The sequence below is a fragment of the Chinchilla lanigera genome, unplaced genomic scaffold (genome assembly GCF_000276665.1).
Source record: "Chinchilla lanigera isolate Chin_1 unplaced genomic scaffold, ChiLan1.0 scaffold00023, whole genome shotgun sequence".
Taxonomy (NCBI): Eukaryota; Metazoa; Chordata; class Mammalia; order Rodentia; family Chinchillidae; genus Chinchilla; species Chinchilla lanigera.
The window spans coordinates 1,368,836-1,428,451 of NW_004955424.1; the positions used below are offsets into that span (position 1 = coordinate 1,368,836).

A 59,616-nucleotide genomic window follows, 5' to 3' on the forward strand; every position below is an offset into this window, starting at 1 on the left:
TTAGAGACTCCAGTCTTATGAGACACTGCAGTGTATTAGAGACGGAAATGCAGATTTGTTTATAATAGGACCCTGTGTGGTTTGCTTTGGTTTGGTTTGGTTTTTGTTTGTTGTACTGTGGATTGAACTCAGGGCCTTCACACTGGGCTACATCCCAGCCCTTTTTATTTTTTAATTTTCTTATTTTGAGCTAGAGTCTAAGTCATGAAGTTGCCCAGGCTGGGCTTAAACTTGTGATCCTTCTGTCTGAGCTTTCCAGAATGCTGGATTACAGGTATGTGCTGACCAGCCCACCCTGTCTGTCTATGTATGGATGGATGTATTTTTGAGACAGGGTCTCCCTATGGAGTTCAGGCTGGCCTTGACCCTGTGTTTTTAAATAGGCCCCAGGCTGGGGGATGCTAGTAACCAGTTTGCTCCCGAAGAGTCCGACAGATTGAGCCCAAGCTTCCCTGCCAGGATGCCCTGCAGCTCGCCAGCTCTATGACCTCAGAGAGTGTCGTGGCCTATTAGAGTTCACAGGGACCAATCAGCTGGCTGCTGGATTCCTCTTCTGCAGCTCACTCACTGCCTCCAGGCGGCAGAGGCTGAAAACAAGCCTGCAGATGCGGATGATAACCAGGGCATCTGTGCCCAAGGAGTGGCATGTTTATTTCCCTGGAGTTGGTGGCTTTGTTTCTGAGGCTTTGCTGATTCAGCCTGGTGCTGTCTGGCATCCACCTCATAACCAAGACCTCAGTCCCAAGGTCACAAATGTCTGCTGGATGATGCTGACTTAATGTCTCCGTGCTCTGCAACTTTATGCAGTGAACTCTCACTTCCTAAGCACTTCCTCTGAATGAGACAGACGCCAGCCCTGGCTTTGTGGAGCTTGCCATGTTGTGGGAGAGGCAGACACGGGGCTGACCGTCCTAATGGAGGGTACAGGGATCTGGGCCGGTGTGAAACAGAGAGGAGCCTACGCTGAGGGAGAGCAAAAGTCAGAAGGGGCTCACCCAGGAAGGAAGTCTCCCTGACTCCTGAGGATGCTCAGGAGTGGGGCAGACTGAGGCGCAGGCTGGGGTAGCTGGGAGATCTCCCTCACCAGAGTGCCAGTGACTGAACCCAGGGAGCATCCTTAGGCCATGCACCCCTGGCCTACTTGCTACCTTTGGCACTGCTGTCTACCTCTCTTTCTTAAATTTCCTCCTTCTCATCCCCATCCTACTTTTTCCCTTTGCTTCCAGCCTGCCCTTGTCTCCTTTGCTGGCCTATCTTGATCACCTCTGCCTTTCTAGAAAATGGCCTTGCTCTCTAAGACAGTGGATGATGGGGACAGGAAGCCAGGCTTGGAGAAGGCTGACTTGGCTCCTGCTTCACCCCTTGTGGTCATGAGTTAGACAAGCAGGTGACTCTGAGCACTGCAGTTCCATCCGTATGAGGGATTCCCTCAGCCAAGGCAATCTGACTGGGGTAAGGCCTGCAAGGTGCTTCGATCAGGTTTATGTGAGCCAGGAGTTTGCACACTCCTTTCTCCTATGTCAAAACTGACTTGGTTCAGTTAACTTTATGTTTTCTTGGTTAATCGTGATTGTCAACTTGATTAGCTTAAGAGACACATAGAAGATTGGAAGAGCACACTTCCGGGTCTGTTTCAGAGGGTCAAGAGAGCATAATTTGTGGGGACTATATCTGCTCCCTAGACCCTTCCTCTCTGGCTCTTTCCTTAGTTTCCTGGCTGCCATGAGGTGAGCAACTTGCCTCCACTGTGCCCTTCTGCCATGATGTTCCTGCCTTGGAGCCTGCTCACCATGGACTGAAACCTCCAAAGCCATAAGCCAAAAAAACCATTCCTCCTTTAAGTGTGGATATGATGTATTTTGTCCCAGCAGTGCAAACTTGGTGTTCCTGACAACAGTACTCATAGTAAAGGTGTCCCCAACCCTTGGTAAAATTGCTTGTATAAGGAGAGTTCTCTGTTTGACTTCTAGTAGCCTTGACTTTGGGCTTCCTCGTTGTGGTGTCTTTTTTCACTCAGGCAGACTCCTCACTGGGGCTCCAGAGGCACTCTGTGGGCTTGTCTCAGGGGATGCAGGCTCCTATAGGCCTGGCCCACGGTGGCTCTTGCACTGAACTGGCTTGCACCTGAGTGGACAGCAGATCAACTCAGTAACCTCATCAGTTGGGCCAAAGGATTAAGCCATTCTGGGCACAACATTCTGTCCATTCACTCATTTAAAAATATCTACTGATGGCCTACTACGTGATGCGTGCTGGGAAGACAAATTGGGCAAAGTAGATTCATTCTCTGCACTTAGAGTCTATTATAAGAACACCTGATGAAATGTACATTGTGCTTTGAAAGAGTAGTGGGGAGGTTTGACCTAGTCTGAGAGGTCAGAGAAGGCTTTTAAAATGAAGAAGTCACTCTGGAGGTGGCAGCTGATGGCTAACCAAAGAATGGGGAGGGCAGATTCCAGGAGAGACCAGGACGGGCAAAGACAAAGTGGAGAGAAAGAGGCAGGCAGAGCTATGTCACACAGATCCTTAGAGGCAGGGCTGAGGGCCCAGGTGGCTCCTGGCGCTGTTCAGCACTGGAAGATTACTAAGCTGATACTCTTGCTTCTGTGTTTTAAGAGCAATGAGAAGCAGGGTAGGGCTGTGCTGCGGGGGACAGGATGTTGACTTGTCCAGATTGACAATTTGAAAAGTTTGTTCTGCCTGCAGGATGCTGAGGGGGAGCCTGAGCAGGCAGGCTTTGTGGAGGATCAGCAGCAGGAGGGAAAACTGGCCTTTGACGTCGGGGTCTCTGCTGCTCCGCTGAGCTGGGCTGCCCTCTCGCCTCAGTTTTGGTCTCCATGACGCCAAACATGGTTTGAAGGAAGTGGTGTATCGGGAAATGGGAACTGCCAAGGACAACCCAGGCGTGAGCAGGAAATGTTCAGAGCATTCAGAAAGAGGGATCGGTCCCACAGCAGCGCTTTCTGTGGCTTGGAGAGCTGCTCCTGGCATCCGAGGCAGACATTTTCCACCAAACAGGATGAACGAAAATCACATTTCTCCTTTTTCCTCTCTCTCCTCTAGGCTTATATTTGGCACCCTTTACCCGGCATATTACTCTTACAAGGCTGTGAAGTCGAAGGATATTAAGGAATATGTAAGTAGAGCTGTTTATCTTGGAGGGGGGTGACTGATGGGGGAATGAGGCTGCCGCCGGCTGCGACACTTCAGAAGGTGGGTGCCCTCCTTGGTGAGGACACTGGTAGCAGGCAAACTTCTTCTCATAAGCCTTCTCAGGAGTCCTGTCCGGTCTACATCAGACCCCTGTCTAGACCCTGTGTGCTGCACTGAGAAAAGTGCTGCAGGCCACAGCAAGAGGAAGTGGCATGTGCAATTGGGGGTGCCGCTCTGCCGCATGGCATGTGTGTAGAACACTCTGCAAACCTGAAAGCATCGCCCCTGGGGACCGCCTGGCCTTGAGGGTGGGTGCACAGGCCCCACAGTCCAGTAGACCTGGGTTTTGGCCTGACCCTACTTTAGTCTGTGACTCCAACACCCCCTGATTCCAGCCCTGTCGCTGTTGCAGCATTGAGGCAGGGGCTAGGCACAGGGAAGGGGCCTGGGATGTCTCCCTGGTTAGAGAATTATGCCATTACCATGGGTGACAGTGACCCCAAACAGCATGCTTGGATGTGCTGGCCACCTTTAGCAGGAGATCCACAGCCACCTCTGGTTGACAAAGGGATGAGAGAATGAGCGCCCTTCCCCATATAGGACACCAACCTGGAAAAAAGGGCAAAGGATGTAGATTTTGGCAGAAAAGGACTGACGTCAAACTGTGGCTCTGACATGTGAACCTTTAAGACCCTCCATGTTCCCCTCACGTGGGGAGCAATAATCCCTCTCTTTCACAAAGAAAGTAAGTCTGAGGTAGGTAAAGAAATAATTCAAGCTGGCTGTGGTGGTTCATGCCTGTAATCCCAACACTCAGGAAGCTGAGGCAGGAGGACCCCAAATTCAAACCCAGCCTAGGCAGCTTAATGACTTACTGAGACCCTGTCACAAAATAAGAAATAAAAAAGGGCTGAAGATGTAGTTCTGTGCAAAGGGCCTGTGTTCAATCCTCAGTAACACACACACACACACACACACACACACACACACACACACACAGAGCAGGCTTGGAAAGTCATTACTGTCTTAGACTGCCCAAGCAGCCTTTATGATGGCACCAGATACCTCCAGATCACCTCTCTCCCACTCCCGAGCTTCCCAGAACTACTTGATTGAGCCTCATTTGGGTGCTCCTCAGCCAGGGCCCAGAAGGGGTGATTTCTCCCCCAGAGACCCTGCCCAGTGTGCGTGAGTGTGTGCACTATACGTAGCTGGGAAGCTGCAACGCAGAACCTCCTGGTTCTCAGTTGACTTGGCCCTGGGTAAGGCCTTAGGCCACCTCTTCCAGCCCTCCCTCTTCCAGGCTGCTTCCTGCCTCCAGTACAGGGCGTCTGTGCCGCGGATGAGGCCAGAACCGGGGTTGCCAGGCCTCAAGGGCTGACCCTCCACTTTGCAGGGGCTGAAGATTCTCTTAGCTGGGCAGGGGGCAGGGAGAGATCAAACCCTGGTGAATTATTTGTGCTGACTGAACTCGCAGGGGCCTGGTCTGTGATCAGATGGCAGTTGGTTTACTGACAGCCAGCCTGTTGCTGACAAGCGGGGCAGCTGTTAGCGCTGGCGGGGCAGTGACTGCTGGCTGTCCTGGAGGAGTGGAGATTAGCAGGTTTCTGGGTACAAATGGAATCAGAAGGGAGGAGCCGAGTAATAGCAGGGGTGTTTGTTCTGTGCTCACACTCACTGTCAAACATGGTCACGCACAGTCTCACAACACTCTCACACTCACGGTCCCAGTCATACACTCTCACACATCTTCACTCTTACATGTTGTCACACACACTGTCCTACACACTCACACACACCCTCCTGTTTTGTTTTGTTTTGCTTTTCTTGCAGTTTTTTTGACTCATGGTCCCATTTGCCCAAGAGAGAAATCTGAGAATTTCCTTTGGATTTCCTCTACCTCACCACCCAACTTCACACGCACCGGGTTGGTGAGTGTCTCTTCACCTCTGACCCTTCATGATCTTCCACACCCGGATTCCTCCTGCTGTGCTGCTGCTCTCTAAAGTGCGATCCTTCCACCATGGAATCCGTCTCGTTTTGTTTTTGTTTTGTTTTGTTTGCACAGTGGCCTTTGTGCTGGGTGCATCTCCAACCCTTCTTAAATTTTTTTTTATTTTTAGAGAGTCTCATTAAGATGCTAAGTTGTCCAGGCTGGGCTGCAATTTGTAATTCTCCTGCCTCAGCCTCCCAGAGTGCTGGGATTACAGGTGTGTGCCACCACATCTGGTTTGGTTTCTTATTGTCATTGTAATAAGTTATCATGATCTTGGTGACATAAAAACAACACAAACATATTATCTTACAACTGTGCAGGTCAGGAGCCTGCCAGGTCTCCCTGGGCTCGGAACAGGTGGAGCATGTTTCCTGGGGGAGGGTCTGGAAGAGAGTTCGTTTCCTATACTCCTCAGCAGGAAATGGACTCTTTCTTCAAAGCAAGCGTAATTCTATCTCTCTCGCATATTTCCATTATCACTTCTGCCTCTCACCCAGCTGGGAAAAGTTCTTCCCTTTGAAGGATGTGTGGGATTATGTTGGTCCAGGCTAATCTCCCCAGATGAAGGTCTTTAACTTAAAAACTCTGCAAAGTCCCGCTTACTTGTACCATATGGGGATAACGACATGAATATCCTTGGGACACCAGCATCCTGCCTACTGTACCTAACTGGCTCCCCTGCCAGTCCCTCCTTTCCCATTCAGTTGTCTACATAACATCCAGGGACTTTTAAAGACAGGAATCTGTTCATCTCACCTCCTCTGGATCCTTTAATGGCCTCAGGATTGAGGCCAAAGTCCTTTATGCAAAATTTAACACCATTCTTAATGTTACTTCTTCCTTTTTTTTTTTAACTTCTTCCTGCTTGCAAGATGCTTCTCTACAGGTTCTTACTGCTCTTGGCCTTCGTACCTAGGGCATGATCTGTAGCCCAGCATCGACATCACCTGCAGCTTGTTAGCCACCAAGCACCTCAGCCCTACCCTTCTGCACCTAAAAACAATATCTTTAGCGAGATTGCCAACTTGACACACATCACTCTTAATATTAGTTTTAAGATTCTTATATATTTCCAAAGTTGTTGCACTTGTCACGTTTTGGTGATGAAATCTTAAATACAAAGGAATTTATGAGGAATTGAAGAATTAATTAGAAGACTGGAGAAAGACACTCAGAAATTGGGAAAGACCCCAGAAGGCCGAGTGGTGGTAAGAGCCATGCTCAGGCCTCAGGAAGGATCCGGTCGGGCTGGCAGGGGCACTGGCTCCCAGCTACCTGTACGTTTGGAACATTCCCTGAAGATGCAAAGCCTGGAGAGGAGCACCTGGTTCTTCCAAACCCAGATGACAGATTTTGCCTCCTACTAAGACCCTCAGTGCTCGGAGGTTTCCTTGATCTAGAAGAGGCTGGATGCTGGCTAGGCAAGGGGGAGCAACAACACAAACAGCAATTACAGTTAACTCTTCAGCTGCCAACACCTGCATGTGCCCTTGGAAGCCTTTACCTATATTTTGGTTTTCAAAAACAACCTTCCAACAAGAATTCTGTAGGACTCGCTTACTTGTTAGATCCAAATTTCTTCAGTTACTGAATCCAGCGCCAGGTCCAGATCTCTGGGCAAAGTCCTCTTCTCCTCTGGTTGTGACAGGTTTCTGGCTCACTGTTCAGCTTTCTATATAATGAATTATCAAGCAAACCATCGTCACCAGCCTGTAAGCTATAGCAGGGGAAAAGAGAATATATTAAGATATAATTACTTAAAACATTTAAGTTTACATACCACAAAAAAAGAAGAAAATATGGATAGAGGCTAAAGTCTGTATTTATACAGCTGACTAGGAGTTCCTAGCAGTACTTGTGCCTTTTGTTAAGACAATTTTTTAGGGCTGGGGATTTAGCTCAGTGACATAGTGCCAGCCTGGCAAGCGCAAGGTGGTGAGTTCAATTCCCAGTACAGGAAAAAAACAAAAAAAAAACAAAAAACAATTTTTTAAACAAGGTAAATCATAATTTATATAAGTAAAAAAAGTATGTTGAAGATTTTACTTTAATTATTTGTTTTGTTTTTGTTTTTGTTTTTCTCTGGTACCGGGAACCGAACTCACGACCTTGTGCTTGCCAGGCAGGCGCTTTTGCCGCTGAGCTAAATCCCCAGCCCCTGCTTTAATTATTAATTAACAAGGGAACCAGTAAGGAATTAAAAGAATAGTTCAAAGGAGATTCCAAACAAGAGACACTTAGACAATCTAGAATGTGGAAATTAATTTGTTAATTGATTTCTTGGTGAAATGGAGAGTGTTTTAGTTTCTCTTCTCATTGCTGAGACAAAATACCCAACTCCCAAAGTTAAAGGAGGAAAGGTGTATTTAGCCCACAGTCTGTAGAGGTTTCAGTCCGTAATTGGCTGGGTCAAAGGCAGGGTGGCTTGGCAGGGGGACATCACCGAGGAGAAACAGTTCATGGCAGCAGAAGACAGCAAAAGCAGTAAGAGAGAACAAGCCTCTATCTGTCCCTTCTGTTGTGTGCAGGCCACCCACCCTAGGGCAGGTGTAGCACTCACACCCTTAATCCCAGCATTGGACCATGAATGAGTCACAAACTCTAGAATCAGCTACATCTGAAAAGCCTGTCCCCAGTGACTACATGAGGCTTTGGTAGACATCTAGACGCAAATCAAAACAGGGAGTCAATTATACCTCCACTGGATAAAACTCATTGCATCCCTGTGGACAAAACCATTTTCATTGCAATCAGTTTTCTAAAACTTATAAAATTGTAAAATAGCACAGAGACAGTGAAAAACACGATACCTGCAGAACTGAGGTGAGTTGGAAGTATATGCTGGATACCTAGCTTTCCGTAGATGTGCATTCTTTTTCAAGTTTTCCTGATACTTCCCTTTTGTTACTATCCAATCCGCACTCCCTTTGCCTGCAGATAGAGCTTTAGTGAGTTCCTTATTCAGCGATGTGGCCCAAATCTTGATTCATAAGAATCCAATACCTTGGCAATCTTGTCTCTGTAGGGTTCCCGTACTGATCTGCTGACTTCTACCTCTGTACACAACAGTGTTAGGACACCCCTCCTCATAACCCACAGTTTCCATCTACCTTTCTTTTTTCTGCCGTGTGTAGCAGTAACCTCAGTTCCCCTTCATAATCACGATCATTCCCGCCATCAAAGCACATATGTCCCTCTGTTATCTGTGCCCTAGTATGAGTATCTTGAAATGGCCATGTGACAGCTTTCATTTCATGGAAACATTTTGTGTCCCCCGGTATGAGCATCCATTAGTAAGATACTAAAATTCATTAAAAAGCAGAGATCAGAGATTTGGGAATGAGAAGCAGGAATGTTGTGTGCTAGACCAGTGATTCTCCAATTGTAACATGCATGTGAATGGGGATCTCATTAAAATGCTGATTCTGATCCAGTAGGTCTGGGATGGGGCTGGAAATTCCGCATTTCTAACACATTCCCAGGTGATATTCATGCAGGAGGTCCATGGGCCGTACTTTGAGTTGCAAGGAACTGCCATTGGGCTTAATTTGTTCATTCTTATACCTGCCATTTTTGGGTCACTAACTCAGAGGAGAAAGTGCATCTACAGGGTTCTCTTCCTGACCCCTCAAGGCTGGGCAGCATTTTATAAGGCTAGCTGCCTCAAGGCAAGGGAGTTGTTATGGTTTATGTCTGGGTGTCCCCCCAAAGCCTCATGCGGCCATGGGGCAGGCTTTTAAAGTTTGATTGATTAGGAGTGTGAGAGCTGCGCCCACCCTGGGGTGGATAGTTTGCATATGTAAGAAAGAGGAAAAGAGTTCTTGAGGCCATACTTCCCCCATTCTGTCCAGGTATGTGCTGGCAGCTGTTGTCTGCCACCTGAGCTGTAGCTCTCTGCCATGTGCCCCTCTGCCTTATAATCTGCCAAGTACGGGCTGAAACCTCCACAAATTGTAAGCGAAATAAACCTTTCCTTCCTTAATTTTGGGCATCAGGTATTTTGTCCCAGCAACGAGAAAAAAGTAACCAAGACAGAATTTGGTACCAGAGGAGTGGGGTCATTGCTGTGACTATACCTGACCATGTGGTTCAAGAGCCTTGGGAAATAGCTTGTGGGAGGTGTTTGGAAAGGTTTGGAGTTGTCACCTGAAAGAGAAGTGCTAGAACGCCTTCAACTGTTCTGTTTGGGAGATTCTGGTCAGAGCTCAGAAGACCAGAAAGCTGATAGAAATCTTGCCAGTAAAGACCAGGTTTGGGAGGTTTCTGCTGGGAAGAAGGACTGCATTGGTCGTTGGACTCCAGATGATGTGTGTTATGGCTTGGCAGAAAGTTTGTCTGCATTTTGTTCGTGTCCAGAGACTTTGCCTAAGACTGAGTTTAAGGGTGGAAGCAGACTGATTAATCTGGCAAAAGAAACTTCAAGGCAGTCAAACGTTGGGGCAGTGGCATGGCTATTGTTGGGGGCTTTTAGCCAGATTTATATTGCGAATCAAGAACGAAGAGCCCAGCAGGATGATTTAAAATGTGAGTTTGGCTAGAAAGGAAGCTTCAGTAATTCTGTGGACTGCAAAGATAAGGCTCAGGAGATCTCTATTGCTGAGAAGAAACAGGAGAACAGAAAAGATGGCCTGAGGGCATCACAAGAAGCAGCAAGTCTCCACCCTTTGCAGCCTCAAAACTGCAAAGGTGAAAGACCTTGCTTTGAGAAGAAAGCTGCTGAGCGCCCCGTTCCAGAATGGCGGCGGAGGCTGCACCAGGTTCCAGAATGACAACAGCATAGAGGATCTGTTCCTCAGAATTGGACTCAGAGTGCCCAGCGATCCAGGCACTTGACCTCTGTGGCCAAGAGAGAGGGAAACTTGGGTACTGCTCCAGGTGGCAGCAGACCTTGGCATCATCCACGTGGCCCTGGCTTTAAGTGCATAGAGAATGCAGGAGTTCTGAGGTTTAAGAGGCTTCCACCCAGATTTCAGAAAGCCTGGGAGGCCAGGCAGTGTGCCCCTGAGAGGGCAGTGTGTGAGGCTGTGAGTGTGAAGCAAACGTGCCCTGGAGACCTCAGAAGTTTACAAAAGCCAGGACCGTGGATGATCTAAGGAAAACTGCAAGGAGGGAGCAAAGTGGGCCTAAGAGAGAAGCCATGGAAGCTGTAACCACCAGAAATGCCACAGGGGTGGACTCATGCAAGCCCTTTGGAGCTCACAATGTGCCACAAGTTGCTTCAGATGCCACATGTGGAATTACAGGACATAACGTTAGCCCTGCTGGATTTTGGACTTGCTTTGGTCCCAATGGTCTGTATCCCCCTGTTTGTACCTTTTGGAATGGTACTGCTTATTTTATGCCATTGAATGTTGGAAGTGTTTAACTTTTCATTTGTACAGGGGGTCACAGCTAAGAGTTCGCCTTACATCTCGGAGGAGACTTGGGACTTGGACTTTTCAGCAATGCTGCAACTGTTAGAACTTTGGCAACTCTTGCAGATGGACTAAATGCTGTTTGTATAAAGGGATGGGCATGAGTCTTTGGGGGGCCAGGGGTGGAATGTTATGGTTTATGTCTGGGTGTCCCCCCAAAGCCTCATGCAGCCATGGGGCAGGCTTTTAAAGTTTGATTGATTAGGGATGTGAGAGCTGCAACCGCCCTGGGGTGGATAGTTTGCATATGTAAGGGAGAGGAAGAGGGTGCTTGAGGCCATTCCTCCCTCATTCTGTCCTGGTGTGTACTGGTTGCTTAGCTGTTGTCTGCCACCCTGAGCTGTAGCTCTCTGCCATGTGCCCCTCTGCCTTATAATCTGCCAAGTACGGACTGAAACCTCCACAAACTGTAAGCGAAATAAACCTTTCCTTCCTTAATTTTGGGCATCAGGTATTTTGTCCCAGCAACGAGAAAAAAGTAACCAAGACAGGAGTGCATAGATGAGTGACTTCCAAAAGCATCAGCCTGTTGTCTTACTCTTTTACTGTGCTGGAGGGTCCTTGGTGAGAAGCAATGTAGTGTAAGATGCACCAAGATGAGAATAGCAGTCCCTGAGTCCCCAGCTTGCTGTGTGGCTCCAAGGATCCAGGAAATGGGGAAAAACAAGACCACGTGCAGTGAATATTCCAGAGAAGAGCTATCTGTGAGAGGAGGGGCCTGGTATCACAGACCTTTTTTCTGGAAGCTGGCTGCTGCCTTGAGTTACGCTACCATCTTGGACAGGCTTGGTGGCTGCTGCTGGCAGCTTGGTCTCTGACGGGTGGTCAGGGCCAGGTCAGCGCTGGTGAGAGGGATTCCACCTTGCTGAGCCCTTATGCTGTCCCTGCCACCTCCACATTGCCACTTCGTGCGCGAGCCAATTAAACACGCGCTGTTAAGCCTGAAGAAAGAGGCTGGCTGACATCCATGGCCCAGTTGTCTCATCCGCCTGGTTATTGTGAGCCTCCTCTGCTGTGAGACCTTTTGGCAAGCATGAGCATGGGCCACAAATATCTTCATTCTTGGGGCCCACTGGCATTTTTCCCAGGCCATCTCCATACCAGTCTCAGCCTCACCCCTTGTGCGAACCTCATCACCTATCCAGCCTTTGCCTGGAGTTTTTATTCTTTTTGTGTGTGTGTGTATCAGGAATCAAACTCAGGACCTTGCACTTGCCAGGCAGGCGCTTGTGCTGCTGAGCTATATCCCCAGCCCTGCCTGGAGTTTTTAAATGTACCTGGGGTTTGTTTTACTCAGGAGAGGTTAGGCACAAACAACAAAAATGATATGAAGCACGAAGCTTGCGCTCAGAGCTCCCCAGAAGTAGGGCGACGTGGGAAACACCAGAGCCAGCCAGGAGGCAGGCGCTGTCCCTGCAACAGCCTGTGCCGAGGCTTCTGTGGGAAAGGTAAGGAGACAGCAGGCAGGCCGACTTGGGGTTGGCCAGTCTGAATAATTTCAGCAGGCTCTGGCCTCTTCTAGCAGCTAGTTGCCTCTGGTACTTGGCTGGGGAGATCATGCCTGGCAAAGAATATTGGCTCAACCTGGACAGTCCCACAAAGAAAGAGTTGAAGTCTCCAGGACTGGCTCGTTTGCATATGAATGGGGTGCTGCGGCAGGGGTAGGGGAAATCTTGCCATCTGTAGGAGCTGGCCAGCCCTGGGAAGGGTGTCAGTCCCCTGTCCGTGAGGTGTCAGATGCCAGGGCATCAAGAAGGCAGAAAATAAGCACATGTAGTTATTACACCTGGTGACCATGTAAATGCATTACTGAGCGCGTTTCTCCTCCTAGACTAAGCGCACTGTTTAAAGTCTGCCTGCTTCTCCTCACTCTGCCAGGCCACCCCAGCCATATTACCAGCTGTCCACTGTGCCCTTGCCAGCAGCCGATGCAGTTATCTGTAAACCAGGCTCAGAGTTTTTCTTTCCCAGTCATTTGACACAGGGAAGTCCCTGAGTCTGAAGCAGGACCGGAGACCTGAGGAGTGTGAAGGCTTGAGAGACCACAGTGCGCCTGCTTAGAGGGGGCTACTGAGAGGATGGTGAGGCTGCAGGGATGGCTCAGACTGCTACATCCACAGCTCATAGTGGGGCCTTTCACAGGCTGCCACAAGCCCCAGGAGCAGGATCTAATAGACCAAGGAGTGCAGCAGCCGCTGAGGTCCATGGACAGTCTCAAAGTCCGCTTCCCGCCGGAAGCTCTGAAGACTGCTGCTGCGGCCAAGGGTCACAGCTTGTCCTGTCTCCTCACTCCGGATCCCGCCCCTGACCAGTCCAGTGGGACTTCCCAGACTGCTGGCAACTTGCCATTCCATAGCTGCTGCTGGACGTGACCTCACATCAGCCCTAGATCCCTCTTTCCCTCTCTTAATTCTCATGGAAAGCACCAGGCTCCTCCTCCCCCATCCTGCAGTTTGAACAGAATTCCTCAAACTTGGATGTGCTATTTCCAACCTTGGCAAAAATAGCCGTCATTTGGTTTCTATAAGGCCTGCCGGTGAAAAACATTTCCTGGTAATTTCAGATGAATACGGTTTCCATCTCCAAGTCCCCAGTATTCCATTTACCTTCTTAGGCTCCATGAGTCATGCTCAGATGCTTTTTTAGGATGAAAGTATTTTAAAGTGAAGAAGGACAAGATGGAAACGTCTTTAGCCTGATGCTTCAAGCTCCATCTCTGCCATGGGTCCCTCATGTGACTGTAGCCCCTGCCTCCCTCCTGAGCCTTTCCAGGGATCTTGGGCATTCTTCTTTGGGTGCTCCGTCTCACGCTGCCCTCATAGGGCCCAACCTCTCCTTCCTAAATTGGCTCTTTTTCTGGGTAGCCCCATAATCACCAGTCACTCATGCTGTGGCTTCAGCAGGATCTTTTTCTTCCCATATCTATGCAACCTTCTACTCAGTGGGTACTTGGGAGCATCGGTTGCCTCTCAAGCTATCCAATGCTGTGTTTTCTTCTCAAAAGCCACCCAGACAGTAGTTTCAAAAATATATTCCTTCTCGACCCTTTTGGAACCATCTTTTCTTTCCCAGTCATAATGCCAACATTTTAATGCAGTCATTCTGGACATGTTCATTCAGTACTTACTGTGTGCTAGGAACTCTTCTGGGTCCTAGAGATGTAGTGATGTTCAAGAAGAACTGGTCTCCACCCTTAAGGAGCTTATGATCTAGTAAGAAAAGCAGAAGAGTAAACAGGTACCTTTAAAGCGGTGTGGTAGGGGTGAGGGCAGGGACCATGCAGGAGGGAGAGAAGGAGATGGTGCTTACCTGAACTTTGGGCACTTCCTGAGGAAGTGATTTAGGCTGGGACCTGAGGGTTAAAATCTGGAGACGAAAGAAGACACTGTGTTCAGGAAATTGGAAGTGGTTCATTATGGCTGAGGTGGAAAATGGGAGAGAAGATATATGGAGGTCACTTTGATGGGGATAATTAAAGGCTGGTTCATACAAAGCTTGGAAAGCCAATTTAGGGAATTTAGGTTCTATCTTAACAGGGAGGCATTAAGCTATGACAGACTCATTACGTTTGTTTTTTGTTTTTTGGGCTTTTAAAAATTCTTTTTATTTAAAAAATTTTTTAAAAACTAACAAACAACAATGAAGACAAAATCAAAACAATGCAAAAACAACAAAAACGATACATGACCTCAAAACAAAATGATAGGAATTAACAATGGTTGCGACATTACATACTGTTATCTTCAATGAAGTTGCTCAGTCCACCAGACATAAGAATGTAAGATTGACCAAACAAAGACAGTAACAAGTAATAATAATAAAAAAAAAAACATTGGAAATGAGCAGAGCTTCACCATACAAGATGGTAGGAGTTCAACAATGGTTCTTTTACTGCTTATTGTATAAAAGCTTTTGCAAAAGCAATCCTGGGCAACAAAGGCAAGGCAGGAGGTATCACAATCCCTGAATTGAAATTATTATTCTATACTGTGATAAAATCATTGCATTTGGAATAAAATTATTTTGACTGGAAAAGAAGGACAGATTGGGAAGGGGACAGAGATCTGGAGACCAAGATGAGGCTGTAGTTCTAATGTAGACAGGAGGTAGTAGTGGGGCCTGCTCTGTTAAGTTTCCTTCCCTCTAGGATTTTTTTTCCTTCTCAACTTCCAACAACTCTGAAAGTGTCAAAATCCACTCTACAGTTTTCTAGGCAAATAAGGGTTCAATCCCTTCTGCTCTCTGCCTTCTGTTCATTGCTGTCTACTGCCTTCAAATGGTTGTTTTGAAATATTTTGTTGAGACGTTCCCATTACCAGCAGGAGGGTTACTCCAGTACAAGCTATTCCACCATTCCTGGAAGTGGAAGGAATACACTAAGGAATCTGGACTTTATTGTGCATGCTGGAAGATTTTAAATGGGGGAATGGTAGTCTGATGAGTTCATGCTTTGGGGAGAGTAGAATGGGGATGACCTATAGTGGTGGTCACGAACCTATGGCACGCATGCCACCATGGGCTGTTTGTATCACTGAAAGCTCTAAAAGGTTCGCCATCACTGACCTATAGAATAGGATAGGTTGGTGAGGGGAAAACCAGAAGACACAGGAAGCAATTAGGAGATCATTGCAGTGGCTCAAGAGAGATGGCATACAGAAGAGTGAGGCAATGGAACGGAAGAGGTGGGTCACATAGGAGAAATTTAATGAAAGAGTTCTCCTCCCAGTAGCCCTAGGGGCGTCCCACAAGAAAAGTGACTGAGGGGCTGGGGATTTAGCAGAGCAGCACAGCGCCTGCCTGGCAAGCGCAAGGTCGTGAGTTTGATTCCTGATACCGGAAGAAAAACAAAAACAAACAAACAAACAAACAACAAAAAAAGAAAAGTGATGGAAGATGACTGCCGTTCCATCCCAGAGTCTGGCCTGGTGAAAGCTGACCCCACAGTGTGTCTGTGTGGCGCTTGGAGCATTTACTCACCGAATGTTTGTCCTAGAAAAATTTCTTGACTGAATCTTGTGTCACTCTCGATCTGCAGCTCTCCGTTGCTCACTGCGAGGGCTGTGGAAGGCAATCCAGGGTCTGATTGGACCTTGAACGCGATCATTTATGGAACAGCCCAATTGCTGTCAGCCCCCAGGTGTGGGCGAGAGGAGGGGGAGAGGGTTACACATGTGGGTGGCGCTGCCCAGACCTGCCTGAGCATCTGCTGCCTGGGCCTGTTCCTCTTGATGTCAGGCAGCCAGCTGTCCTTGACTTCTCCCACCAGCTCTGTGCTTTCTCCTTCCATAGGTCAAATGGATGATGTACTGGATTATATTTGCACTTTTCACCACAGCAGAGACATTCACAGACATCTTCCTTTGCTGGTAAGTACTCGGGGAATTGGGCCATTCACAGGATGATTGGGCCTAGTGTGAGGAGAGGGGAAGAGCTGAAGCCTCACGCCACACCTCAGGCCGCAGATGCAGGGAGGCGATTCGAAGTATTTCTCATAAGTCGGTCTGTAAAAGTTATTCTTCAAGTATGGGTCGAATCTTCCTGTCTTCCTGACTCCTCACAAAGGTGCCTCGCTGCTTCCTCACCTGGTCCCCTTTCCCGGAAGTGGCGAGCGTTTTGGGGGTGGGGTGGGTAAGCAGTCTGCCTTTCCCCTGCGGGCCTGAGTGTGGCCTCCTCTGTGGGGAGGGGGCTCTGGAGGACCCTTCCCCGCCTGCTTCAGCCCCTAACTCTTCCTTCATCCTCATTCCCTACTTTTCACCCCTTCCCTAGGACAGTTCCCTCTTCATGGTCAGTTTTTAAAAGCATTCCATCCTGATGGAAACAGCCATTAAATATGGCCGTAGGATAGATAATATGGCGACTCTTTTTGCAATTTAGGAAGGTATTTTTATTTAAATAACATCTTAAAATGCCATTAAATGACAATTAAAAATTATAAAACAATACATGTACATGCAAAATACAAGTGAAACAATATACTAAAACTTAAGTCTAGAGCCTGGGGTAGCTCAACAAGAGTATATGCTTTGTGAGGGCCTGGGCTCTCCACTTGCACTAAAAAAAAATCCCCCAGACCCACAATCCCCTTCCCATTGCTAAAAGTACCACTATGGAAAGCTACTTGTGCTTTCTTCTAGAAATTTTCTGTACACATTAACTGTATGTGTTGTGGACAGTTTCATCCTGTGACCAACTCTTAGAAGGCAGGTACCCCTCCAGAATGTTGAGGTGTTACATTGTCAGGGTGGGGACACCACAACTTCCTGGGTTCCCCAGTGCTGTGCACATGCCTGAGAAGCTATGGAGAAAATGTGGGGTACCTGGGGTCTTTTCCCATAGGAAATTGCTAGAGATCATGGTTCTTCAAGGGTGTCTTACTGTGGAATGAGTAGGGCCCTTCGCCACCCCGTAGTTGAAGGCTGGGATTGTTAGGTGGGCTGGAAGCAGACATCATTGGTGGTAATTGTGTTGGGAAAGCCAAAGGACCCCAAGATTTGTAGGAAACATGGACTTGAGTGGCTTAATTTAGAGCATCGGGGGACCCCTGGCAAGGGTCTGATCTAAGACACCAGGACTTTCCCCTCCTAACATACACTTTGGTGAGAGACTTAGGGGCTTTAAATATTTTGAGCTGTCAGGAGCATAAGGCATTGTTGCAGCTAGTCTGCTAGTGCAACATGAAAACAGCCATAAATAGCAATAAGCGAGTGGGTGTGGCAGTGTTCTAATAAAACTTTATTTATAAAAACAAATAATTGGCTGGGTTTGGCCTGCAGGCCATGGGTTATTGGGGCTCCTGGGTCCTTTCTAGCAAACAGCAGATGCTACCTCTGACTAACTTAAGGAAAAGAAGAGAAAGCAGTGAGGCTTTGTTGGGAGATAGTTGGAGTAACTCAGAGTGGAAAGAAAAGCTAAAAATTTAAACTCTGGAAGGGGAGGAGCAGAGCCCTTCAGGGCCCCTTCTCACTGAAGCTTAAGGACTCTGCTTCTACCCACTGCCAGTTCACCCCTCAATACGGTTTACCCTGAAGCTGTAGGCCTCGCAATTCCAAATTTGTAATCTATAAATTGCTTAATAGTTACTACTTGATACTTCGGTAGTAGCACAAAGTACTTCGCTGTGACCTAGAGACCACCTAGTATAAACAGGGTCAGCAGGGCCTGCCCATCTGCCCATGTGTATCCAGGAGGGAAGAAAGAGGTACTCTCTCTGGGCGCTTTCCAGAGAGTGGGGCCCAACAGATGTCTTGTACAAATGTGCTTATAGAACCTACTGTGTGCTGGTTCTGTGCAGGCGCCAGGCGCCTAGTCAGAGCTGCACCTCTCCGTAGCACTGGGGAGAAAATCACCCAGGGTATTTCTAACGCCAGTGAGGCAGGTGCTTGAGCACACCCATCTCTCTTTCTGCGTCTCATCCTTCTTCCTGTCCCACAGTAGGTGGTCCCCATCTCTTCATGTCCTCTCTTCTGTGCTGGTGACTGAACAGTGACGTTCTTGTTTCCCAAGTGCTGTGTGCGTGTCCTCCTCCTCTCCCTTTCCCTCCTTCAATCTTCCCTTGCTTCCCCAGCTTCGACATAGACCCTTTCCTCCTGTGTGACAAACCTATAAGGGGAAGGGTGTATCTAACCCAGCTTGGGTGCCCCTACAGTATTCAGCACACACCTTTTAATTTATAGTTCCTCAGTAGGATTTCCCAGCAGAATGAATTAATTAATCAATAAACACTGAATGGGTCAATAAAGCCAAGTATCTAAGAGTAGGCAAGTGAGAAAGGAAGAAAGCGGGAGAAAAGAAATAGTAAGAAAATTTAGTGATTGTTAATGGTAGGGGATTCTGGTTTTGCTTTGAAAAAACATCCAAAAGGATCCTATTTTTGCCAGACATGGTAGTCATCTGTAATCCTAGCACTAGGTGAGGCTGGGTCAGGGGGATCACAAGTTCAAGCCCAGCCTGGGGAATTTAGCAAGACGCTATCTGCCTTATTCACTTTCCCTGTTCCTGGAACAAAATACCCAACTCTTGCAACTTAAGGACAGAGAGGTTTATTTTGGTTCAGTTTTAGAAGTTTCAATCCTTGCATGGTCAGCTGGCTGCATGCAGAAGTGAAGGATCTTCCTCATGGCAACCAGGAAGCAGAGAGTGAAGGGAGGAGCCAAGAAGGGAGCTAAACCCTGACAGCAGCCCCAGTAACCTGCCTCTTCAGACCGGACCCCACCGCCTGACACCAGGCCAGCTGTATCACCCCCATAATCCAGTCACCTTGCTAAAAGCCCCACCTCTGAGCGCATGAAGCTTGGGGAGATGTCCATATATGAACCATGATACTCTTTGAAAACTAAAACTAGACAAGGGCTGGAGATGTAGCTCAGTGTGAAGCCTATGGGTTCAACCCCTCATCCTGGGACGGGGAGCCTCTTTTAAACCAAAGTCCTAGAAGAGCTGGGAATTAGCAGGCTCTGATGGCATTTCTTTTTTATGCTCTGGATACCCAAGGAACAAATCCATTCTTCTGTGATTCTTCTATCACAAGGGTTGACATGCCTTACCCAAAATGTCTTCAGTGTAAGCTCCATTGTCCGGGGGAAGAGGGGAACAGGGAACAGTACTTTCTCATCCAGTCCAGAGCTACTTGGGGATGGCACCCAGTAGGCAGGCCTGCCGGTCGCTCCAAATGAAGTCTGCCCTCTGAATTTGTCCCTGGAGCTGCTCTGTGATACTGGTAAGACATGGCTGGAGAAATGAACCCAGAAGATTGGTAGGCAGGAAGGTCTTCCTATCTGTCTGGATGGGGTACACTGACAGGAGCTTGGGGACCAGGATGGTCTGTAGCAGACTTGCCAGAGAGGAAAGGGGGCCTGGGTAACCTGAAGGATCACTCAGGATGAATATGCAAGTGCACCCCACAGCCCTCATGGCACAGCCCGGGGCAGAGGCTCTCATAGCGGCTGTAACCTGAGGGCGTGGCTGCGGAGACTCAGGGTCTCTTATCATGCTTGCATGGAGGTGCCACCCTGTCTATATTTAAAGTGCACACAGAATTTCTACTCCTCAGGCATTTATTCTGCAGATGCATCTGCACACATGTGTAGAGAAACACACTAAGAGGTTTTTTTGCAGCTCAGCTTAGTTGCCAAAGATTGTCACCCTCATGAATATTCACAGGCCTGGGGAGATGCCTACACACCCACGTGCAGCCATTAAGAGAGGGTGCAGCTCTCTGTGTGCTGGCGTGAGATAGTCCCCAAGGCACACTGTGGATTGTGTGTGCTGGGGGGGAGCAAGGGGTAGGAGTGGGTGTATAGAATGCCACCATGTCTCTGGAGGGCTGTTCCGGGAGTTGTGTGCATCTAGATGATTGTACGTCCCTGGTCCCAGTCCATTCTGGAAGGGTGCACCAGCAACAGATATTTATGCTTTTAGAAAAGGGACCAAAGGTCAAGGGTGGAAAGGAGACTCTGCTGTATGCATTTTTAAAAACTATGTGCATGTATGACCTATTTTTTAGATACATTTTTTACATTCTAAAAAGAGCTGCAGTGTAACAGATGCCCTTGGGATCATCGGTATATCTTGTGCTGGTTTCTGAGCTTGCTAGATTCATTTGCTTTCCCCTCAGGACTGGCAAATACTCGTTTTCAAAACAAAAGTTCCTCCATTACTAATCGCCAGAGTGTTTCCCTATGGGAGAATCACGCCTCTGTTCTTTCAGCCCCGCTCTTCTCTGCCTGTGAAGCATTAAACAGTCTTGCCAATGAAAGTGCCCCCTGGTTGCTGAGGCACTGTTGAGGACGAGTCAGCCACAGGCAGAAAGCTGAGCAGCTGAGACCTTCCTGAGGAAAGGAGGAGGTGGTAGAGCTGCTGATTGAGCAGTCGTGTGAGCATTAAAGGGCCTGGAATTGACTTGCTAGAAATTGCTCCTTTTCATTTCTAGCTCTTTATCTGGTGAGGATTAACTTTTCTGATTTCTGTTAGGTTTGTGTGGGAAATCTGGGCTTGCAGGTGAGCTTTTCTATCTCGAGGAATTGGCTCAGTTGGCTGAGGAGGTGAGTGGCACTGGAATCTAAACCAAGCTCTGCTCGCCAAGATGTGTGCCTGTAGCACTGCATCTATTTGAAGGGGCTGACTTTTAAGTATGTGCAGAGCTCTAGTAGAGCCCCACTACAGCACTGTCCTTGTAACACAAGGCGCAAGGCGGGGAGGCCAGCTTGTGTAAAGACAAGGTGGCATGGAAATTATTGTGCCTGGTTGCAGGCAGACAGAGTGTGATAAGGCCGTCTGTAGGGAACAAAGGGAAGTGTGTCCCTTTCATAAGGGTAGAAAGAAAGCAGGGACACTAAGCAGAAGGATTTTAATAAACATCTATGGTCAGAGTTCTTTGGCAGTCCTGCACCTCAGCAAAGAAAAGTCCTTGAAGCTTCTGGTGTAAATTTTCGAGTGGCTCTAGATGTCCCCAGATATGCTGGGACCTGCAGAATTCCCTGTCCTATCTTACCTTCTTTATGACACCCTGTGCCTGCTGATGACAGCTTCAGTGCTGAGCTGAGTTCCCTGCTGAGAGTAGTGCTTCTGCTGGAAAGCAGGTTGGGGACTTGGAGAGTCAGGTCCGATTGGAGCCTTACACTGCTCAGGTCACTGTTCTAGGTGGGTGTGATTATAGTATCAATCTCTGTTTCTCTGGTTGGACCCCTAGGTTCAGGGATGTCAGAATCTTGTCTGTTTCTGGAAGCTCCAAGGAGGAGGATCAGGTCTTCCTGGCTCACTGTTACCTGCCCAGTGCCTGGCACAAGCTGGCACAAGCTGGCACATATAGGTGCTGGGCGAATGTTTGTGGCACAAAGAAATGATTGGGCTCAAGGATGCATAGGACTTCCGAATCCGATGTTACCTCCACCCCAAGTTCTTCTTTCTTTTGGCAGCAAAAAGGTCAAGATGTGTTTTCCTGGCATTGATTTGAGTAGGGTGAAGGGCATTCTCCTCTGGGCAAGAGTTGGTCTCATGTCCCTGTCTCCATTTGGGCTAAAAAGAGCTAAAAAGGCCAGCTTTTACTGTCAGACTGGAGATGGTTTGTCAGCTCTGCCCCGTGTGACCCCTCCGAGTGTTTTTGCTTCTGGCCACAGGGAAAGGGTGAACAGCTGGGTGGTGGCATGGATCTGGCCTTCTGCGCCTGCAGGCTGCAGCTGGAGCCATGCATCAACCTCAGTGAGCCCAGCCCACTGGACCTGCCAGCTGCTGCCAGGGCCACAGGGTGATGGATGGGCTGAGCCTCCGTTTCTGAAGTGCTTGGGCAACAGAAGAAAACTCGAGCCAGCTTTCAGGGAGAGGCCATGGCTGTGCCGTGTGTGCACCTGCGTGTGCACCTGTGCACGTGCACGCCTGCCTCTGATGGGCGGAGGGGGAAGCTAGGAGCTCTGCAGTGGGGCGCGGGCAGGAGAGGTGTCCCTGCCAAGGCCGGGGCTTGTCCTTCATGGAGCCAGGGCAATGTTGCTAAGGAGCTAATGGGCCGCGTATTTTCTTATCTCTCCAGGTTTCCATTCTATTATGAACTAAAAATAGCATTTGTAGCCTGGCTGCTATCTCCCTACACAAAAGGCTCCAGCCTCCTGTACAGAAAGTTTGTACATCCCACGCTGTCTTCAAAAGAAAAGGTAATTTATGTTGCTTTGCCTTTCATTCCTCACAGCAAGTGAAAGATTAAAAAAAGGGATAAATAAAGAAGATTTGTGTATTGCAGGAGACCCTTGATTGGTTTTTATTATCTCAACAAGTTATTGCTTCTAATTTTTTTTTTTAATGGTGCTGGGCCTCACACATGCTATGCTCTATTACTGAGATATCTTCACAGCTCTGTTTTTTTGTGGCACTGAGGATTGAACCTAGGAAGTCCTGAGCTGCATCCCTAGTCCTTTTTTTTATTTTGAGACAAAGTCTCACTAACTTGAATTTGCAATCCTCTCATGCCAACCTTCCCAATAGCTGGGATTACACGCACATGCCATCATGCCTGGCCCTCAGCCACTTTTAACTGTATTTTTTGGATATAATGTATTTTTTAGAAATAGTAGACTGGGCGTGCTGGTAATCCCAGCACTTGGGAGGCTGAGGCAGGAGAATTGCTGCAAGTTCAAGACCAGCCTGGGCTACAAAGTGAACTCAAGGCCAGCCTGAACTGCATAGTGGGACCCTGTGTTAAAAAGACAAAAAGAAATACTGATGAAATATTTATTATAAAATATTTATATAATTGAAACAAAAGAGAAAAATTCACTCACAATTTAATTTCCCAAACTGAGTTTCCTTCCTTTTACCATCCTTAGCGCCTATCCTTTTGTAGAGATGATTTTTATATAGATCATTTAAAATTTTCCATAGAATCTTTTTTAATGTATATTGTATGTTTTGTTTTTTGTTTTTTGTTTGTTTGTTTTCTGAGGCAGGGTTTCACTGTGTAGCTAAGCTGGCCTTGAACTTACTATGTAGCCTAGCCTGGCCTGGAACTCAAAATCCTCCTACCTCAGTGCCCTGTGCATGCTGGAATTACAGGCATGTGCTACCAAGCCTGGCTACATAGGATCTTTTAAAAAAATACTTTAAAAAGTTGACATAGCTGGGTGTGGTGGTACATGCCTATAATCTCAACATTTCGGAGGCTGAGGCAGGAGGATCGCATTGAATTCAAGGCCAGCCTGGGTTACATAGTGAGTTCAAGGCCAGCCTGAACTGAACTATATAGTGAGACCCTGTCTCAGAATTTTTTTTAAAAAATAAGAAACAAAACAAAACAAAATTTGATATAAATCACAAAGCCTAAAAAATAAAAACCTGTATTCCTAAACATGTTTTTGCACAGTCCTTTCTACTTGGTCTTCATAATGGCCTAAAAGAAAGACCATAGCTGCCTCACTGCTATTTAGATTATCTACATTTTTTTTCTCTTGTAGGCAATTCTGCACCAAACACCACCCTATATGAAGTTTTGTTCCTTCCTTTGATTATCTTAGAATAAATTTCCAAGAGTCAATGACCGTGTCAAATGATCCCAACATTGTTTAATTCATGAATTACATTCTTTTCTATTCTGATTGCATAGCAGAAATCCTCAAAATAAAATGAGAGCACTATAGGTGACGTGGTATATTAATTTCTATAGTTTCTGAAAGTTAAAGCTTTGTGCTTCCTCCAAGAGAAGGCTTTGGAAAACAAAGCAGTTAGAGGAATAGGCTGTTGGAGACATTTCTGAAAATCCATTTAGGAACCAGGCCCACAGCGCTTTCTGCCTCAGAGTGCGGAGCTGGAGGACAGACCTCTGTCCTGACCTGGTTATTGAATCCTGCTCTTCTTCCCTCCCTTGTCCCCAGTGTTGGCCTCCCCGAAGCCTTCACTGTAACTTCCATTGAGACGGAAGTGATCCCTCTTGAGAGCTGCCAAGAATCACTTCCGGAGTCAGCCAGGCGTTAGAGGGCTTCCTGCTGCGACTTCCCAGGGAGGCCTTGCACAGGGAACCCTGCACACCTCAAAGCACAGGAAATGCACCAGTGTGCTGACCTTCAGGCAAGACCGAAGCCACACGCCCTTGTCTCGCGAGACCCTGAAATGAGTTACTGTCCCTGCCCAACAGTCACTTTCTCAAAAGGACGAGGACAACAAAACAACCCCCAAAAACCAGAATAAACCAATTTGATCCAAAGTTGAATTAAGCCAATGTTGTCCTTGGTTTTGGCCCCAGAGGTTGACCTCAATTTTGTTTTTCTTCCTCACCTTTAACTTGTTGTATGATTTCCAGGTGACTTCTGATTTTATTTCAAGATCTGTTAAATGATCTCCTTTATCAACAAAAAAAATGGCCATTTCTTTCTGCATCCTAACCTCTACCATTGATATATATGTGGGGCAAGATTTGGCTATGGAATTAAATAATTATAGAATAACTGAACTTTAGAACTCCAAGAGACCCAGGTCTTAAAGACAAGCAAGGCAGCAGTAATTATCACTGACTGAAACCAGCCATTGTGTGAGGTGCTTCCCTGGAGTTACCTCAGTTAATCTTCACCCTATGCTGCAAGTTGCATCACCATTATCCTCATTATCTGGAAGATAAAACTGTGTGGAGAGGCCAAGAGTGCCAGGGTGTGACAGCCAGTTTGTGACAGGCCTGGGGCTAGAAGCTTGATTCTTGGCATTTCTCTCAGCCCTAGGTTCTTTTAGTGTCTTACAGAGCAGCTGTGTATAGAATGCCAGGATTGTCCTCCCTCGGAAGTTAGAGGCTTTTAGAAATAATCCCAGGCCTTGTTACTGGGTCATTAAAGTGCTGTTTTTTCAAAACTCCCTTTTCCATTCCCCCTCATATCTCTTCTGTCTTTCTCCACCCCTCTGTCTACACACACATATGCCCAGTGTCTATGACTTTTCAGGCCCGGTGAGACGCGGTGATTAGGCCAGCTGCCAAGGGCAGCGCTCAGAAGAGAAAGAGAACATAGATTCATTTGAACCTGCCAACTCGATGTGCCTATGCTGTTCCTTTGACAGGAAATCGATGACTGCCTGGTCCAAGCAAAAGACCGGAGTTATGATGCCCTTGTGCACTTCGGGAAACGGGGCTTGAATGTGGCGGCCACAGCAGCAGTGATGGCTGCTTCCAAGGTACGGGGGCCGGGCCCTGACTTCCATGGCTGTGTGGGCATCTCCCTTCCTCCAGGGCACCCTGCTTGTCACCAGTGCAGCTCACATGGGTCAGACTGGGGGCCACTCAGTGGCTCCTTATCTTCTGGGGGATCTCTTTGAAAACTTGATGGAAAAAATGGTGAATCTTGCCCCAGAATATTCATACGCATTCCTGCACCCTCTGTCACTCTCTCACACACACACACACACACACACTCACTCACGTACCCAATACGTGCACCAAGAGGTTCCCACAGCCCCTGCAGCTGTCTTGTGGGTCCCAGGCTAAAAACCTCTAAGCTACTTGAGGCAGAGGCCTGAGAGACAGAGAAGGAAGTGGAGGGAGGAGAGGGCAGCTCTCTGCAGTTTCCCATAGTGCACTGGGAGAGTCATCTGAACTCAAAATGAATAATTGGAAAGGTCACCTGAGTGAGTGGGTGGACACCACACGGAGGAACCCAGCGTCCCAGAGTAAAGCAGTTCCCACACGGAGGAGGAGGATGTGCACAGCAATCGTGAGGGCAGTGGAGGAGGTTTAAATAAACCAGTTGGTCTTTGGGGCATTTTGTCAATAATTCCTTCTTTTTCCTACCTAGCTCTGTTCAGAAGTCCTCTGAGTTTGTCCTTAGCTTCTCCTCATGTCATACTGTCTTTGCTGTTGTCAGTTTCTCCTGATGTCCTTAGGCCTGAACAATTACACTGGTCAAATATTTCCTCTGGAATAAATTCAGCAGTAGATTGCCCTAGTGTTCCCCAGTGACAACCCCCTCTGGGAATCCACATGTGGGGTGGTGGTCTGCAGTCAGCTGGGAGTGGAGGAAGGCAGTTATACCAGGAGGACACAATAATTGGAAGGTCAGGCTTATAGGCAAAGTGGTAAGTCCTGGGCGGTGATGCCAGGGCTTGGAGACAACAGTGGGAGAGCTGGGGAAGGGTTTGGAAGATGATGATGATAAGCCCCATGGGCTTTGAGTGGATGTGGGACAGAAGGAGCTGAAAGCCAGCTGGGACAGGGGACCACGCTGTGTTCCTGTGCCCTAAGTCAGAGGGATGCCTGCTGGGAGCATTTCCAAAAGGACTCCTCACACAGGGCTGTGCAGTTGTCTCAAAAGCATCTCTGCTTGAAGTCAGGGAGAGCTGTAGGCAGAGACAGGGAGAGAGGGGAGGAGAACCAAGGGAATGATTCTGTTTCAGACAAGCACCAGCTGCTTCTGCCACAGAAAACCACAGGGAAGTGTCCACTGCTCGTACAGCAGGGTCTGCAGGCCCCATCCACCTTGGTGTAATAGCTGCTGGTAGAGGGCCAGATCCCAGAGAGCATCTTTGGGAGGGAAATTGCACTGTGGTTTCCTCAGGAGATCTGTCAGGATTTACAAAGCTCAGTGACTCCCAAGAACCTTCTATTTCCAATCCAACCATTATGTGCTCTTATTTTTAAGTAGAAAGAAAAGAATAGATCATTACATTCTAAATAGGGCCAGTTGTACAACATAAAGCTACAGAAACCAGCTCTCTGTCCCTCTCTCTAGCCTATCTTCATTGCCCTTGAAGCCCGAAGGAAGGTGATTTCCTCAGTTAAGTCACAGACACTTTTTTTCTGTACTGGGAATTGAACTCAGGACCTTACATTTGCCAGGCAGGCACTTATGCCACTGAGCTATATCCCAGCCCATGTCACAGACTTCAAACGTGGTGTATTTGGGTGCAGTACGGGTCACCTCACTGCTCAGTATGCATGAGTGTGGGAAGTTCATTCTCCCTGTTACTTGGGCAGGATGGTCCTTTTCTAGGACAGACTCAAGCTGAAACCTCCAGAGCCTTGGTGTCATCCTGGCCTGTTGCTGCCTGCCCCACTACCCTCCTGGGAAAGCCCTGGGGCCAAGACTTGTCCAGCCAGGCACTTTAGAACAGCCAAAACCCACAGGAAGCTGCAGACAGTTTGAAACTCACCTCAGGAAATAACAGCTCATTAGTCCTTCCATTTGGGCTAAAGTAGCAAGGACCATCTGCTTTCTGTTGAATCTGGTTTCAGATGAGAAAATTTTCTGCTTTGTAGGAGCTTTCCTTTTTCCTGTAAATATCTGGAGAGAGAAAAGTGTATTCCCTTCCAAAAATAATGCCATTTACTTTTGAAACAGACTTGTACTATTAAAAAAAAAAAAAAAAAAACTAGTGAAATCCAAAATACTCAGCCAGGCTGATGAGGTGTGCATCACATCAGTGGTTTCCATAGCAACGGCAGATTGCACCAAGCAGGGTCAGAGGATGGTGACTCACCAGTGGGTCCAAGTCTGGCTTTCAAGCCTGAACCCCCTGAGAAGCTTTGTTTTTTGATTTTTAATAGATTCTCCAACGTGCTGAATCAGAATCTCAGGCAGTGAGCCCAGGGATCTCTATTTTTAACAAGTTTCCCAGGTGATTTTTAAATGGCCAGCTCTGTACCGGTCACTGCCTAAGGCCCCGTCCAGAGCCAAGAGCGCAGGTAATTAGGGTTTCAACTGTTAGTTTCGGTACCTTTCCTGGAATGCAGACTTAGCTCCTTAGAAGCCAAGCCTCGAAAATAAGAAAAGCAGTTTGTGTGTGTATTGCCCTGAAACTAAATGCTAGTTGGAAAACACTCATGCATCACTCAGTGTAGGGGAGTAAGTTCTGAGAAACTCATCATTAGGCAGCTGTGTCATTGTGGGACAGAGTGAGTGTACACGGCCCACATGGTACAACCTGCTTCATGCCTCGGCTGGATGGTAGATACTGTTGTATGTGTGTCCATTGCTGACCAAACCTCAGTATGTAGCGCATAACTGTCCTATAGATTCTTCTAGCAGCTGTTGGGATCAAGGAGTCATTCCTCCCTCACTCTTCTGTTTGCTTTTCCATCCTTTGATGGTTCTCAGGAAGATACTATAGAGCTTAAATGGAAGGACCATGCTAATAATTAATCTTTTTAAAAATAATATTGATCCCTGAGCCTCCTTTCCTAATAAATTATTTGCAGGATTTTATTTTGGTTTGGTTTTTGGTACTGGGGATTGAACCCTTGCACATGCCAAGCAACTGCTGTACCACAGAGGTACATCCTCAGCCCTTTACAAATTTTTACTTTGAGACAAGCTCTGGCTAAATTGCCCAGGCTGGCCTCAAACTTGTGATCCTTTTGTCTCAGGCTTCTGGGTAGCTGAGATTAGAAGTTGTGCGCCCACTCCTGGGCAAATATAAATTCCTATTCCTATTACTATTTTATTTTAGAATTGGAAAACTGAAAAAAAAATAGACATCAGAAACTTCTCCCCAGGGTAGTTCATCCCGACCCCACCTTTCCAGTTTCTCAAGGTCTCTATCCCTGTCCCCAGGAAGTGATGTGCCTTCTATCTAGGGTCTGTGGTCACTTGGCTGTCTCCGCTCCTCCATGTTCCCTGTTTCCTAGTCAGTGATTCCAACCAGAAGGAAAACAGCCCCTGACCTGAGACTAGCTTTGCAAATCTCTCTCTTAACGTAACACTCTCGAAATTCATTCGTTCTGTCAAACACATTCTCACATAAAAGGAAGACACTAGTCAGAAGTAACAACAAAATTTTACAATCTTGAGGTCTGCAGGCCACCTTACTCCCCTTAAAATTTGAACTTTCCACCAGATCTCTTCCACTTGGTCATTCTTAGACCTGGTCCAAGTCAACCTTGCTTTGTCTCATAACTTAAAAAACAGTGTGGTTTAATTTGGAAGATCCCAAAGCAGTTCTAATAATATCTACCCTATTACTAAAGCCATCTATTGAAAAGAGCTGCTCAAAGTAAAACTGCATTCTGTGAATTACAGGTTCTCCCACAGATGGTTTTCGGGTGTGGGTATGCAGGGGCTTCTTTCCCCATCCAGTATTTCCCTGTTTGATTGTCAGTTTCTTGAAATGATGGGCTCTGGCTTCTTTTCTTGTGTTTCTTGCTTAAAAATAAATAGAACAGTGCTTAGTTGTACAATACTTTACACTCCTTGCCACTCATAAAACCTGACTGATGTGAAGTATGCGCCTTTTTGGTTCCTTCAGTCTTGCTCGGTCCAACATGGCAACCATTTGCCACACATGGCTAGATGCAAATTAATTACAATCAAGTAACTCTGAAATTCAGCTTCTCAGTTGTTCTAACCCCCATTCCAAGTCCTGAGTAGATACTTGACTGGAGGCTGACACAGCAGGTTTCCCTCATTAGAAGAAAGTTCCATTGGCCAGCTCTGCCCTAAGGCCCCTGTTAACACTTGTGGGTTCTCCTTTGCCTTACTTTCCTGCCTTCACCGTAGCTGCTTAATTGTGACTAGATACCTGCCCTGCTACCCACTGAGCTCCTTGGGACCTCTGTCAAGGTTCACAAGGAAGACAGGGTACTACAAACTCATCCTGTAGCAGTGCCCATGCTGCAGCTGTCATTTCTTCACCACTGCCACAATGCCATGCATCTTCATGTTACTCCATGACCTCCAACTTTCCTGACTTTCTCATACACAGGCATTTTGCCTGCAATTATGGTCAGTCACCACTAGAGAGTAGCCAAGCCTTGGCGATGGCTGTAGTACAGTATCTGAAAAGATAGGCACAATCTTAATAAAAGATAAATTATATTTTCCTGTTCATACTTTACTCCCACTCAATTTTTTTTTGTCTTTTTTTTGAGGCAGGGTCTCCCTGTGCAGTTCAGGCTGGCCTTGAGCTCCCTTTGTAGCCCAGGTTGGTCTCAAACTCACAATGATTCTTCTGCCTCAACCTCCGGAGTGCTGGGATTACAGACATATGCCCCCACACCTGGCTCCCACTCAATTTTGTCTTTAAAAGAAAAGCTCTATAAAATAATTCAACATAAATAGTAAAAAAGAAAGTCTTCTCCCCCTTATCCTCATCATTTACCCATTAGTGCTTTATCTAAACATCTGGCTTCAATAAAATGATGCTTTCAATCCACCATAAAATGTTATGTTTGGATCAGACACTTATTACAGGAAGTACATAAACCCAGTGATTTGGAGGCTTCTAACCTGACTGTAGTCATTTGCTTTGTCTTTGTTTTAGCAAAAACCTTCTGTTTACAATTCATTGTAAATAGGATAAATATTGTTTTATTTTGTTTGTTTTTACTTATAGAGCCTCCTATAATGGGCTAGGGATGTAACTCAGTGGTAGAGCACTTGCCTAGCATGTGTGAGGCCCTAGGTTTAATCCCCAGTGCCACAAAATGGTGATTATAATAATACCTCCCTGATTAACAATGCTTGGGGATTATTTCCATTTCTAGGGAGGGAGAGGAGACAAGTGTCTTTCTTCTCTAGCCCAGTCCCTATGTCTCCTGAGTCTACGAGGCTAAGGACACCAAGAAGCCAGTGCTTGTCCCTTTGACCTCAGAGGCCACTTCCTGGCCACCATGCTAGTTCAGCCCAGTCGTCCATTTTTACTTCTGTTTCAGCGAGACTGTGGGACCTAATACTAATCCTTAGAATTCATTACAGCAGCCAGGTTTAAAGACCAAGGTTATGCAAGGGTGATGGACAACCTGAAAATGTGGGGAAGTAACCCTTGCCCTCTGGTCTCCCAAGCAACCACTCATATCCTGGCTTCACTTTTCAAAACATGTCTGAGCAGAACAGAGCAAGACTTTTCACCAGTGTGGTTGTGGTTTTCCACACTTGGCTTTGTCATTCCGTGTCATTCTGGATTGGGTCTGCCTGGTGTCTACTACGATGCTGCCTCCACGTACTGGGCAGGGTTAGATGGATTCAGACAGAAGACCCAGCGTCACAGCAGCTGGAGTTCCTGGGAGACCAGGATTCACGTGGAGTTGCTGGTCTGAGGCTCCTCACCCACTCTGCCCCGTGCTCAGCTTCAAAGATGAGTTAGCCTGAGTTAGCTACCGACCTCAGGGAAGAGCCCGGTGGGACCGAGAAGATCTGAGGAATCAGTTTGAGGATCATACAGGGACAGCAAGAACTTTCTTGGCTGTGGGGGCCACAGCACCTTCTTGCCTCTGACGTCTCTCAGGCTCGCCCCTTTCCTTCTCTCCTTGCTCTTCAGTGGTGAGTGGATTCCCGGGGCCCCAGCCATGCTCCTCACCTTCCCAGTGCCATTTCTTCCTTTCCTCACCTGTCCCGATACGCCTGGTTCCATGATCTGGACTCTGCCAGGGGCTCATGCCCCTCATTTCTGCTTCTGTACAGAACATCTCTTCCTTTGTCTCCTTGGTATCTTCGGCCAGTACTCCCCTAATTCCAAACTTGCCCCTCTTGTTCATTTGTTCCCTTCCTCCCCTCCCTTCCCCTCCCTTCCCCTCCCTTCCTCTCCTCTCCTCTCCTCTCCTCTCCTCTCCTCTCCTCTCCTTTCCCCTCTGTTTTGTCTTTTCTGTTTTTCCTTCTTTATTTCTTTTGGAAAATCTCACTTCGTAGTCGATGCTGGCCTTGAACTCACTTTGTAACCCAGGCCAGCCTCGCACTCACAATCTTCCCATCTCTCTTCCAGGTGCTGGACTGTAGGCCCGTGCCACCACGCCTGGCTGTCCCACCTTTGATACTAAGAAAATCTCCATCCTCTCGGGCACTCAGGCCACAAATCTCTGTCCGTGCGATCTCCACACTTCCCCTTACTCAAGTCCTCACACGTGGCATCTCTTTCCTCCTTCCAGGCCTTCTGCCTGCTCCACGTCCCTGCTAGCTGAGACTGTTGCAGTAGCCCTGCAAGCATCAATTGCTCTTCTCCCTTCTTGTTTGAAGCTTGTGCAGTCCAACCCCAATCCCAGCTTTCCCATGTCATCTCTCCTTCCCTTTCCAGCTCTTCATGGACTGTGCCCACAGTACCACTTTCTTACTGCTCTAGAAATAGCGTCTCAGAGTACTATTGATGGAAATTTATCTTCCCCACTTCTGCCTTTGCTCTTGTTTATCCTTCACTGGCCTCTGTTTTGACCTCTTTGGAATCGTGCACACCCTCAAAGTCAATTGCCGCCTCCTCCATGAAGCCTTCTCTGATCCCAGGTAGAACTGGTCCCTCACTCCTTGGTCTTCCAATGGTACTCTGTTGTTGCCATCTATATTTGTGTCCTGTGTGTCCCTAGTAGGTGCTCAATGGGTGTTAAAGGACTGGAGTACATATTTTGAGCTGCCACGCTGGCAGAGAAACAGCATCAAATCTAAACTAAGTGTAGGCTTTGGAGATGAGTGGACCTGGCGGATGGGTCCTAATCCTGCTCCTTTCTGCGGAACCTCAGCTCTCACCTACAACACAGAGATTGGCAGTTGTGCCTGCCACAAAACAGTTCTCAGATGATGCACATGAAGAATTTACTGAAGCCAGGTGTGGTAGTGTAGGCCTATAATCCCAGCCACTTTGGAGGCTGAGGCAGGAGGATTGCAAGTTGAAGACCAGACTGGACAACTTAGCAAGACCCTGCCCCAAAATAAAAAAAAAAAATAATAATGAAGGGCTGGGGGTTGAAGCTTAGTGGTAGAGCTCTTGCGCAGCATGCGCAAGGCCCTGGGTTCAACCCCCAGTATTGCACCCCTCACGAAACAGTAACAAAACAATAAATGCTGCGTAAAAGTCAACTATTCTAGTCCTACATCAGTATGCTCTCTAAGGGTGATTATGATCTTTTCACTGCTGAACAGAATAAAACAAGTCAGATGCCGGTACTGCGTGGCTTCAGGAGAGGAGGCTGAGTTTCCTGCTCTCCTCTTGGTCCCCCTCATAGGGGCCCTGTCTTCCTGCGTGAGCCATTCTCTCACCCGGGCTTCCAGTTCCTCCCTGCTGTGGCCCTGACTTTCCACACAGTTTTTCCTCCTCTTCAGCCCCACAGTGTGGGGTCCCTCAGGGTTAAACAGGTTGGTGCCTGCCCCCCCTAGGAGAGAAGGAAGGTCCTAGGGGAGCTGGAACCTCACCTTGTGGAGGAAGCTGAGCCCAGGGCTGTTGAGTGACTTGCCTGAAGTCACACAGCTGTCCGCTGCTGAGCTGACTTCAGAGTGAGGGTCTCTAGTTCCCATCCAATGCTCCTGGCATCCCTCCAAGCACCCCACATGCCCACATACACTGGCAGAAACCTCCTGCCCATTTTTTACTTCAGTTACACAACCAGGCCCCACAGCCCATGGCAAAGGCCCAGAAAGCCGTGCCACTGAGCGTTTTTAGAGTCAGCCATAGCCCAGGGACCTTTATAGCTGCCCCCCTGCTTGTTTGACCACTTTAGAGCAAACACCTGAGGAAGTACAGAGGCACCATTAATTCGTACACAAGAGATTACTAGCTAGCGCCACCAAGACGGGTCCTCTCTCGACCTTGAAGCAAGGCTGGGACAACACTAAAATGCAGATGTCACAAATACCATAAGATACAGTTTCTGTATGACCTGGGGGGTGCCGCTGGCCCAAGAACTGTTTTTATAAATAAAGTTTTATTGGAACACAGAAAAAATATAGTTTCCTTAAAGTCTTTATTCCAGACAGCTGTGTACCCTGCCTCAAATGGAGAAGACTACCCATTTCTCAGTGTGTGCCACAAAATGCATCTAGAATGTTCTTCTTCTAACATCCCGCTCTCTTCATAGTGCTCATTACTCCAGAACTGTGAAGTACTGTTTTTTGTTTGTTTGGTTGGTTTTGGTTTTTGTCAGTGACCCCTGGTCTTCCCACCAAAGCCCCTTCTTCCCGGCGGCACTTTCCCAAACACACCTTGAGTTTTCCACTCTCACACCCTGGCCTGAGCCACTCACTGCCCGCTGTGAGCCTCCCCTTTCTCAAGTGAGGCCTCCTCTGCCTGTTCAGCCAACAGTACTGTCCCCGCACCTGAACTGTTTGCACATTGTGTCGTCTTTGTCACTGGTTGCCTTGTAAGCATTTTTGTTTTGATGACCCAGCTAGACTGTGAGCTCCACGGAAGCAGGAACCCTGTCCCACTGATCTCCGTTCTCCTGTGGGCTGTCACATGGAGCTTTGTGAGCATTTCACTGGGGCTTGTTGAGTGAATAAACAAATACGTGAGTGAGCGAGTGAAGGCAAGATGCGCGGACAGCGTGACTCCTTCATCCCCATGTTATTGGCTTGGTGCCCACAACCTGTTTCTCTTTTGTCCCCCTCTCCCTCTATCAGGTGGCCCGACTCTTTCATTTTGCCTCCTCTTTGGACCTCAGAGAAGGGCAGGTAACCCCACTGAGAGGCGTGACTAACTCCAAACTGATCCAGTCTGGTGGAGACGCCAGGCAGCCACCTCCGCTCCCCTGCCCTGGGTGTGGATCAGAGGCAGGTGTCTCTCCCGCTTGACACCTGTGTGTGAGAGTGTGTGTGACTCCATGCCCAGTGTACGGAGTGGCTCTTACCGCCTCGGCCTTCCGGAGCCTCCTGGCGTGCTCATTTGGTAGCATCTAACATGTGATTAACTCAGTTGGGTTTTTTCCTTTCTTTAATGCCTGGAGAATGGGTTGAACTTGGTTGTCAGTGCTGTCGTGGTAGAAACTCTTGTCTTTCTCGCTGTTTTGTTTGTTAATCTAATTCCATGTCACAGACATGGCCCTGGTCCTGTGCAGCATGTTGGTAGGGAGCCTGCCTGGCCTTGGTGTGGAGCATGTGTGGCCGTAGAGGCTAACTGCCAGTAAGCTGGGGACGCGGAGGGGGTGAGAAGGGCCTGCTAACTCTTACAGATTGCCAGGGGAAAGGTGGCGGTGCTGGCGGCTTTGTTATCAGTTGCCTGACTCACTAAACCTTTTGCCTTTACTCTTATTGTCATCAGCAGCAGGCCTTAGACAGTGTGCAAAGTGAGATGGGCTAAAATCCATGCCCTGCCGACTCCTTCTAGGACTTGGTGGGGAAGAGGACCTCATCCATTTCTGTTTCCAGAAATTCCATGTTTTCCCTCTCCATTTGAATTTTTTGAGAACAGTCCCAATGTCCTTTTTTGGTCTAGATGGCATTGTCAGCATCATACAGCCCCGGTATTCACCCAATGGCGACCTCAAGGTGACCTTCAGAGAGTGCCATGGTCATTACTGATAACTATATTGCCCTGATTTCTTAAAGGTAATGTGTGGTCCTGGTGCACAGTTCTGAAAGGACAAGGGAGGGTGTATAGTGAAGAATAAGGCTCACTCCGGCTCCTGCCTTCCAGGACACCCCACGAAGGCAGGCACTGGGAGCAGATACTAGCACAGTATGATTGCACCCCATTGCCACAGCTCTCTAAGCTGCAGAGACCTGCTCTGGAGCGGAATGAAATGGTGTCACTCTGTGTGACAGATACTAAGAAATACATTCCCCTTTCTACCTGGTCGCCAACTGCACCCACCAGACCCTGCAAGGCCAGTTCAAGGGCAGTGAGCCTCCCCTGGGATACCTTGCCTCTCAAGTGTGTGCCCTCTGTCCTCAGCACCCTATACCCTCTGCCACTTCCCATGTATTCCTGTTGGACACATCCCAAGGCCCCACTCAGCAGCATGCTCCCTGAGGTCTGGGACTCTGGCTGAGGCATCCAGGTGGGTGGGGTGAAGACTTCCTGCCACTGTTCTCAGGAAGCTGAGATGGTGATAGGTTCATGTTTTCAACTCCTTCAGACCCGAGTAGAGTGACAGACCCCAGGCATCAATGGTAAGGAAACAATCTGCAGGGGGAGACAAACCAACAGCTACACATAACTGTATGGAGCACAACGAAGACGGACAGGCTGCACTGAGAGCATATTTCAGGGAGTTGGGATGCTTAGAGAAAGCTGCTCTGAGCTGTGTGATCTTGTTTAATTGAGTCTAAATGCTGAGGTTTGTAAGATATACTCATCTTGTTTCAAACTGATACTGGGGATTGAACCCAAGGTCTTTGCATTGAGCTGCATCTTCCCAACCCTTGTAAAAATTTATTTATTTATTTATTTATGTATTTATTTATTTTTGTCTTTTTGAGACAGTGTCTCAATACATAGTTCAGGCTGGCCTTGAACTTACTTATGTAGCCTAGGCTGGTCTTGAACTTGCAATGATCTTCCTGCCTCAGCCTCCCGAGTGCTGGGATTATAGGCGTGCATCACCACATCCAATTTAAAATTTATTTTGAGACAGGGTCTTGTTAAGTTACCCAGGCTGAGCTCAGACCTATGATACTCCTGACTCAGCCTGCCAGAGTACTGGGGTCATATCATTATCTTAAGCACCATTAAGAAAGAAGATATTGGCAATGAAATTAGATCACAGTGCATTTTCGCTTAAGAGTGTGTACTACTTCTCTTGAAAAAACTTAGTCATAGTTGTGTGTGTGTGTGTCACTTTGGCACACACAATTAAAAGAAACATTAAAGCACAATGAATGGGTTAAAGTCCTCCTAACCCCGTTCTTCACTGACTGAGTAGTCTTCTGAGTTACTTTGAAGCTCAGCTTAACCATTTATAGCCATGCTGTATCATTCTCTGTTCCTTCCCATGCTTTGCTGATGGGGAGTTCTTTCTAGAACTTTCTTTTAGGCTGCTGATACCCATCTTGCTAGTTCTGATGCTACCACTTTCCTGGTTGTATGAGAGGTATCCACAGAATGTGTGTTACACAAGCAGAACTCATATTCCTTCCTCTAGTGGTTCTTAAGGGGCTTGCCCAGTCAGGGGCTTCCTTTGCCTAGCCATGCCCTGGAGCATAACAGCCAAGTGTGTTCATGTGTGGACAGTGATGACAGTGTGTGTGGGTGGGGGTGTGGGTGGCAGCAATTGTAAGATCACCCCAGTTTCAGAGGTGAAAAAAACATGTGTCTTGGAACCAGTAAACATCATTTACGAGAAGTCTCAGGCTAGGTGGGAGATATCATTATTCCAGTGACCTAGTGATACCAAGGCTCTTGCTCACAAGATGTCAATTCCAGGCCTCTGAACCACAGAGAAAGCAGAGAGCAAGGTCAGGCTTTTCTTCTCCTATATATCAGGAAAACATCTTTTCCAGAAATCCCTTAGCAGATTTCCTCATACATCCCCTTAGCCAGAATTGCAACTAAGGCCATCTATAGCTGCAAGGAAGGTTGGGAAATGCGTTTTTTTCCTCATCGTGTCAAAAATGGAGTTGGGAATGACTCTTGGACGGTCCTCTGAGTGTATCTCGTTGTGGTCAGATACATTTGGGATACACTAAATTAAATAACCTGGAGCACTGCAGGACTTCTCAGACTTCTTTGACTATTGTAATGCAGCTCGTTAATTTGAGGGTATAGTATAAAGCTTTTCCAAACTTAGGGAATCCAATCCATATTTATTTTCCCAAAGTAGGGATAACTCTTGGTTGTTCCCAGAAGACAGTGGTCCAGAATAAGAAAACAAAGGTCCTCCAGAGCAGAGCCGAAGTGGCAGGGTAGATTGAGGTTTGTGAGAACTGAAAGAGAATGAGCTTTTGAGTAGAGGCTGAGCACGGCTGAGAGGTTTACAAACGAGAGCGACATGTTGATTTTAAACATCTCCCACTGTTTTGACAGGAAAGGACTAATTTGTTTGCAAGACTCTTATTTCCACGCCACTGTGATTGACTCTGACACAGGACTGGACGGGAACGGAGCTATTATTATCTCCTCTTTGCTAACCCCTGCCACTCCCAGTCTTCTTGATGCTCGTGAGGGGAGCTAGGCAGGCTGGCTTCTGGGAGTGAAACGGAGCCCTTTGCTAACGCAGATGCACACGATGCCCCCTGCTGCTTCCTCTCAGACACATTGCTGAGCGCTGGCAAGAACTGGCAGTCTACACTGATGGAGTTAGTCCCATGAAGCCCCTCCTGGTCCTTTTGGATAAAAGTGATCTTTTCTGTTTTCTGATTTCAGCAGCAACTTAGGTGGCCACATCATCTTTGTTGCCATATTTGGCATTGTTTAACATTAATCCGCCTTGGGCTCTGTAATGGGTATTTATTTGAAGGGCATCATCTCCCTGAACCCCCACCACCGCCCTGCCAGCGGGATGCTCTTCTGCAGATGAGTATAGAGGTGGAGAGAGGCCGCGATCACCTGGCTGCTGAGTGACAGGAGCGGATGTGGACCCAGACCTGACTTGAGAGCCTTTGTTCTTATTCTGATGTTCTGTAGCTTCCGGTACGGCACCTCTGCATTGTCACTTGTCCTTTTGTCTTCTTATGTTTTGTCAGAAATTGAGCACTGCACTAATAACACCTAGTACAGTGCGTTGCCCACAGAAAGTGCTTGATAAATCATTGTTGAACAGATTAATAAATGAACAGGAAGACAAATGAGAGAGCGTGTCAGCAAATGGTTTGCCTGATTGTTAACCTCACATTCAGTTCCTCGGTTGTAATTATCAGACTGTGTCTCACACTGTTCAGCCTCATTGTTTGTTCTTCCAAATTCTAGATGTCAGGCTGGGTGTGTAGCTCAAGGGTAGCATCAGCGCCTAGCACCACAAATATAACCAAATTCAGTGTCATTTAAAATGTTCCTGAGTAAAGTGACCGTGGATCACTGGCTGTTAGATTTGGAAGGGATACAATGAGTGGCTGATCCAGCCCTCATTTTCTTGGCAAAGACCTTCTAGGTGTTAATTCCTAGATGCAAGGCCTGGGACTATTGCTCCCCATCAATCTAGAGCAGTATCTGAGGCAATGAGGGTGATTTCTGTCTTTTTTCACATAATGTCCTGCAAACACTCCTTTGCCTGGGTTTATAATTCCAAGGATATATATGATTCTGGAGTAGTTTTCTGTTGTTATTTTGTTAGCATCCTGGAGGCCTGGTTTATGTCTTCGGAAGACTGGGAACTTCCCTATCCCAGATCGAAATGCAGCTTTGCTCCATTCTGGCCTTTCTCTTAAGCCTTCTGTGAGCCCCTTTCGTTTGTCCCTTTCCACTAACTCCTTTTGCATCGTGCCTTCTTCTAGCTGGAACTTTCACTTTTGTGAATTGCTGTGCTTTGTTGGTCTAGTGCTTCACTTTCATTATTATCATTATTATTTCTGTTAAATGAAATGAAAAGCCTCTTCCAAGCCTGCTTCCCTTCTTTGAAAGCCTCAGACAAAGTCATTTGGGTCCTCGCTTGTTTCTTCCGACTCACCAGCCTGGGTCCAGTTTTAGCTGCTCTGATCGCCTCTGTGGTGATTTGTCTGTTCGGTTATGTCATTGTGCCTTTTTGTTCCTAAGTCCTCCTGACTTCTAGGGCCACTCTTTCATTATCCAAACAAAATACCTCTCCTACTCCTGCTGTCCCATGTGTCTGGGGTCCCCACTGCCACCCTCGGTACCTGATAGCAGGCTGCTCCCCCACACCCATGAACATGCCAGAGTGCACAAATTTGGTGGTTACATGCCTGTCACTTCTTGCTCCAAATCCCAGCCAGCTCTCAGTGACTCCAGCCTCCTGCCCTCCTCAGTTCCACTCTGGGATTTCCTTTCCCCAAACTCGAGTCTCTCTCCCACCCCGAGGTGCACCCAGAGCAAGTGTCTCTGCCCCCTGGGCCTTCGCTGTGATACTGTGCTTGCCGACAGATTCTCCCCGCCAGGCAGCAGAGAGCTTCCCTTTTATGAGTACAGTACATTTATCTTGCTTTCCTCAACAAAAGAGCAGCCCTCTCCCGAGATTAATTCTGTGGCTTCCTGAGAATATGACATGGTTAAATCAGCGGCATGAATTTTTTTTTTAATATCATTTTTCCTTTCCTGATTCATTACCTTTTGGGTATTTTATGAAACCCAAATGTGCCAACATAAATGTGCCTTATAAACAGGAACGGCTGTACAGATAAAAGAAAGGACAGATAAAAGAAAGAACGGTCAGACATTACAAAACACTGTCTATATTTTATATCCTTTGAAAAGAGTGAGCACTGAACACAGCATGGTAGGTTTTGATTTTCTGACCAGATTCCTGTACACTGAGAACTGAGGAAAATGAAGCCATATATGGATTTTTACTTGTGCAAAGGCAGAGAGGCAGCCAGCGGCCTCTAGAGAATAAGCTCGGCAGTAGTCATCCCCTGGCCCTCGTCAGCCCAGGGTTTCCGCTCATCACAGGGTATCTGAGGACGAAGGCTCAAGCCAGAAGAGCAATGGCTGAGCTCTGCGGCCGGTGGCGGGTGGAGTAGAGGTGGGGCTGGAATCAGAGAGGCCTGGATCCCTCATTGTGTCCAGCAGGTACAGCCCGGTCTTGATTTCCACCTCACCGACCCTCAGAGCACAGGTTCCTCGGCCTTCGTTGAGTTGCCCCACCGCTGCCCATGAACCTGTGCGGGCCTCTGACGTGTGCCCTCCTGTGTTGTGTCCAGGGACAGGGTGCCTTATCAGAGAGACTCCGGAGCTTCAGCATGCAGGACCTCACCACCATCAGGGGAGACGCTGCCCCTGCTCCTGCGGGGCCCCCTCCGCCCGGGGCTGGGCGGGCCAGCGGCAAACACGGCCAGCCTAAGATGTCCAGGAGTGCTTCTGAGAGCGCTGGCAGCTCAGGTAGGTGTCTTCGCTTCCCCTCCACCCCACCCGCCCCTGGTGCCTGGCTTTCATTGAGAGACACTCAGTCTCGCCTTTGCTGGTGGACGTGTCACCGGCAGCGATGTCCATCAGACCATGCCAGGCCAGCTGAGGGGCGGAGCGTCACTCAGGCCACACCAGGAAGCTGGCCCAGGGACTCCGCACCTGAGGGTCCTGCCTCCTCCATCTGTCTGCCTGGAGAATTGGGGGTACGTGAGCGGTAGCGCCTAGGCCAATCCTAGAGGCAACAGGCACAGCTGGAGCTAGGCAGTGGGTGCCTTCTTTGATCTCTTCCTCTCTGACTCCAGCTCTGGGGCCTTTCCTGTTTTGACTGCCTCTAACAGGCCTTCTTCCTGTCTACCATTTCCTGTCCTCTCTCTTACTCTTCTGTCTCCTTCTCTTCCCTGACCACCCATTCACCGTGCACACCACAGCTCCCACACAGCAAGGGCCGTACTAGCTCTGAGGTTCAGTGCTGTGGGTGCCAGGGCCACTGGTCACCCCCTCTACCTCCAGTGTCAAACTCCAATTTTCAAGCGCCTAATGTGAGACTGCTCATGTGGGGACCAATCTGGGAACCTTGTCCAGCATGCAGAATCCTGGACCTATCCCCAGAGGCCCCAGTAGGTCTGGAGTGAGACCTAGATGTGTGACACTTTTGAGGGGCAGCTGTGCTGGGGACCCCGCGGCATCTGATCCCTCAGCATCTGACCCCTCAGCATCTGATCCCTCAGCATGGGCTTTATGCTCGCAGCAAGTTGGGCCGTGGACTTGAATCAGGAGCTGGGAACCAGGACTCCCATTTCCCAGGTTGTTCTTGGGAGAGGTGACAAGGACCTTGGATCTCAGAAGCTGAGCCCCGCTGCTGCTGACAGAGGGTTGATGAAGGAGGTGTAGAGATGCTGCTAGACTGCTGCCTAGGGGAAGAGGTGGGAATGGGGCCATGCTTTTGGAATCTGTGGATGTGTGCGTGCTGTCTGCCCTGCCTGCAATCAGCCGCCTGGTGGTGTGCTCTGAGGTGCAGCTTGCAGGGGGCGCCTCTGCCCTGAGCTGAAGATCCCGTAAGACCCCACCTGACTCTCGGGGTGGGGGAGCAGGAGCCGTGGTTCTCTGAGAGTGGTGACTCACACCCACAGCCACGCACGTTGGTGTCTGTGCTCCTTCCCTTCTCAGTAATGAGCCCTTTGCTCCTCCTGCAGGTTTGACAAGTGTAGATTTTTAGTGGAAGATGTTTTAACCCCAGATGCCCAGGTAGAACCGGGGAGGCAGAGGCTTGGCTGTCGGGGTGAGGCAAGGCTTGTCTCTTTTTTCTTTTGTTCTTTTGGGGTTTTTTGAGACAGGGTCTCGCTATAGTCTGTGCTGGCCTTGAGTTTACTATGTAGCCCAGCCTGGCCTCGAACTCATGATGATCCTCCTGCCTCAGCCTCCCAAGTGCTGAGATTAAAGGCATGTGCCAGCATGCCTGACAGGGCCAGCTTGTCCTTTGTGGGAATCTCCCCTCCCCTGGAACTCAGCATGGAATCCCCAAGGTCCAGGCAGGAAAGAACCTCAGGGACCACCCAGTCTAACCCTTTGATTGTACCAGTGAAGAGACTAAGGCCTAGGCAAGGGGACTGTCACCAGAGTCACCTGCTGGTGGGATGCAGCAGAGTGTGGCCTCCCAGCTCTTGGGCACTGCCTCACAAGCAGGTGACACTTCCACTCTTGTTCAGATCATTGGCTCCTGAGCCTCAAATGAGAACTGTCACTTGGAAGAGAAAAGGGCCCTATTCTGTGAGGCCCAGAGGGAAGAGCAAGAACCAAGGGACAAAGTAGCCACTCCGTAGTTGTGTGATCTGGGCAAGCTCTTCATGTTCTCCATAGCTCAGATTCCTCATTTGGACATAGGATGCCATCATCTGTAGGGGTCAGCTGGAATAAGCTAAGTACAAGTATTTAGCATGGTGCTTGGCACACATGGTAGCTACTGTTACTGGTCTTGGTATTTATCACACCCAAGAAAGCACTTTGTGATACTGAAAGTGTCCAGGAGAAAAATGGGCTGCGTTGTGAGGTAGTGACATCCCAGGCATTTGAAGGGCCTGAGCCAAAGTTGAATGGTCAGGCTGTAGACAGGGACCCCCGCTTTGGCTAGGAAGTGGCCTCGTGGCCCTGCAGTCACTTTCCCTTTGAGAGTCTCGCTTGCCATTGTAGAGGAGGTCCTAGAAGGGGAAGCAGGCTCAGGGAAGTCATGCACTGTGCCAAGGCCACAGAGGACCAGAATCCAGGCCTCCTGCTCAGGCCTCCTCTTCCAGAATTATCCAGGGAAGCCTCAGGATTGGGACTGTGAGAGGCCTGGTGGGATCTAATGGATGTCGGGAATGTCTCCTAGGCCTTGACATCTTCCAGGCCCAGCACCAGGTGGAAAACAGGTTTGGATGATTTGTTTTGGCATTAGCTATGCTACCTCCATTCGCAGAGCGAGTGACATTCCTGTCACACTGCCCCCTCCCAGGCAACAGGGAGGGCTCTGGTTCAGGGCTGAGAGACCCAGCCACATTGAAGTGTGTCCAGGCCTCCTCAGCTCTTGCCCTTGACCTCAACACCTGTGATTTCTACTGGGTGGAGGAAGGAGGTGCTGACCTAGCAGGGAGGCCAGGGATGGTACGGCACTCTCCCCAGCTGTTCTGAGGCCCCAAATAAAAGCCTTCTCGAAAAGAAAGACAGGTGAAAGGTGGCCCAGGCCTCAGTATGGGGTTGAGTGCCCACACCAGAGTGCTCTCACGCCCCTGGGTGAGGGTCAGGGTGCCCAGGAGGAAGTCTGTCAGAGGAAGCCTTGCCATGCAGGGCTGCCATGCCTCCCCCTCGCAGCTGCAGTGTGGACCTCAGATCAGGCATGGTCAGGTGGGGGAAGCATCAGAGCAGGGAGCGACTGGGCTCTGTCTTGGGGAGCTGACACTGGGCCTGTGCACATGCAGAAGATGCAACACAGCAAAGCAGATACCACACCTGTCCCTCCTGCACCTAGATTCAGCCTCAGAACTTTTCTCAGGACAGTGCCCCAGGCAGTTACACTGAGGATTGCACCACAGCACGGGAGACTGACACAGTTCCCTTCAGCTTTTGCTTTTGGTTCAAGGGCCCGGTAATCTCTGTTCATCCTGTGTCTTAGTGTTGTGCAATGGCAAACAAGCCCCCTGCCTCTTGAGGAAAGAAAAGAAGAAGCAAACAAGGAAGGGGAAAAGGAGGCGCAGAAAGTGTTCCTGTGTGGTCACTTTGGCCTGTATGCTCCTAGCAGGTGGACCCAGGTTCCTGCCCACTCTGCAGCTGCCCCCAAACACACACGCCTGGCCCCTGTGTGCGGTCTGAGGAGGATGCAGAGTCTGGGCATTGGAGTTGCGTTCAGCACCCAGAGTAGGGCTGGGCATTGCCCCTGCACAGGCCCTCTCACCTGCCTGGAGTCTTCCCCCGGGCTCAAAGGATGAGGGCAGGCAGGGAATGACGTTGCCCTGCCTGCAGAGTGAACTTGGAGGGACATACACAATAGACCAATAGCGTATGCAGGAAGTAGCCAGTTAGGCCTTTGGCCCAGCTCCTGGACACTAAGCATTTTCCTCTTTGGGGGATCATTGTGAGGAGGCCTCAACCAGAAGACCTAGAGAGGAGGCTTCTGGGAGGGGAGGTGTTGGAGCTATTTTCCAGAGGAAACTTCTGTTCCATGCCCTACCCTCCCTTGGGCTGCACAATGCAAGGCCTGGCCTTTGTGGGCCAGGGGAAGGTATTTTCTAGATAGTACCTGAAAAGAAGTGGAATCTGAGATGATCTGAACCCCACCTTGGGGTCTCTATGGAGACTCACTTTCCTGGGAGCCCTGTATCAAACACGTAGAGATTCCCACAGTACCCTGGGTCCTCCCTGTTTACCCAGGGAGGAGAGGATGTCACTGATGGTGCCCCACCCCATTCCCACAGTGTGCACCTGCTGCTCCACCTGCCGGACCTGGAAAGGTAAGCAGCCAGCCTCCTTGCAGCCTGCTGGACTCACCACAGGCGGAGGCTCTAACCCACAGCTGTCACCTGACCTTGGGCTCCCTTTCAGCTGCATGGTTGGGTGGGAGAGCACAGGAGGCTAATTCCTTAAAGCAGCACACACAGTGCAGTGTCTTCCAGTTCCTAGCTAGGAATTTTGAATCGGCTTGACCTCTCAAAGTTGCAGTCAAGCTGTGCACCAGTGCTTGAGTGATCCTGGAGGATCCACTGCAAGGCGACTCTCATTGCTCTTGGCTGAGGACCTCAGTTCCTTACCACAGTTCCTTACTCCTGGACTGGTTGAGCATCCTTGCAGCATGGCAGGTAGCTTGGTCCAGAGTGATCTAGGAGAAAGAGGGCAGGCAGGAAACCACAGTACCTTTTATAACCTTATCTTTCAAGTCCCACCCACTGCTTCTGCATTACTGTATTTGTTGGAAGCCAATTATCAAGTCCAACCCACATTCAAGGGGAGGAGCATCATGTCCACCTCTTGAAGGAAAGAATATCCAAGGTTGTGTGCAGGTGTTTTTAAGCCAGCACAGGGGCATGCTTCTGTGTGTTCTGGGTAATGAGAACACAAGAACTTACCAAGATCCTCTGAAGTCCTGAAGCCCTGTGTTTCTAGAGGGTTCCAGCATTGGTGCAGCCAAGGGAGCCCCGGTCCTGCTTTGCCACTTACTAGCCGTGCAACTTCGTGTGAACCACTAACTATTTTGAGCTCAGTTTCTTCATCATAAAGTGGAGATAAAGGCTTCTGCTTTCCTGCCTCACTGCACTGTTGTGGAAATGGCTGTGAAGGGCTTTCTAGAGAATTACTATTATCACCTGGAGTGACCAGGACAGGTCAGGGAGAGAGGTTGAGTTTGGGTCTTGCACTTTGGGACAGGGCTTCCTGCTGCTGTCCACCCAGCCTGTGTGAGAGACGGCATGATGGAGGCAGGGCTACCCCACCACTGGCCATGTTGGCGTCTCATGACCTGCTCTTCCTGTGTGCCTGATCTCAACTGGACACATTCGGGACAAAGAAGGGCATCTGAGGACTCCATCCCGTTGTGACGCTTCCTGGCTCCCTCACGGAGGAGCTGCCTTTGGCTTGGAAGGTGGAGGGGTCATCCTAGCCTGCGGCCTGCTGGTGGTGTGAGGAAGCCCAGGATGGCCTGTGCCCTGAGTCCTGGGCCACTGTGGCCTGGCACATCTCCTCCACATGGATGGCAAGCATGAGGATTTGAGACTGCATTAGAAGTGTCCTGCTTTCCCTCCATTTCTTCATTTCAGTGCTAAGCTTTTTAAGGTCTACAGAAAACCGCTGGGGTTTTGGAAGCCATGAAACCAAGGAGTACTGCACGGGGCATGGTTGGAAACCCAGTTCTAGCCCGGTGTGAATAAACAGCCTGTGTCTCTGTGGGCTCCCCAGCCCATATCAGAAACAGAGGGCCCTCATGTGGCTGTTTGCTGTGCCAGGTGCTAGGACCGGGGCCTGGAGGACAGGCTGCTTCCCAGGAAATAACCATGCAGGCCCCGTGGCCTGGGCCAAGCCTGTTACTGCTGTCTGTTTACCCTTTAACATTTCAAATATGAACTCCATGCTTCTCTCATTCTGGGATGTTGTCACCTGGAGGACTGGGAAGGGTAAAGCTGCCCTGTGACCCATCTGTCCTCCTCACACTGCTGGAAGCCCTCACCCGCTGTGATACATGGTGCTTTTGTAACCAGAGGCTGCCTTCCAGGACACTGACATATGACTGGAGGGACTTCCGTTTTGGGGGGCTGCCGCAGCAGGTTGCATGTGCAGAAGAGAGTGTGGGATTTTTTTTTTTGTCTTTCGGAGTCAGGGTCTCGCTATGCAGTTCAGGCTGGCCTTGAGCTCACTTTGTAGCCCAGGCTGGTCTCGAACTCACGATGATCCTCCTGCCTCAGCCTCCCGAGTGCTGGGACACCTGGCACAAGTCTGGGATTCAGTGGCTCCTTATTCCAGAGGGATTGGGGGCTGCTCAGGAGTGGACAGCAGTGGGGCCCAGTGGAAGCCTTGGCCCCAGCCCCTTCTCGCACTCTGCCTCTCTGAGGGCCCTCTTCATGCTCAGTGGCCTGGGGCTCCTGCTCCTTGCTCCCTAGTGTGATGCTGCCGCACAGCCTTTTCCTCTGTGGCCTTGGGACAGTCCCTCCTCTCTAGGCCCAGGTTCCCTTCCAGAAGGTGGCAGGGTTGGGCCCGCAGGGTCCTTTGGGCTCTGACAGCTTCTGTAGTGAAGAGTGCTGGGCTGGGAGGTGGCGGCAGATGGTGCTGGGGGAGGTTCGTCTTGGACCCGGGGCTGGAGGCCGACTCTCAAGCAGCGATGCCACAAGAGAGGGTTTTAGGGAATCACAGCTGCTCTCCTCCTGGGCGCCCAAAATGATGTCATGGTAGGGCTGCTCAGCCCAGATCCTGGGAAAGTGCAAGCCGTTCTTGGGGACTCGTAGAGCCCCAGGGTCCCCGAACTAAAAGGGAAATCTCCCAGGGGTTGTAAATCCAGGTCTTAATTCAGGGTGGGGCTGAGGTAAGGAAAAGTGGTCATCCTGGCGGCTAATGCGCATGTCACGAGGCAGCGGCCCCTGCGACAGTAGAGGCCGAGGCTCCAGGGAGCAGCAGTTGCGCAGAGCCTGTGTTCTAAGCTGCACCGTGCATCTCAGATACCAGGAGAACATTCCCTCCCCACCTCTGCCCAGGTCCTGCCCGTCTGTCGGCAGATTCCCTACTGTTTCCTGCATGTGTCTCTGCCTCACTTTCTCTGTGCTTCTATTATCTCTCTCTACCCCCGTCCTCCTCTTTTCTCTCCACCTGCCTTGATGGAACTTGGAACTGAACTTGCGGTCACTGCCTGTAATTAGCCAGAAGAGGTGCCCCTGCTTTTAACACCAAGGATGTAGGACATAATTTTAAAGTATAGTTATCCCAGAGAGAGAGAGAGGATGAATATGATTATGAATATAAATGAGCATGAGCAGCAGTTTTTGAGAATGACCCTGGCCGTCCAGTCTCTCTCCTCTGACCGCAGCAGGCAGAGGGAAGTGCCATCCGAGGTTTGGAGTGTGTGCAGTGAGCAAGTGTGTGTGTAAGCACGTGCATGCACTTGCACACTCACATACGTGTGAATTTCATTCCTGAAGACCCTTCCCTAACAGAGTGTTCTCTCCTCTCTCCTCGGTGGCTGCTGGGCACGCGGATGTAAGTGTTCCACACGGGCATGCTCTTCTGACGTGTGTGCTGCCTTCTGTTACTCACTGGCGTGTGCTGTGTGATATATTTGCTAACCTGGGGGTGTTCTGCGGCACTGCGGGGTGGTGCAGCCCAGGGCTCGGAGCAGGAGGCTCTGTTCAGGCCTTTAAAGGGCTTAGATGCAGCTGGTTTCTCCTCCCTGCCCCACCCGGAGAGAAGAGGAGGGGCCCTGGCCAGCCTGCGCTCTGTGGGCTCCGTGCGGACTGGTTGCTCACACACACACACACACACACACACACACACACACACACACATTCCCCTGCCCTTTCCTGAGCTTTCCAGCGTCAAGGCTCCTTGTGGCAGCTCTGTGGTCTCAGGCTTTGGCTGCCATCACTTGAGTTTTGGGAAGAACTGGGGCCCTGGCCTTGCAAAGGAGACCCTGCTCTCACCCAGGTTGTCTCAGGCCATCAGGGAACTAGGATGTGGACAGTGACACTTTCAGGCCTGTCATCAGGGTCACGCGCTCTATGCAGATGTGCAGGCACCACTGCCTGTCTTTCCCTGCTGCCCCGCATCCTGGTCTCTGCACTGCTTCAGTGGGACTGTGTTCCCTGGGGCTTATTTCCTCATTTCTTCTCCTCCCTGTCCCAAAAAACACTTAAGTCTGTGTGTAAATGGACGTGAGACAGTGAATCAAAGGAAGGAAAATGAAGCCTGGGGGGAAGGAGTGGCCAGTGCAGCGGGGTGGGGGTTAGAAGACAGTTTAAAGTGCAGGCATTGAGGTGTGGGCGGTCAGAGACGCGGGGCTTCCCCCACCTCTGCGAGGATGGAGCGGCCATCAGTTAAGAGATTTGCTGTCCACAATGCAACAGCCAGCCTGAGGCTCTGGGGCCAGGCTTGTTCAAAGCGCTTAATACTCTCATGGGCCTTGAGAGTATTACAGATAGTATTGGCGAAACACTTAGGGGACACAGTGACCTGGGGGTCCATCTCTTTAGGAAGCTCTCTCTGCAGCTTCCCTCTGAACCTTCTTCTGACCCCAGGCTGCCCATGTTAGCCTCCCTGGTGGCTCCCAGCCTCTGCTTAGCTAAGCACTAGTTTTCTAATCCTGCTTAGACATCCAGCGCCCCCTAACTCCTAGTGGGCCTGAGGGTCACTTCTTTTTGATCCTGTAGTCCTTGCTCAGGGATGCAGTGCGGGACACCCACGAGATCTTTGCTTTTCAGTTGGAGGTGGTGATGGTTCTTTTGGCAACGTGTGAGTTCATTGCTCAGCCTTAGTGTATCCAGACTGGGAGAAGACCTCCAAGGGCTGTGCAGCGAATCAGGGTGCCTCTGATGCAGTCAGTGCAGGGAAAGCCCTGGAACAGGATTTATAGTAACAGCAGGTACAGTTGCAAGGCACAGGCTCCAGCCTGTCCCCCAAATGTTGTTTCCTGCTGGGGAGGATTCGACCCAGCAGGATTCCTGCTTCTGTGGATTCGACCTTGGTCTGGGGACTGTGGGTCCTGGGCAGTTCTATCTCTTCTTCCTCCTGTCAGGCATGGGCTATTGTGTCTGTGTCCAGAGGAATTTCCTGGTTGACGGGTGTCAGGCCCTGACTTGGGGTGAGAGCTGAGGCCTCTGAAATGACCCCAGGGTCCCACTCAATGGGTAGCCACTGTGTGCCCGGCCCTGAATCAGGCACTCTGAGGGAATGAGGGAGGACCAGCCATGGCCCCACAGTGCCTGATGCTTTTTGTTAGGCTGAGGCAGGAGACTGACAGGAGAACCAGGGCACGTAGCACAGACCTCCAACTACAGACTCCAAGCATGGTGGGGGTCTGAGGGTGGGAGGCCGGGGAGGGGGACAGTAGTAAGAGACGTCTCCCTGAAGTTGCAAATGTTTGTGCTGGAAGTCCTAAGCCCTGCCAGTTTTGCAAGGGAAGGAACCAGAGAACAATCTAAACTTGGAGTAAGCAGGCCACTGGGAGCATGGAGTGAAAACAATCCAAGGATTAATGATGTCAGGCCCTTACTAAGGTACAGTCTGAGTGGATTCCGCCCCCGCCTGCGGCTGATTTCAAAGACCTGGTTAAGGCTGCTACGCTCTCATGCTGCCCCCTGCTGGCTGCTGGGGAGTTGGTAGCACAAGCCGGTAAAGCTGTTCAAAATTACGGTTCAGTTGTCAGCTTTGCTCCACACCCGGTGCTGTCAGGTCATGACAAGCGTGTTTGGTGCCCGATCATGTCTTCAGGAGCAGGCAGGGAGTCCCAGGAAGAGCTTGAGCTTTTATCTGCAGACCTCAGGGTGGAGGGGCTAGATGATCTGAGCTCTCCCTTCTGTGATTCTAGGTAAAAACAATATGAGAAGCGCTGAAAGATGTTTCTGTGGATGTCAGATAAGCTGGGCATAGCAGAGACTATTTTATCTGTCTGCTAAGATAGGGCCGCCTGGCCAGATAGCATAGAATAGACTGTATACTCAATAAGAGGAATTAATTCTGGAGCTTTTCCTGCGGTATTCAAAGCAGACTGAAATGGGAATCTTACTGTCATATTGGAAGGAGGGGCTTCATTCAATTTCTCCTTCCACAGGCTTCTTTGCTTTTCTAGGACTGGCCTTTGAAAGGAGAAAATCCGCAGAGTTCTGCTCAGTGTTATCCCTTAAGGATCCCTGGCATTTTCCATACTGTCTCTTAGAGGGTTGGAGCCTGACCCAGGGGGTGAGACACCTTTTGCAATGGGCATTGTCAGGCATTGTCAGGGACAAGCTTTGGTGTCCCTCTTGCTGAAGAGCAGCCCCAGCAAGGGCCCAGAGCCAGTGCTGTGCCGCTGCCCGGGATCTTGGTGATGGCCTTTGGGGGGTGGCTAGGGTTTGAATAAATCAGTCTGGTTCTTGTCTCCAACTCAGAGGGGAGGCAGAAGCCCAGGGCCAGTTCATGTTTGCACGCTACACACAAATTTGTGTGGGTTGCTTTAGGAAAGAATGTGAATGGAAAGAAAAAGTGATGGGGGTGAATACACAAGTGTCATGCACTGTCAACACTGCTTGTATGTGTAATACAGAAAATTGTGCACTGCCCCCTTATGATCACCCCACCATCCTTCCTGGAGGAGATCCTTCCCCTGGAGCATCCTGGAAGTCTGAGCTGCAGGGTTTGACCCATCTCAGTGAAGGCAGCTGCTTCTCCCAGGGAAGTGGTGCCCCACCGTCTTGGTAGCTGTTTGGTAGATTCTGAGCCTGAGGGTCTGTGCATGGTGCCTGGTGAGTCTTACAGTTGCATTTGCACAACGCTGACCCCCGCCCTGAAGGACGACCCAAAGCCATCGGAGCTTCTTCAGACACAGGGGCTCGGCTGTCCTAACAGGCCTGGCTTGTTGTGCTGTGTGCCTAACCTTGCCTTTCCTTGCTCCTTGCAACACTGAACCCCCCCTTGCTGTACTTTGTTTCCTCTGTGTAGATTGTAAATGGACATTAAGTGGTTGAGGGAGATGTGAATGAGGGTGGTATGAAGACCTGGGAGCCCCACCAGGTCCAAAACCCACTGGCGTTTTCTGACGAGGAGGAGGAGGAAGACCTGCTGGATTTCATGTACAAGTATAAGGCACCGAGAAGGACGGAGTTGCCCCTGGAGGTACAGCGTGTCTGGGGCTGTGGGCTGTGGAGCGTGTTTGCCTAGGGGCTTTGCCCCAGAGATGTGGGAGTCCCAGGAGAGACATCTCTCAGGGGTGCCCAACATCTCCTAAGGGCTGGGGTGAAAAGCTCTCCTTTCATCAAACAGGCAGGATAAACCACTAGATAGCATCCAGTAGAGAGGAGTGGGTGGGGGTCCAGTAGAGAGGAGACACTACAGATTTCATTTAGAAAGAGGAGAGTGGTAAGGCATCTAGGTTTCGATTTACTTTTCTAAACGCGACACCTTTTTATAAATGAGGCCTGTCCATCACAGTTTCTCCGAGACATAGCACTGGTACAAAGCAACTATTCACAAAATGTTATTAGAGGGCAAGGCCCTTTTAAATTGCCAGAACCAATGCACTTGATGTAGAGACCTCAGCCAGCTGTAGCTGAGGACGTGGTTTGGAAGCAAGTTTTGGAGGCTAAGCCTGGAATCCAAGGGCCTTGCCCTCTGATGCAAGTGGAGCATCTCAAGGGACCCCAGGGACTTCTCTCTGCCCCCTTGGTCTTCTCTCCTGTTCCCCATTTACAGTCCTGCAGCCTGAAGGTCCATCTGGGCGAGCTCAGAGAGCCCTGTCCACAGAACACAGGCCCCTGTGAGGTCAGGGGATGAGAGGAGTCGTGAGGTTCCCCTGCCAACACGGTGGGTTGGCATTTCGTTCACACCAGACTCAAAGATACAGCCACCTCCATATGCAGGCGTCTTTCATGTGGATCAGTTGTGGAGTGACTGGGAATCCAGTCTGCGCATGGCCTCATCATGGGGCGAAGAGCCCTGCCTAAAACATCCCAGGGCCCAAGGGATTGTGGTTTTGTTTTTGTTTTGAAGTTGCGACTGCTTCCCTGTTTGCTATAACTGCCAAGAGGCAGGTTGCTAAAAAGGTGGGTGGCACTGGGACTGCTTCTAGTCCATGTTCAGACACGGCAGCAAACATTTCCCAGTGGGGAGGCTGCACCTGAGGAATTGGTATCAGGGCCTGAACATGTTCTTTCATTCACTCCTTCCCTTCTCTCTAAAAACAGCTACTATTTTACTTTTATTCTTTGCAGTACTGGGGATTGAACTCAGGGTCTCCACACTGAGCCACATTCCCAGCCCATTTTTTATTTTGAGACAGGGTCTCACTAAGTTGGGAACTTCCTGCCTGAGCTTCCAGAGTGCCGGGATTACAGGCATGTGCCACTGTGCCTGGCTTCCGTCCCTCCCTTTCTGTGCCTGGCTGGCGTTTCCTACCATCACTGGGAGTTGGTGGTGGGTGGGACATGAGCCTTCCCCAGAAGTTCAGTGGGGAGTTGGCTTAGTCTGGTTGGGAGACCATGAGCAGAGGGCCACACACACACACACACACACCCACTCACCCACCCACCCACCCCTGGGTGCAAAGGCTTCTGCTGTGTGGCATGCACAAAATGCTGCCAAAGGACAAAATTGGTGAGGAAGCCTCATGTGAGTGTGGCTGGGAAGTGGCTCAGGAAGTCCTGTGCAGAAGCCACTGTGAACTAGGTGCTCCGGGGGATTGATATGGGGGGAGGAAAGCGCTCCCAGTCAGAAGGAACAGCAGAGGGAAAGGACAGTGTGGAGAAAGTTCTCCCTCTAGACAAACAGGACAGTGCAGAGGACAAGTTGAGGCTACTTGTGTGAACCCCTTGGAGTGCTATAGTAATCCTCCTGTGATTTGGGTACCCTATGGAAGGAAGGGGTGTCTTGGGGGTCATTTATGGGGGAGGGGAGGTGGAACCCTTGATACTTAAAGGTGGTGTTTGCCTTTGTGGTGTGGTTTGCTGTGCCTCAAAGGGTTCCACATCCAGAATCAGCACTGGAAGTTTGAAGCGCATACCAAGAAACACGAGGCCGGTTCCCAAAGGAAAGAACAAAGACCAGGGAAGAGATGACAGGCTCTTCCATCTGCTGAGTCACTCAAGATCACTTGCTCCCCAGGCGGAAACAAGACAGATGTGTCATTCTGCCACCCCTTCCTTGCGAGACCTGGGGACTTAGCAAACATGCAGCAGGCAGAGGGGGTATTATTCTTCTCAGTGGGCTCAGCTTCACACAGTGGGTGCAGTGCCCTTCTGGAGTCCGGTTCCTGCTGTGGAGATTCAGAGGGAGCCCCTTCTCCCCCTACCACATCACCCAAACGCATCAGGCCGAAGGAGCTGATCACCACACTGGACGACCCCTTCCCCCAGGTGCTGTCCTCAAGGGGCCACATTCATGGATGCCCTTTTTTTTCCAGGCACCGCCTAGAATCCTTCGATCTCGCTTCCGGAAGAAAAGTACCTCATCCTCAGCCGCTGAAACCACGTGAGTGAGATGAGCCAACAGCACCGGATCCACAGAATGTTTCTCCTCTGCCTTAAAGAGCTAGTCACTAATAACAGAAATCCGCAGGCTGGGTGTGCTTTGAGTGTGCAGCCTCAGACATGGCCTTTTCTTGCTCCCCTCGCCCACCTTTAAGAATTTATTTTTCCCTTTCTCTTTATTTTGCTGGGGAGAGGCTGAAGGGAAAGGTGGGGGTGGGGTGACCTTTGAGTCTTCTGAGATTAGTGATGTTCCACACTTGAATTGTCATAACAGCATTGTGTTTAGAAATGGAAATCACCCCTTTGCTGCTGACATGTACATTTGTAATCTATCTGTTGCATACTTAGTTTTTAGTCCTGTAAATGCAAACAAAATTTTTTTAAAAACATTTTTTGGTTTTGGTACTAATACTTTGGACAATGATGTACATATTTATGGCTTTTGGCTTAATGTAATGAACATGCAAGGGCTGCCAGAGGTTCTAAGTGAGAAAACTGCAAAAACAGAAATATATATATATAAATTTTGATTCTAGACAATGTCTCCAATGTGCTTATAAAGCTTCCAAATCCAGCTCCAGTAAAACATCCGTTTTCCCACAGGAAGATGGTGTCTGTGTTTTTCTAATGGTTGTGTAGTCAACAGACTGGAGAAGTCAGGAGTAGAGACTTTTAGCATCAGGGATGAGTGTTAGTGAGAGGTTAGGAAGGCACCAGAAGCTCATCTCCTCCTTGGGGTCAGGGCTAGGAGTCTCTGAGCCCTGCCAGGGGTGTTAACCCTGCCGTGGGCAGGTGGCTCACCTTTGGCAAAACTTCTTGGGGATGAGACTTACAGCTGTTAGAAGAATTGTGAGCGTTTCAAGTCTTGCCACATGACTCCTTTCTCCTTCAGAGAGGCCGGTGCCATGGCTAACTTCCTCAGGTGGTGAAGCCTGAAGTCTGAGCACCCTGTTTCAGAGAACGCTAGGCAAAAAGAAACAAAACACCCTACAAAAGGCTAGAACTATGCTTTGTTTCAAGTATGTTCTGAAATACATGAGATACATGTAGAACAACCCAAAGGGTGGGTTCTGAAAGGTTTTAGAGGTTGAGATCTTTACAGAGAACTCGCTGCTCAGCTCCATGGGGAGCTGCGGCTCACCCCTTCTGCTCCCTCCCTGGCCTGAGTGGTGTGTAAATGCAAATGGACTCATGCTCATAGGCACTGGGTCTTCGGATGTTTTCCATCAGCCAGGATTGCTTAGCAGGGGAAGAAAGCACTGAGGGGACCCCCTGCTAAGACTGAGGATTTTATTTGAGAACAAGAATCTGATTTAGATGGATTTGTGGTCTGAGGTAGCTGCCCTCCCCTCTGAGAACTGAGCCAAAATGTAGGACTAGTATACTTGTGCTTGGAGTTGGTGTTTTCTTTCCGTGTGCTGCATGCAGTGGTCACAACCCTGGTACTCATATTTGGATTGTGTTTGTTCGTAGATAAGCCCCACAGACTAGAGAAGTAGTGTTGTATACCACTTAGAACTCACTGTCCACTGACTAGAAGCAGGCAGGCCTCATTAAAACTGTCCCGTCACTGAGCTAAGCGAACATGCACTGGTGGCCTTTGCTAATGACACATTGGCTGGATCTTAGCCACCTTACAAAGGGTTTTAGTTGAAGTTGATGGTTGCCAGGTAAACATACCAAAATCCTTTCTTCCCACACTTCCTCTGAAGGTGATTTTGTAATTTACAAAAGGATTTAAGAAAACAGATGTAAAAGCAAATTGAATCGGCAAATAGAAGCGGTCTGTTCATTGTCTATGCCCCACACCAGTACCTAAACCTGTTAGAGAAGATAGAAATCCTGTTCTCTTCAAGCTCACTGAATAGTTCCAGAAAAGGAAAACTATGCTCCATAAAATATATTTACCTATTAGTTGAGCATAGCCACAACTATCAGAAATAAGTGCGAAAAAGCTTAAGCAGCTTTTCAGTAAACTTTTGTTTTGCTAAATAACAAATGCCTTTAACAGCAGATTTCAAAATCCTGTATTTTCACCATTTTACAATGGAAAGTTGTAACAAGTCCAGGCGAATCAAGTTTGCACTCAGCTATGCCAAAAGGAAAACAGTTTGAAGCACTCTTCTCAGACATGCTGTATTAAGATTTAAAAATATAAGGTATATTCAAACTGCTGTCTTAATGTAAATGCAAATTTTTCATTCAAGGGTTGACCAGAGGGTTGGTTTCTCTCTTGAAGACACTCACTGTACAACTGAAAGTAGCTGTCATAGTTCTGGCACAATGTGTTTACTTATCCAACAAGCTGTATATTTGTGTATGGACAGACATAAAATGTGAATGCCTATCAGTGTACACGTAGTGGTGTGGTGTTCTGTCTAGAAGATATAACTGAATTTTTTTTTAATTTACTCACTTACAGACACAGGCTGTTTACAAAATGCTAGCTCAAAAGTCTGTAATTTCCATGTCAAAACTTTTAGTTACTTGCCATTGAGCTCCTATTCCATTTCTGACATGGTGAGGTGTGGTCTTGTGCTTATCAACTGGAGCGTTCAGTCACAATCCCTCCTGCTCTGTGTGAATAGCTTGCTTACTACGCTGGCCTTTGAAGTGTGTCCTCTGTGGTAGCTGTCCACGTGTTTGTGCTAACAGTGCTTGTCAACCACGGCCATCGTTGAGCCTTCCTAGTTCTTCACCTCGCACAGTATTTGAAATGGCAAAGGATGGGCCTCCTCTACCGGTGTACACTCAAGGAGCTGATGTTCTTGACTGTGACTGTGCACATTTCCTCTAGTTTATTTCTGAAGTCGATAGAACGATCTGTAATTAAATAGTATACTGGACTGTGTATCAAAGGGATGTAAAATTACAGTATTCCAAAGGCTGAAGTTCTGCTGTTTTGTTATAATGCCTGATATACATCTTGAATAAAGTCTTAACATTTTTCTTTTAAAGAATATCTTTGTAATGTTGGACTCATGAGGAAAAAGAAAATACTTTTTCAGAAATGTAGGAGGAGCTGGATATGGTGGTACACTCCTGTAAACCCAGAACTCTGGGAGACTAAGGCAGGAGGACTGTTAAGTTTGAGCCAACCATGGGCAATTTAGCAAGAACCTGTCTCCAAAAAGGAAAAAAAAAAAACAAACAGTAAAAGGAAGCTGGCATTGTGACACATGGTTATAATCCCAGCATTTAGGGAGGCTGAAGCAGGAGTTCGCAGGTTCAAGTCCTGCCTGGGCAAGTTAGTGAGGCACTCTCAAAATAAAAAAATGAAAACTAAACAAAAAGGGCCAGCAATAGCAGGATTAGAAGTTGAACTCTCAATGGCTAACTCATGAAATTCAACCCCATGCTTACTGCAAAGAGTAATTGGGAGGCAAGGCCACTGTAGGTGGCAGGAATGCCCTTCCCTTAAGCCTACTGTAGACCCTGCCTTTATTTATTTATTTTTGTACCAGGAATCGAACTCAGGACCTTGCACTTGGCAGGCAGGCACTGTGCCACTGAGTTATATCCCTGGCCCTGCCTTGCCTTTAAATATAAGCAAGACACAGGTGTGATGGTGCACACCTGTGATCTCAGCACTCGGGAAGCTGAGGCAGGAAGATCACCATGGTTGGAGGCCAACCTGAGCTATATAGTGAGTTCAAGGCCAGCCTGAACTACAAAAAATAGAAAAAGGAAGGAAGGAAGGATGGAAGGAGGGAAGGAAGGAAGACTTGAGTTTCATGGGGAAGTAGGGGCCCAAAGACTTAGAAACATCAAAATTAAACACATTTTCTTTGCTTTCCTGATCCTATATTCAATATTTTGACACACAGACTATAAAATAAAGCAGCAGCAGAAAAGAAGCAGATTTAGAGGACAGACAGCAGGAAGAGATGGGAAAAAAAGTCTGGAAATCCATTTTCTTAATTTATTGAGCCAGGTACAATGTCAGCAGACCTGAGATTAACAAGGTTGAGTCAGCCAATACCAGGAAAGCTAAGTTATAAAGTGCAAAAGCTGAACTGGTACAGTGTGATGAAGCAGTCAGTATCTACAGTACTGGAGAAGGGGATGAGAAAGCAATGACGATGCGTTATGTGCATGTGCCAGTGCCCCACGAAGACTGTGATCACTGTGTGCTGCAAGCACGTACTAATAAAAATGACAAAAATATAGTGCTAGGCTCCAGGCGCTTGTTCACTTAGATGTATTATTTTCATAAGTTAGAATAGTGAAGGAAATACATAGTCTTTGAAGGAGTTAGGCTGGGATTCTGCGACGTAGTAGCTATACTTTTGGGTAATTTAAATTAGGTATAAATGATATCTTCTTTGCAAGGTTAGTATAAGGTTTAGTATTTTGTAGATATGTGTCTAGTTTTATAGGTATGCTGGGACATAGTAAGTATTCAATAAATTATACATTTGGATAAACTCTGCATCTACTTTCCAGTTATACATACACTTGAACATCATTTAGGTACTCTAACTTAACGAAAGTTATTTTACGGTCAAGCCCTCCTACCCACAAAACAGAAATGTGTATGCATGGAAGTCCCTTTCCCCTCAGAAGCAGGCCCATCAGCCCATCTCTGGGTACCAAAGCCCTGGCTGGCAGCCTGCATCTCTGCCCTTTCTGTCCCTGGCCTAGAAGAGAAACCAAGGTGCTGTGAGGGCCCTGTACCAGAGACCTTGTGGAAAGTGTCCTCCTCCTCAACTTCTGCAGACGTGAGTGCATCCCCACCACCAGCGGTGTGATGGAGCGCAGGAGCCAGGCAGGGGAGGAGAAATACAAGAGTCTTAGAAGTGGTGGCATCTGCCATCCCAGAAGTATGAAGAAAGGAAAACCCCCAAAACAGAATGCCATTCCATGTGCCAGGCTCCTACCTCACCTCAAATCAAATGCCCATTCTGTACTCACTGGTCCCAGTAACAGACACGTACTTAGCTTTCTGCTTTTAGAACATTCTATTGTCAGCCCTTTTCCATTTAATGAGCACACATTGCTTTTAAGGAATTCCCTAATATTCTTGGCTTGGTAAGCCACAGAATTTCAACTTGGTTATCTTATTCTATTAATAACAGAGGAACTTTATCTTATCATCACCAACTATTGTTTTAAACGACTTAAATAGAAATCCATAGCTCTGCTTAACAACAGTTTTCAACTAGGCAAAGCGCTCCTGCCTTCCCAGAAGATTCTGATGGGAGAGTTGAGAACCACTACCTTTGACTATAAGCATTACTGCTCCTCTTCAAATAAATACTGCTGAACTCTTGCATCACTTCTAAAATGATCGAAATTACTTTTCCCCTTGAGTTTCTACAATGCACTTTTAGAAAATTTGGAAGTCTGTCCTTGCAAATGAAACTACAAAATTGCAAATGGATACACTAACATTTAAACAATGTGATATCTTTCTAAACTTGAGTATCTTCACCTAGCCTCTTCTGTTTCAATGAAGGGTGTACTGAAGCTATTTCATTTACTCTTCTATAAAAAAAATCCTGCTTCAATGAACCAAATGAGAATTGTCATGAACACAGTGAATCTAGGCTCCTGTACGCCAAGAGTGTTGTTAGCCTGTGCTCACCTCTAAGCAAAACTGCTCACAGAACTATTTTTTGCCGCACACAAACCTGTTAAAAGTGGGCCAGGGTGGGCTCCTGACCTAAGAACAGCCAATGCCTACACTGGGTGGTAGCGCCTGAAGTAAAATGGAAGCTGGCCTAGTTAGAGACTCTTGCCACTTCGAGACAGGAGAAAAGAACCTCAAAGGTGCAAGGAAACCTGTTATGATGGAACT

General features: G+C 48.6%; 1 protein-coding gene across 1 annotated transcript; it reads left to right on the top strand.

The window, feature by feature from the left end:
* Window positions 1-654: 654 nt before the first annotated feature.
* Window positions 655-56,776, top strand: Reep1 (receptor accessory protein 1). Its single transcript, XM_013514719.1, has 9 exons — window positions 655-921; window positions 3,064-3,136; window positions 15,853-15,929; window positions 22,085-22,205; window positions 25,084-25,197; window positions 40,455-40,632; window positions 44,604-44,639; window positions 51,314-51,468; window positions 53,750-56,776. The coding sequence occupies exons 1-9, from the start codon at window positions 839-841 to the stop codon at window positions 53,819-53,821; spliced, it is 909 nt and encodes a 302-aa protein (XP_013370173.1). The 5' UTR covers window positions 655-838; the 3' UTR covers window positions 53,822-56,776.
* Window positions 56,777-59,616: the final 2,840 nt, after the last annotated feature.

Coding starts and splice junctions, on each gene's coding strand:
- Reep1 (XM_013514719.1), top strand. CDS start 839: ATGAGACAGACGCCAGCCCTGGCTTTGTGGAGCTTGCCATGTTGTGGG. Junction 922..3,063: donor GCTGACCGTCCTAATGGAGG/GTACAGGGATCT, acceptor TCTCTCCTCTAG/GCTTATATTTGGCACCCTTT. Junction 25,198..40,454: donor CAGTGATGGCTGCTTCCAAG/GTACGGGGGCCG, acceptor TGTTGTGTCCAG/GGACAGGGTGCCTTATCAGA.